We start from the raw sequence: 72,089 nt of genomic DNA on the forward strand, positions 1-72,089 counted from the left end.
AAGATTTCCCTATTGTACTACTTGTGATTAACTTATATAATAGCGGTGGGGTATAGTAGCAAACAGGGGGAAATGCGGTAGCTTTTCCCTATTCATTTCGAAACATCCAGGATCAAAATTTTAAAATCAATACCTCTAATCTAGGTATCCACTTCAGTTTGCACTGAGCTGTAGAAGTTATATGTGAAACACACATTCTGTCATTTTGTTCATTCGGAATACACAGTAATTTAGAAACAATACTTTGCCTAGTACAGAGATTTAAAGGGTGGAAAAGTTTTATAACAGCCAGAGTTGAAATAGTGTCTTTTTTAGATGGTTGCTGCATGGTTGCAAAATTTCATCTGTAGTACCAGTCTTCCCTTTCTACTTTACAGACTAGCATAGAAGTACAGAACAAAAATTTTCTAAAGGAAAAATAATTTTATTAAAATGAGCATTCATTGTGTAAATAATTATTATCTGGTTTATGTTGTGGTGCATTTTTATATTTAATAGACTGTTCCATATCCCTCTCTTTCCCAGAGTTGGTAGTTTGTCCTTGAAGTTGTAACCTCCCCACTGAGATGTCAATCTGGTCCTGACCCCACTCCTTGTTCCTGGTTCCTGGTTCCTCCTCCCTTCAGCTGTCAATCATCCTCTGTACCTACCTCTTATTCCAGCAAGTTCTCTGCCAGTCTCTCTTTGTACCACAGCCGTCTTGGGCCTCGCCTTTAAAAATCACCTATTCCTCCATGCCTTGTTGGACCATGTGACTTATTCTCCTCCCCACATTTCCCTCATTGGTTAATCTGTTGTAAGAACCCGCTTTACTCCTCCTGAGGATGCTCCTCGTTGGTTAGAGTTTTGTACCCTCTCCTTTAACCTCCTGTGTTTAAAAGTCCCTACACACCCCTGATGCTTGTTCTTGCTTCTTGGGTCTCTGTTCCAAGGCCTTCACCCTTGGAATAAACCTTCTCCTGGAATCTGAACTAAGAGCGTCCTCCTCATCCTTGCCTCCAACTCTGTCCTTATTTCACCTGAGTTCCATAGAGCTTTGGTTCTAAGCCACTCTGTGGATCACCCTGCTTCTGGGGTATGTCCCACTCTTGGCATGGTGCCATGGGGTGACACAGCTTGCCCTGTGGCTCCGGCACTGCATCAGCTGGTGTCCAACATGAGGCCCACCATTGAGAACCCCATGAACGGACTAAGGTTTCTTTGGAACCTGGAAGTTCTAGCCATCAGCTGCCTCTGGTGGTAGCAGACTGGTTTTGGTCCGGTAGCACTCCTGGAGGAGGAAGAGGCAGTCCTCCTGCACCCAGAGGATCTCTTCCATATGGAGAACATTCCCTGCAGCTATTGTACAGAGGACCAAGGGAGGGTGAGTATCCTGCAGGCTGGGCTGTGTGTGCCACTACAAGAAGACGTCAGGGTTGGCTATAGAGAGTGCCCTTTCCCTTGGGTTTTTTAGTCCCTGAGCCCTTACTTTAAATTTGTTAAGTTATTCCATTTACTGCAGAGGAGGGCAGATTTTTGTGTGCTGAGTTAGGTTGTGGTGTGTCCCCAGCAGTGAGGATGTGTGCAAAATTGTCAGCACAACAGAGGGAGATTTTTTCCAAGTTGCAGGTATCCTGGAGGAAGGGAACATAAGGTTTTCAAGGGTATTGTTAAAAAGGTTTGTTCACTGGCTATTCCTTCACTTTCCAAAGGTGTTCCCTGAAGAGGCACCCACCATCGCCTTGTGGTACACAGTAGGAAAGAAAATAGCACAACTGAGGAGTCAGGGAAACAACTCAGTTGGAAAATTATTTTCTTTATATGCTACAATTCATTGTGTATTAGTTGAGAGAACAAAAGTGGAATAACAGAGTGAACAAACCTTCCCAGTTTCCCCATCGCTATCCCTCAAACCTGAACCCTTATGCCCTACACTGGGATGTCTGCACAAAGCAGCCTGCACTGAAGCGCAGCAGAACCACCGACTCCCTGGCTCCCTGTAGCCTGCTCGTTACCTTTGCTGTGATAGTGATGTTCACGCTGTAACACTGAGTCCCTCTTCCACAGTTACTAAACCGCTAATTCAAGTTAATACCCCCAAAGGGGGTTTCCAAGCCCTCCCTGAAACCACTTTTTGCGGTCCCTGAACCTCAAAATGGGGTCGGAGAGGCGCAAGATGGTGGCAGCCACATGGCTTGGCCCCTTCCGTGTGCTTCTTCTTCCCAGAATCCCTGTCTCTCTGTTCTTCCCAACCCTTTTCTGTCTCTTCATTCTGCCCCAATTCCCCCCCACCCCCGCCAGGTACCTCTCCTTCATTTTCTCCGGTCCTGTCTCCTGTTCCCATGACATCACTCCCAACTGTCACCTCCCCTTCTACCTGTGGTCCCACCCTTTTCCCCTCTGTGGATACTCTGGGGGGGCATTCCCTGGTTTTGGAAGACAGAAGAAGCTTCCTTCAAAAAGCTGTTAGACCCCATTAGCTCCTTTCCCTGTTCCTATGTCTATTCCTCTGTCCCTGAGCCACTCTTCCCTATTCTCTGATTTGCCCTCATCTTTGTACTACCCAGAGAAGAAGTTCATCCGCAGGCCCCTTGGCAGACAGAAACTTAGACCCTTTATGTGTGGGTGCTGGGACCTGAACATCTCACCACATAGCTGAACATCTGTGGATATTATTCAAAGGTCCTTTTTGCTTCCTTACCCTGGACTATACTAGCAGCAATTCAGCCTGCTACACCCCACCTCTTTCTTCTCAGATAGCTCTTCCAACTTCCGGTTCCCATGCTCCTCCATCCAATTCTCATGCCATTGGAGCCGGAAGTGATGGACCTGGAAGTCAGAAACTGGGACAGGAGGCCATTCCCCTTGCCGCGCCTGAAGAGGAGTTCCCAACTGGCAGCCATAAGAATGAAATTTGTAAGGCTCAGGAGGAGTTTGGGGGGAAAAGTAAATATATTGAGGGGGTTTTAAAGGCCACCTTTTCCTCAAATGTATTAGTCCCCAGCAATCTAAAAGATCTATTTTCATGCCTCCTTACCTCAGCAGACTATATGCTCTGGAAAAGGATATGGAAAAGGTTGCTGAGGGGGCTCCTTCCTGAGCACTTACAAAGACCTGATGGTGATATTGGTGCCAATAGCAACAGCATTTCAATGGACCACCTGTGCTGCGAGGGAGAATGGGCACAGGCCCACAAACAAGCTGAAAAAATCACACGGCCTGACTTAGATCATATTAAAGAAGCTGCTGAGAAGGCATTTGTAATGGTGACAGCAAAAGATACTAAATAGAATTATATCCATATTAAACAGTCTCCAAATGAGGCTTTGTAGAGAGGCTCTGGGTACAGGTGGAGAGGCAGGTCAAGAGTCGGCAGATGCAGGTCCAAGTGATGATGGATGTGGCCCAAGCTAATGCCAATGAAACTTGCAAGAAAGTCATCCTGAGCCTGCTGTTTAAGCCACCACCGACTCTCAACATGATGATAGGAGCACGTACAAAAAGAGCCACCATCCCGGAGCCTGGAGGGAAAAGAGAAGGCATCACCAAGACAGCTGCAGCCACCATGAAACCACCTGGACCACCATGCTGCTGGGTCTGTGGTGAGGAGGGTTACATTTCTAGAGGCTGCCCGAATGACCTCGACAAAATCAATCAATACACTTTCAGAGGGAAAGGGACAACCTCAAAAAAACTAAAATAAGAGCACCGGCCTGCCTCACATGGACATATAAATGAGGCAGGTCAGAGCAGGGGCAAGGAAGGAGCATGGAGGCCACCAAAACAATTTTTATTAACAATCATAAAAACACAGATATTTAAGACACAACACTGGCACATAGTGGTAATTGACCACAGAACAAGCACCTATTCACCAGACTAGACTGTAAGTACATTGTCATTGGAACAAAAAGCACACACCCTCAGAGGTTGTGATCTCTCTGGCAGTTATAACATCAGAGCTGGAGGGACTCATTCTCATGGTGCGTTGTGTCCACCTACCTCTTTTCATCCTAAAGAGCAAAGTAATTGCCCATGCCATACCTCTGCCAAACCATCTACCAGTAGATGATGCCGCACCGTGTGTCTATTGGGCAGAGGTACTGGGCCAGAATAAACTGATGATGGGGTGTGGGCTTCATCAGGGTGGGGATTACCTCCACCTCGATGGACTCATGGACACAGGTGCGGATGTGACGATCATCCCCACCACCCCAGATGGCCATCACATTGGGAGTTGCAACACATTGCAGGGCCAGAGCAATTCAGTACCCCAGTCTGGGGTATTGGAGGTACCCCTTCAGCTAAATAATATAAGAGCATCATAAAAATTGAGGGGCTGGATGGGCAATTAGCAAGTTTACATCCATTTGTGTTAGATTTTAAGGTTCCTTTGTGGGGAAGGGATGCCATGTCTCAATGGGGATTGAAGATTAAAATCCCAAAAACACCCCAGGATTTTTTGTAACCATAACTGATAAGCACCCTACCCAGAAGCTAAATTGGAAAACTAATCACACAGTATGTGTAGATCAGTGGCTACTGAACAAATGGAAATTGAAGGCTCTCAGTGAGCTTGTGGAGGAGCAAATAGCAAAAAGAAATGTTGTACCAACTACGAGCCCTTGGAATTCTCCGGAGTTTGTCATCAGGAAGCTGGGGAAGGACAAGTGACAGCTCCTCCACAACCTCAGAGAAAGTAATAAAGTGATTGAGGACATGGGGTCACTTCAACCAGTGATGCCTTCCCCTTTGATGCTCTCCTGAAACCTTCCGGTCCTCGCCCGGACAGTTGACCAGTGATTTCCCCAAGAATCTGCTCTGGCAACTCTACAGAGAGAGACTGGTATTGTAATCAAAGAACCCCAAAGAAGGCAGTCAGGCATCTGACTCCATCTTATGAGAAGGCTAATTTATTACTTTATTATACTACATTATATTAAAGAATACTATAGTATAGAATAGTATTCTTTAATACTATACTAAATAACACTCATACTCTAATAATACTAATACTAATACTAAATAATATTATATACTATATTAAATACACTAAATACTATACTAAATATACTATACTAAATATACTAATACTAAATGTACTAAAGAATACAGAAAAGATACTTACGCAATGCTAAAAAGATAATAATGAAAACTCATGACTCTTTCCAGAGTCCCGACACAGTTTGGCACTGATTGGCCAACAAGTCAAAACAACTCACAGGGGAGTCTAAACAGGCAATCACCTGTGGGTAAACAATCTCTAAACACATTCCACACGAGCACAACACAGGAGAAGCAAATGAGATGAGAATTGTTTTCCTTTTCTCTGAGGCCTCTTTTTCTGTGTTTCAGCTTCCCAGGAGGAAAACCCTGGGCAAAGGAATCTTTTCAGAGAATGTGAATGCCCCAGACTGCTTTGATCTGGTTTTCCAGAAAAGGAACTTTAATAAAGCAAAAACAACAAACCAGATGATATGCTCAGTACAGAGAGCAAACCAGAAAAAAGCCTGGGTCCAGGGTCTAGCAGGGGTAGTTATACATATATATGTGGGGAGAGGTATGGTGGGATCTGGGGGAAGGATCCAGTAGGAAGGAACAATTATGAATATTACAATATTTGCAGCCAAAGGTAACCAGTGGTAACAAGGAGAACTTAAAACTTTCTAGTAACAATCTGCATAACAGAACAAGATAATCATGCATGGGAGTTCTTTCTCACTGTAACTAAAAAGGGTTTTCCCACGGCCGTAAGCTGAGGTCTTCTTTTAAACCAATCCAAATATCTCCCCCGTTTTGTGTCCTAACAGAGAAAGATAAACTATTTTCTCTAAGGCTCTAAATATGAACTTGAAAGTATAAGAAGAAACAACTATTATTAATACAAGTACCAGTAGAATCACCAGTTTTGATAAGTGAAAGGGCAAGATGACGAATTCCAGACTTTAAGAAAGATGTTAATCCAGTTGCATCCTTGCTCAATTTGTAATTTGCCAAGTCCCTCATCAGAAGACTTATGCTGCTGTAGATGGATTCGCTGTGATTGGATAAATTCATGCACCATAAGCCTTCAAAGCCCTCACAGCCATGTTGATTTATTTATTTATGTTGATTTATTGAAAATCATCATGTATGTGTGAAGATAATACCCAAAAACGTACTAATCTAAAATTAAATATTACAAATGTGAATATTTTCATTAGGATTTGCTTAATGGCAGTCTGATGCCAAGTTCTGTGTCTCTGTCATATGTATAATAAAGCTCTTCTGACCATTCCATCATTTATTTGGACACTCACCCAAAATTAGGAACAATGGCAAATACATATGATGAAAAAATTTTAAAGAGAAATCTGTATGAGGGATTATTCATCTGAATAAAAAATAGAGCCTGGTGTGCAAAAAATAGTGTTGTCTTTATTAGCTAAATAGAGAAAAATTAATTGCAAGAGCTGAAACAGAATAGATGAAAAAGCCATAAAATCTAACATTATAATGTTCTTCCCTTCAAAAAACCTTTGATTGCATGATGTAGAAAATCTGGGATAAAAATAGTCACAGCATTTTTAGAAAGTCTTAAAGGAGCTTACCAAAAATGGGAGGCTGTTCTCAAGTCAGTCTTGAGCAAGACAGAGTAATTAATTGATGCAGATGATTGTAATAGAATCACATAAAAAATCATGTCCAAAAATATTAAAATATACATAGCATTTTGTTTAAACAGCCCTTGTTGAGAAGATCTGGGAGGAATTTCAAGTATTTTCTTTATTTTATGAAACATTTAGTGCCTGGATCAAAGAATCATAACTCAGTAAGACATAGATACAGTGGGCAGCCTGGATTAAAAGATATTTAAAATCACTGCAATAGAAAATGAGGAAATTACAAGAATTAAGCAACATGACTTCATAAAAAGAAAATTTGTTTTCTTTTAGAAAATTATTTCTTCTTTAGAAAAAATAGATATTTTAGAAATTATTTACCACTGTATTTATGAATTTACAATTTTAAATAATGATAGCTTTCAACTGATATTAGTAAAAATACATTGCATGCCTCTTTTACTGTGATTGGCAATATTTAGCTGATGAGGTGTCAGCTTGTAAAACTTTAAAAATTTCATTTCCCTGGAATGAACACAGGCTGCTAGGTTTCTGTCATGTGAGAAGAAATAAAATGTCCTGGATAACAAAAAAGATGAGTCTTTATCATACCTAGACGTTAACAATGAAACACTTAAGAATTTCTGACTAGGTCTTTTGTTTGACACATTTATTGATCTTGAAAGGTAATAAAGGAAGGAGGTAAAAATATTTGTGATGACAAAGTTTTGAAAGTGAGTCTCTAATTAAGTGGTAGAGACCATTTTCTTCATGATAGTCCAGTCTTGGTTATCAACTGATGTCTTTTGTAAGCATGAATACTTGTGTCTACGTAGTTCAAACTCTGATAGCCAAAATACTTGCAGAAAAACTGTATAAACAAATATCTAAGTAACTGATTAAGAAGGTTATGTAATTGTTTATTGCCTGTGTGCATGGTAGCATGTGTTTCTTTTTCTGCATTTCCTAACCTTAGGGATTTGATTGCTACAGCTTTTGCTTAGCTATAAATTTAGCATAATGGGCAATTGAAACCAAAATTAAATGGTGAGATACAGCAGATTGTATATAAATAAAGGTTATAATGAAAAGATACAAGGTAGCTTTTTCATTTGGCATCTATGAAAGAGAGGAATGAACCAGAAAGAAATCCCTTGGTCCTGATCACTGATAGTCAGAAAAACCAAATCAAGTTGCAGATAAGTTGTATATGGTCTCCCTTGCAGCTGATGGCTCATCTTGGAGCAAATGCCATCAACAAAAAATTTGCTTAACACCTCTTTCAGTTTTTTATTGGGCTGTCTAGCTCTCCACAAGTCTTCAGTTCACCAGCTGATTCTCTCATTCTTAAAGCCTTTTTGGGGTATTTCTCTTAGCTGTTTTGAGGACTGGAAATTCTATCTTAAATTCCTATGATGTGTCCAACAGTGGAAAATAAATAGTTTATTTACTTCTTTCATCAGTAGGAACAAGGTGCAGAAGTATGGGCTAGTTACCATAAATCTTTCAGGAAATTCTTCTACTGTCAGACCAAAATGTAAATATATTTGAAAACGTACTGGTTTTCTCAAGGATTTTGAGCTCTGTCTGAATTTGTTAATAGAGAGATTTTTCTAGGATACCTGGTATATATCTGAAAGAAGATCTTGATCAATATTACTTGAAATATTCTTGGCACATATTGAATTGTATGCTTCTTTTGACAGAATGAGCAGTTACAGTTGAAAACTGGATTGCAAATCAATTAAAAATACTTTTAATTATTTCTCACAATATTGCATGTTTTTGATGAATTCTTCACTCAACACTTTATGTATAGGTATGGATTCTAATTTGTAAAGATTAAATATTTTTATATTAATCCTGTTCTTGATGATGTGGAGCAGTTCTTAACAGGAAACACTTAAAAGCCCTACAGAAAATACTCCTTTTTTTTCTATTTTTATTCTAATTTTGAGAGTGATGAAGTGGTAGTACTCAATCTGTATAATTTTGAATCTGTTTTATTTTTGTCCAGTAAATTATTCCCAGTTTGGTGACATGCTAGTAGTAATATGAAATTTTTAATTATGCTCTTGGATGTATTAAGCAACAAGAGACATAGTTTGTGTATAAGAAAAACCTGGAGGATTGAGTTACTGTGACTAAAAGACCTCACCAGGAAACCAGAAGCAAGACAGATGCAAGCAGAGAAGCACTGACTTGCAGGGAAGACATTTTTTATGCAGGGATTTGTGGAGCTTCACGGACAGTTAATAAAGCTTCAAAGGACTCTGTAAGTCACGTTTGCCTAACTACATAATTTTTTAATGCTGCAGATCCAAGTTTCTCGTCTATCCAAACTGGCAAAATGGGCAAGGGCCACAGGAGCAGTAGCACACCAGAGTTCTGTATTGCCAGACATCCCTAAAGCCAGTAAAACACTTGACTTATGTATTAGGCTAATTGCAAGTATGTGATTTTAAATACTACCTATTCTGGGGTTTTTTGACGTATTTGCTGCCTGGTTCATGCATGAGGAAACAAAACGTCAGTAAAAGGGTTGCTTCATATATATAGGTATGTGAGACAGGGAGAGGACTAAATTCTGAGATGCTGGTCTTATTTTAATTAATATATTTGCCTGGTTGTTGCTAGTATCTTTTGGAAGTTACTTAATGGAAAATAAACATGCAGTAGTCTTCCTTTTAAAAAAAAACAAAAACTGGATCAACATCATGAAAACTTTTTTTTCTGAGTCTCTCTAAAAGCATAAAGAGTATAAACAGTCACATTTTTCCGGTGTTCTCTCACTCCCTCTCTCTCTCCCCACTCCTTTCCCTGTGCTACCATTATGCATTTTGCAGTACCTATGTATTTTCCTGCCTCTTTTGATTCTATCTAATATGCATTCATTTCAGAGCCATTGTAAGAAAAAAAATATTGGAAGACAAAGGAAGAACAGGAAGGAAAACCTTGGGTGAGTATTGCCTTTTGAGCACCATGTCAAAGACCATTCTAATAACATGCACCAAAAAACTCTATATCACTTGTATCCCTGAATGTGAAGTTTGGATCACATTTCAGTTTTAGAATTGTAGTGAATTTGCAAACACAAAAACCAGTGTGAATGACATGTTGAAGTTTTGTCTCAAAACACTGATTTGTATGCCAAAATGTCTGCCTTTAAGAAATGTTATTGATGTGATAATCTAAAGATATATCAAACAGGGGAGGTTTTGTGGGAGGAGGAAATACATGTTTTATTGATCTTATTTATATGGAGGAGAAAACTATGAGATTTGGCAGAAGTAAATGGCTTTTTTAGTCATAGGCAATAGCAGATCAACAGTAAAAATACAGACCAAACATGGTGGAATAATTCACAATTCACTCACAGTCTTTAATGTAAGAACTACTAATAAAGAGGTAATAGATGCAAGAAAATACAGTTCTGTTAAGTTAAACAATAAAAAACCTGTTCCTCAGGTGCTCATGTGCAATGTAATTCAGAAAATTGTACAAATATATGGTTAACTTTAAAGTTAGATTTTCACTAGTGGAGCACCTAAGTGTTGCATATAGTTAAAGCCTTATGAACAAGGGACTTGTTACCCTTGTAAAATCATGCTACTGAAAAGGCCTGCTAGTTCAGCAGAGTAGAACAGGACTATGGGAGAGTTGCTCAGCTAGAATAGGGGTAGAGAGACATGAGAGATGTGCTATGTGGCTGCCACATGGCCACATTGTGATGTGTGGTGTTTGGTTGATGCTGCTTCTTGGCTTCTTTTCTCTACCTCTGTCAAGGTCAGAATTGAAAGCACTTGAGATGGTATTTTGAGTTCAGGCTTAGATGTTTGTTTTTTCTTATGTCTCACAGGCAGTGAGTTCTGAAATACTGCATTAACAAGGTACAAAATGGCTAACTATCTTTTGTTACTAGGTCTTTTAAGGCTAAACTATCCAATTAAGAAATGACACCTAAATTAATTTCACTTTTAACCCAATAACATATCACTGGAAGTCTGCAATGTGGGCTTTCTTTCGAATTACAAAATACCACCCAAACCCAGGAAGAAGAAGGAAGAAGAAGGTAAAGAAGGACCAGCCTCCACCCTAAAACCTCCATCTTGCTCCCTGTATATATTACTGTATTCTAAAATCTTTAAGTTTTCCACCCTGCGATATTACACACTTCGAATAAACCACACACCCATAATGCCAGTGCTATCAGTCAATTTTGGAAACCTTCTCCACAGCCTCAGGTCAAATGCAGTGCTCTCTTGGGAGTCAGAGTCTGTCAGCACAGAAAATCTAAAATTCCCAGCATCCAGGACTCCAACAGGTTGACTTGGGCTTGTTGTGCCTTAAAACTATGTAAACTGATAACCAGGTAACTGTTTAAAACAGGGCTCTTTTTTTTTTGCAATAAATCATCTCTCCTTAGCACTGCCTGGGGACTCTGTGTCTCTCAGTATCATCACACATAAGTATTTGATTGCCTAAATATGTCTTTTTAAGTTACATTTTTAAAGTTTTGTAAAGGCTGAACCAGAAATGAGAGCTTTATGAAGAACTTCCTTTGCTTTCTGTATTCAAAAACTGAGGGGGTAGAAGGAGTGAATTTTTTGGCTTTTCATGTATCCTTACATTTCAAACATTAGATATAGGTCATCTTGAAAATACTAATTAAAAAAAAATCCTTTAAATTAACAGCCCATACAAGATGTTTTTGCGTGTAGTGTCCTGATGCTTGTACTTGCATTAAAAAAGAGTAGGAGAGGCACGAAAGGAAAAACTCATCAGATTGGTATGGTCCAAGATAATGATAATGAAATAAAATCTCTGGTAGCCACACTTTCTGTTGTACTTAAAATTAATCACTAATTTGTTTTTAAATTGGTGTGTGCTGTTCCTGACATTGAAGAGTATATGGTAACAAAAAAAAAGTTTAAAAGAAACCTATGAAAAATACTGTTCTTTCCAGAATAATCTGCACTAACACAGTATTTCAATTTGGACCATGTAGTTCATAGCAAAAACAAATAGGACAATAGCAATACCTGATTCAATAACAAAAGAAATTAAAGGAGAATCTTTGATAAGTTCTTTAGTACAAACATAGGCTCTCAATATTGCTGTCATAAGGAGATGATAAAAGAAAAAGCAAAACTATAAAAAAATTTTAGCATTCCTTATTAATTAAACTACTGAAAGGAGTCAAATCATATACTGGAAAGGGTGACAGTTTCTGTTAAGAAACAACCTTTGACTTCAGAAAGCGTATTGTAGAAACCATGTCAAAGTGGGTATTTAAAAGTGATGACAGACCATCAGGAGATGGTCTTTTCTCTCCTTTGACTATTGAAAAACCCTCTAGCCAATTTTATCTTGTAGGACTATTGAATTTTGAGGTGAAATTGTGAGTGATTAATTTGTTCGTTTTTTCATCATATATGCAAAAAATGCCTGATGTCTATGGTCAGCTGAGAGGAGAGATTGGCTAGGTGGAATAAAATGAAGAGTTTGTATATTACCATGCTGTAATAGTAGCACAAATTTCCATTGATTAAGACTCTTTTTCTGACTGTGTCAGTCTCAGAAAAACAGATCAGACTACGGGTTTGTAAAATAAATTTTTGCTTTTTTATTTTTATCTTTCTTCAATCTCCATGTGGCCAGGAGCTATTTTCTGATTTCCTATTTTCACTATCAATAGTAGACATTAAAAGGATGTGCAGGTAAATAACAGTAATACATATACAGGATGAAATTATTTATGAAGAGCAGACATATGGCCATGCTAGAACATGATCAGACAGACTGTGATGTAGTAGTCCTAATTCAACAGGAGGCTCAAACCACAGTGGGAAGCAGTTGGTAACAAAAACAACTCTTGTCAGGATTGCTGTTCCAAAATTGGCAAATTGTGAGCTGTTCTGTCACTGTCATTGTTTGCTTAACAGGTGAGTTTTATTTCTATTCCCTCACTGAGCTGGAAAGAAACTCGGAACAGGATCAATTTTTTTCTCCATTTCTTCCCAAAAACTGTCTTTTTATTTTTATTTCAGGGATCTAAACAATGGCAGGAGTGAAGGAGGAAGGGAGGAAGGGAAGGAAAGGAAGGGAAGGAAGGCAAACAAATGACATCCCTCCTGAATGAAAATAAATCTCATGAGATTGTCTTACCTATGGTAACTAAGCACATTGCAGAACATGGAGGTAGCAGGAACCAAATTAGATACTCCTTGTGGGCAAAAAAGGTGCAATTACTTTCCATTTCTGCAAAGAAAAATGCTGTTATGTAGATGAGGGACAGCCCCGGTTGCTGTGAACCACAGTTGGTTAAACAATACTAAGTTTCAATAGGGCTGTCATGAGCAGAGAGAGCAGTAACATTCAAGGCTCTGGGGAACATAATGCAATAGGGGTGTTTGGTTTGTTTTGGGGACAGGCACAGAAATTTGTCCTGGTAATACTTTTTAAGCTTTATGACTTTGACCAGAAATTCCTCCTCCGTGTAGAGCTGCTTGTTAAACATTAATTTTTCAGTTGGGGTGGTTTCTGGCTGTAGACAATACATGCAAGCATCAGTAGCAGTTTAAGAAGGGTGGTGTGTCTTTCCTTACATGATAATTTTTTGTTCAAGATTCCTGCTCTTAGAAGCTTACGAATTCAAAATAATCAAAATAGGCTGAAGATAATTGGATGGGAAGGATAGAAGTAAAAGTAACTAGATGTGGATGAGAAATGAAGATGTCTCAGTAACTCATGTACTCTTCATTGCAACGCTTAAATAGAATTTATACTTTCATTATAGTATTTATAGGCTTTCTCAATATGTTATTACACAATCTTTCTCTTGCCTCAGCTCTAAAGACATTAGGCATCCTTCTGATTTTGGCTCTGAAGGCATGTGTCAGTATCTACTTAAACATGTGCAAGTTTTTACTCAAAATTTATCTAAACCTCAGCAATGAGTTATGCAGTGCAAGGCTGTTGCATGTTTGTAATATTGTATATTCCACCTATTCCTGTGGGATAAAGATTTCAGGAAAGATTATTGTGCTATCAGATACATTCAATGGAAAAATTACTGCTTTAAGCCTCCTTCAGTATAAGGTATTCATCAAGTATTTTGTACTATCACACACACAACAATATTTTTCCTGCAAGACAGAGAGAGAACCTCATATAAGAATGATACAATATATATCTAAATTTAGTTTCCTTTGCTTTTCTTCTAATTTAATTCAAAAAATTGTGAGGCCATATCCAGTTGACCTGAAAACCTCCCTTTAAAGCACTTGAGTGGAAAACATCTTCAGTGTCTGGTGTTGTATTACTGCATATATATATTATAGCAGTGTAATGTGTGTGTGTGTGTGTATACACTATATATAGCTGCCATCTAGAATTCTGTTCTTTTAATTCTGCCAGAATACACAAAGCTTCTGAATGGGGACGTAAACGACATCTGGTGTTCATACTGTGTCTTACAGAAGCCAGTATCAATTCTAAATACAGAACATGGCAGCAACCATTCTTAATAAAGAGCAAGTTCTGTGGACTGATTCTTTACAGAACATTATGTTACAGTCTGATTCCTTCACAGGCTTTAGTACGCTGAATATTACCCCAATAACAACTCAGGTCTAGTGGATTTCCTCTGATTTGCTGTGGAGATCGGATTAATCTGATTCTGTTCAATATATTAATCGAAACAAAGAGGAAAAAGGTTAACTTTTTCTATGTAAGGGAAAGCTTTCATAAGGAAAACTGCCATTGTTGTGCATGTTCATTATGAGAATTGACGTAGGGTTCATAACACAGACTCTTGACTAGCTACGGAATTGTGGGTTGTGACAAATATTTGACCCTTCATCATAACACCATGAATTTAAATGGCATGGATTTCCTATGCCTTGTCACCAAATAGTTTGTTGCATTAAAAAAAAAAATCTAAAAAACCCCCAGTGCAGAACAGCTACAGTTATTTGGCTGAGCTGTGTCTTTGCAGTGGTTTAATTCCATCACTGCAATGGCACCACCTTTCAGAAAAATAACAATAAAACCTTCATAACCTTTACTGACTTTACTCTTAGGTAAGTTAATGGCTGACTCTGAATAGGTGCTCTAGCCTTGCAGCTCCTAATAATGTCATTTTGAACCATGGATGCTCAGAGCCCTTTCCCACTGGGCCATGAATCCTTATTTATGGTGTTTGCTTTAATGTGAAGTTCTGTTTGCACAGAAAGTTAGAAAGTTTTGACATAAACTCTTTTCCTTTTATTGAAAATAAGTGCCTGTTTCATAGCTTTAGCTTGTAAGCTCTCCATTGCAGAATCTGTCTTGATTTTTATGCCCTGGACATAAAACCATGCCAGTAATGTCATTGGTTATATGTAGTAAATTAGAAGTGTAACCCTTTTACAGCTTCCTACAGGTGTAGAAATTCCTAATCATGCCTCAGCAACAGAGATCAGCACTAAGCTTTGAAAAGAAGCAGAAATAGTCACCAGACAAACTATTTTTCATAATAGCTCTAACTGGGAAGGAGGCAGGGTACAGCCAGACTGAATCCAGTCTCTTTACACTTGTAACCATATGTACAGAGGAACAACAATCTGGGACAATTAAAGTACTCACATGCTGTTTTCTGATTATAGTTTGAAGAGATCTGAAACCTTCTTAGAGCAAACTAGACACTGCTCTGCAATATGAAAATTTAATGAGCTTAAACACAACATTTGGGACTTTTCCAGGGTATATCTAATGATGCTCTTTTAGTGTATCTGGTTTAGAACCCAGTGGATCACCTTTAGTTCTGAACTCACAGTTTATCTGGTCCCTATGATGGTCATCTTTGCCCTTCTCTGATAATTTTTGAAAGCTTTCATCTAGCTAAAGAGATCTTTTTCTTGATTTATCTGTCTTTAAATTACACAGATGGCTTTCAGTTTTAAACAGAGTCTGGGGCCAGAACTTATCAGAGATTCAGATGGCAGAAGGAAGGAGTAATATTTCCCCCAAGTACTAAAGGAAAGAAGAAAATTCAACTATAATGGAGCAATAGAGCCCCATAAAACAGTCTTTCAATTGAACTAAATGTAACCACAGAAAGAAGCTGAATTTGAAAGGCTTATGTTAAATACAGCCAGATAGGTGCACGTATTGCACTGGGACAGTAAGGTCCATTCTCAATAGAAATTTGTAAACCAGTAAAATCTTTCTGAGACTTAGTTCCCTCCTGTGTTAAGTGGTGCACATGCCACAACCAAGTCCAGCATCATAGCAGAATAGAAGATACCATGTCTGCACAGGAGCAATTTATTTCAGTTTGGACAGACTTTTACATTCAAACTGATTTTGCAATCCTAGCTTTGCTTCTGTCAACAACTTCTTTCTCCAGCGAGTTAGGGAGTAGGAAGTTTATCCCCATTCAGGTAACATTTGCTAGGGCTGTGCTGCAGGCACCACTTAACACCGCAGGGGCTGAGTGATTCAAAGAAAGATGCTGACTCTGCTGAGATTTTCACTGAAGCAAGGGAAACCTTGTCCTTCAGTAGTTGTAATGTTGGATGGGAAATGTCAGAATGAAATCAGCCAGTTTCTTGGTGCTTTAAGAGAGTTTAATTGAAGAGAAGTTTAATTTTCACTTGAAAAAGAATGGAAAATTCTCTACCTATCATTCATGGAAGGATGATTTATTTTTTCCAGCTCTGTCAGTCAGAGGACCCTTGATACAAGTAGATTAATCAAAGACTCTTTATCATCAATCACAGCTAAGCAGTTTTAGAAGTGTTTTTCCCCATGTCCCCAAACAAAAGACATTGTATCATTATAATAGAAAGGACAAAAGCAGAGTACAAATTCAGCTGTGCATGTTTCATTGAAAAGAGAGAAAAAATCAACTTAGTAAACAAACTTTTGAATTTGTATTCACCTGTCTCATTTTTGGTGTTAAACTATCTTTGGGTTTCAGAGATTATCATGGAGCTTTAATTAAATGTAATTTGAAGTCTACAGTGCTGTGCTGAAGGCCTTTTCAGGATGGACAGCCTTTTGGACAATGGACATAAAGGGAAGCAGACGTATGTTTTTAAATGAACTTCCTAGTGAAATTAAGCATTCTGTCACTGGGTAACACATTTATCCCCCACAAATATACATGCAAAATTGCTTGAATTTTAAATAAACATATTTTTTTCTGAAACTTCCTAGCCCAGTTTAGTGGCATGCATATTCATGTCAATATTTTGAATCTAGGTATGAACTTTTACTGTCTCAACAGCAGCAGATTTGATGATGTAAATTTATTTATTTCTACACTCAACTCCCTGCTTAGGGTTGCAGTTTTGCATTATTTTACTCAGCTGTAGGACAGGGTTTTTCTTTTGTTCCTAGGTTGCAAACAATTTGAGGTAGATATTGTCTTGTTTTGTTTTGGCTTTTTTTATGTGCCAGTGTAGCTGTTGCCCAATGAAGTCAGGACCAAAGCTTTGGGCTGCTGTGACGCTGCAGTGGTAACATACTTTTGGCTCTGTAGCACAGTGCTTTTACTGATTATTCCACTATACTACCTCATCAGTTTTCTAGCACTGTTTGCTTTTTTACACTAATCTACCAAAGAAGTTTCAGACTGAAGAGCCAGCACTTGAAATACAGTTCCAGCTTGCGGGGTGGTGTGCTTTCCTTTACAGGTGAAAAGGTCTCTCAATGCTTTGCCTCTTTGAGGACAAATGATTTGCAAATTGTACTTACAAGAGTCACCAGTCTAGACATTGTCACTTGCTTTATAAATAGGAAGTTAAGAGAGGAATTCTGCTTATGATGGAGTACCTTTACTCTCCTTGCATGCCATTAACCACATTTCTACATATCAGTAAAAGCCAAAGGATGGGATGTGCCTACTCATAAGTAGTTTTGATACTTCAAAGTTACACAAACCTTGCAGTGTGTCACGCAGTTCTGAAACATTTCCACATAAACAATTGCCTCTACACATCCAGAAATTGCATGAAAGTTTTATGAAGGTTTTTCTCCTACTTGTCCTTCCTGTATTCCTGTTCTAATTACATTGTTTAAAGGACAATAGATTAACTGAATTCTGTACACATACATACTTCCAGGCTCTGTGGAAAGAGCTCCTGCTCCTGAATTTGATGGGCTAGACTCTGGCTGCCAGCCTTTGACAGGGCCGTGTATGGAGGTTTGGCACAGCATGTGGTTAAAATGAGCAAACTTCAGCTGCTTATGTCTGTTTATATGCCTTTTGTGCTTTGTTGCTAAACATTGTGGAAGATCTTTCTGCATCATTCTTTTAATCTGTGACCAAAGCAGGGGAGAGACTGTGTTCATGGCTTGTCAGGTTACTTTTATTGTCTCATCATTCCTCCCCAAGGATCCTTTCAGAGAGAGTCATTCACATCAGCCAGGCATCTGGTTTTTTGCCTGCCTGCTGGATATGTTTCCAATCTGCTTTGCTTAGTACATCCTCCCCTGCACAGTGTAAACCAAGGGATGAGGAAAGTTGAAGCAATATCTTCAATATCCCTGACTCTCACAATCTGCTACCTCAAGATTTGTGGACATACAATTCCCACAAGAAGGAAAGACATCTGTTCAAATGTTTCCCTGACATTTTTGGAAGTCTGTCTCAAAACAAAAAGTTCATCTTTTTTACGAGGCATACATGGGGCTGAGGTTTCTGGTAGTTTCCATGGTTTCAGCTTTAAAGGGCTAGTGCACAGAGTGTATATTTAGGAATCCTTTCATTTTGGCTTTTGGTTTTAATGTGATTTAAAGACAAGACAGGCTGACAGGTGGAAGATGAGTAGTTCCTTTCTGGTCTACATACTTTGCTAGTGAAGGGAGTCACAGCCACGGACAGAAAGTACTTCTAGAAAACTAATAGAATGGAATTAATATTTTGTACAGATAAGGTAGCTTCTTTGCTTCCACAGTAAATGGCCATCAGCCCCAAAATTTGTTCCAAACTATTGCGTGACAATGACCAGAGGGAAAACATAGAATTCATGATTAATGGATAATGTGGAGATCAGCAGTTCCAAGTTGATCCTCAGGATTTTGGGCAGTGCTGACAAATTTTGCTGATGATCATGCCACACATGGAATATGGTAGGACTGAAATAAAAGGGAGTTTGAACATCTGAGGTCTTGTTTCTGCTTCTACTCAGATTATCTGAGTAACAATGACCCACTTAGTATTTAAACAACCAATAAGCATGTATTAGCTAGCTGAAAGCATAAAATATGGAACAGAGATCTATAAACTACAGTTTCTACTAGTTACAAAGTAAATCCAATTTGATTTCTAAATTATCTACAAAGATAATTTAGAAATCAAATTGGAGAATCATGGAATGGTCTGGGTCAGAAGGAACCTTAAAGATCATTTTGATCCAAGCCCCCTCCCATGGACAGGGATACCTTCCACTAGACCATTTGCTCAGAGCTCCAGTCAGACCTTGGAGGCAGGAACCCATGTCAGTGACTCACTACTCTCGCAGTAAAAAATTTCTTCCTCATGCATCATCTAAGTCTTCCCTCTTCTGATTTAAAGCTATTACTTTGTTTCTAATCACTACATGGTCTTGAATATACCCTCATTCCACATCTGTCTTATAGGTTCACTTCATGTTCTGGAAAGCTGCAATTAGGTCACCCCAAAGCCTTCTACTCTCCAGTCTAAACAATCACAATTCTCTTATTGTTTTCTGACATGAGCCACAATCTCTCCTTATCATCTTGGTGTCTTTTCCCTGGACTTTCTCCAAGAAATCCATGTCCTTCCTCTGCTGAGACTCCAGTGCTAGATGCAGTGTTCCAGTTGTGGCCTTGCTAGAGCAGAGTAGAGGGGAAAAAATCACTTCCCTCATGTAATTGTATCTCTATTGCCTATGTACAACAGGATATACTTTGGGGGAGTATTAATGAAATTAATTAGTTGATGTTTGTGCACCCCAGTGTGAAGTGGTATATGAAGCTATGCTTATTAACTTGCTTATTAAATTTCCTGTTCGCACATATATAGGACAGTGAACTTTTCCAGGTAAGTATTTCAACATTTTAGGAGCAAAATGACTGTATTTCAGCTGTGGGCTGTTTTCGGAACCCAGAGCGTCTTTCTGGATGCCCTGGATGTCTCAAAGCCCTGGCAGGGGCTCGGAGACCCTGGCAGGAAGCCAAAGACACCTGGAAATTCGACCTTAATTCATGGAGCAAATTGCCAACCTGATATGAAGAATTACAGGTCACAAAAGTTTAAGTAGCATAGTAGTAGCAATCACAGGGAGAAGGGAAAAACTTTGGAGCACTGTACAGGGGGGTTTTGTATGTTGTACAGGGGGGTTTGAAATTCTGTACATGGGGGTCAGGGGTTCTAAGATGGAGGGATTTGGGCGTGCCCTGTCCTTCTTCTTTCTTCTCCTTGGCATCCATGTTCAGGATGATGTTGGCACGTGTGGATTGGTTCATGGTGAAGGTACACTTGCCAGCAAGGGCAAAAAGTATTGGAAATTAAAGGTAAATATCTAATACGTAGTTTTCATTATAAAAGAGACAACCGCCCCGTGGGCAAGAGAGAGTGCCCTTGGCTATCTTGCTGATCAGACCTCAGCTGGACAGACAGAAAAACTTTGTAGATAAGGAACAATAAACTCAACTGAAGACCAAAAGCAAGAGTCCAGACTCCTTCTTCGAGAGCGCGGCCTGCCCAGAACCACCTTTTCTCGTGCTGGGGCAGAGACAAGTGACAGCCGACTCAGGCAGGCTGTGATTCACAATCCAGTATGGGTGGCTACCTTTTGTTTTTGTATAAATACCAACAAGTTCTTTGGAGCTTCTTTTTGTTCATCCCACCCCCTCTTCCCTCTGCAACAGTTTTGATTTAGGTGTGAAAATGAAGGTTTGAGTCTTCCATTCATTACTATTTAGAAACTAGAAAGAATTTTTTTAAAGAGAAAACAATTTACAGTGTGAGAAAGAATGGATTGATTCTCAGCATGGGCATTAGGAAATAGAAATGTAGATTCTCTTTTTTGGGCACATACTTTACATAAAGTTCTGGGCACGCATCCAAATGTGAAATTTTGGCATTATATTTAAGAGATATTTTGAAAGGGTAACAGGATCCAGAGATATACAATTACTTTTATAAAGAAGTTTGATTCAGTACTCACTCACTACCCCCTATCTATACGTTTGGAAGAAAACAAGAAAAGGAGGGTATAGATAAAACCAGAACACATAAAATAAAATCATTACTCCAACTTTTACCCTTATTCAGTGTAATGTTGCTAATGGTTGTCATTGGCTAAAGGTAACTACACAATTCAATTACCTTAATGGGAAGAAATCAGGGAGCTCCTTGTTATAAAAATTTATACAGTCATGTGCCTTGAGACTGCAGGGACCACAGGTAAACTCTGTAGAATATATTTTGTTTCTTATTTTAAAAATCAGTAACCAGTAAACATGAGAGTCAGGAGCATTTTTTCTCTCCTTTTTCTGAATATTCTAAAAATTTATAAATATTAGAAATCTAAAATTATCTCTGAGATTTGGCTTGTTCTAGTTTTCTGATATCTGGTATGACATGGTCGGAATGAAGCTCTAATCCACATGGCAATGAAATACTAACTTTCATCCAAATATCTCAAAGATTTTAACCAGTTAGTAAGATGCCACAATTTTCTGTGAAGTTCTATGTAAATAGCCATCTTTCATAGAGTATATGTGGAACATATAAGGCTTACATGGCTTGTACAACAACATAAATATTCTCTCTGAGGAAGCTGGAGTAGATTTGAAGACTTTTTTCTGGTCTTCTCTTCTTCATGCTAACGGCTTCCTTTTCTATAGACAAACATAAATTAACTATACAAAATAATACCAAAAAAACTTCTAAAAAACCTCAAATGCAAACAAACAAATTAAAAGTCCCATAAAACCCTCCACATTTAAGGACTAATACTGATGATATTGGACAAGTCACATTCTGCGGTTATTCAGGTTTTTTTAGCAGTTAGACTGTGCTTTTTTAAAGCAAAACTCTTTTTTAAAGAGCTATACATCCCCCCTGCCTTCTGTTTTTCTTATTACCTCTCTCTCAGCTGTGAATCCTAACACTGTATGCCAGATGGTGAAAAGTAGTTGTCCTGCTGTTGCAGGCTTTGGTTCTAACCTTGCAGTGTCATTATATCTCAGTAAGGCAATATGGAAAATAACTTGAAGTCACTTTGTGCATTGTGCTCAGTGTTTTGTTATTACTGAAGAAAATAACAATTTAGGCTATTTTCATCTGTAAAAACTATTTGCATTTATATTTTCTGCATCAATGTGTTTCCTGAATCATCTAAACTGATTTATAGAGGTGTCTGCAGAAATGCTATCTTCATCTCAATACGGTTATGCAAAGTAGGCTCAATGCTAAACTTTATACAACTGACAAACTGTATTCATGCTCACTTCAAATGTAATGAAGATGAGAAAGATGTGTAAAAGATTGAAGTCTTTCCTTCTGTATGATTTGACTAGCTGGTCTGGAAATTTTTCTTGGGGTTTTCAGTCTGTTTTACTGTACTTGAGCAGAGCCATTAGGTGTATACTTGTTTGGGAGTTTTTTGTTTGAGTGGTTTGTTTTTTGTTTTGCAGCATGGCCTATATTATATTTTGTTAATCAAACTTTGTGGTGTTGTTTTCACTGTAGATATTCGTTGCTTGCAGTGAAAATGCTGGACTAGGGATACTAAACCTAAAAATCTTTGTCAGCTTTGTTTGTAGTTAACTTATGTGGCATCAGTATGTTTTGGTGATGTTTTAATTTTATTATCTTTATTTACTTTTATTTATTATCTTGTCTGTGTGCATTGGTAAAATTGGACAGAAAAGTAAACAGATTTATTCCAAGTCTTTCATTAGACATAAGAAAAGTTGGGTATGACTCAAAGTCATTAAAAATTTCAGTTTTGGGAATGTCAGAGTAGAATACTTGTTTCTTGATATTTCCAGGTTTTGTTTCCAGGGAAAGTTGATATACATGTGATAGTCAGGAAGATAAAGTGTTCTTTCTTAAGGTATCAGACATGGCATAAGACAAGAAAATTAACTTTTAATTTGACACCTTTAATATTTCTGGATTTTAAAGTAGATGTCCCAAAATGGTCCAAATCTTAGACTCTCCAAACTGAGTTTAGTGAACTCACCTTCAGCTTCTGCCTCTTTCTGCATTTTATGTGATCTTCTTGCCTTTGTAGAAATATGTATACAGCCCTCCTTGGTTTGGAAAGTGGGAACTTTAGAAAAAATAATCTAGGGAAAGTGCCTTAGCTAGATTGAAATCATTAACAATATTAATAATTCATCAGCTATTGAATTCAGTCTGGTCATTAGCCCATACTGAAATAAAGTAAAATGGGGTTGTGTCTAATTGTGATGGCTCTTTGTAGTGACACAGTAATGTCATTTGTTGTTCAGATGGCCTACTTTTTGCTGTAACTAATTAGCAAAGGTAATCAGTGTTAATGATGACTTTATCATTGACAATAACCCGCTGCTTATTTTAGGGGTAATTAGTGCTAACCTTATTAGAGAAAAGGCTAATAATTGGCACAGTAACGTAGCAGAAGTTGATCAAGCAAGGGCAATAGGGTCAAAACAGCTTAAAGAGAAACTGTAACTGGTTGATGAGCTCAGAGGGGTGCAAAAAAAAATCAGTCCACTATGATGCATTGGTAAAATGCAGAAAGAAACTAACTTCTAATTAAATGATTAATGAGTAAATTTAGTATTTTCAGGTCTCTAAGACATTATTTGGGTGAGATGATATAACTTTATTTCCATCAAAATATGCAATAGGGATACACAAAAGCTAGAGTGATGTGACTAATATCCCAAGCCATTTAACCTCACCAAGACATTCCCTTGACTGTGGTATAATTGGAGGGACCACTGCATAATACAAGGGTTTCATTTGCGTTTAGGGCTTTCTGGGTTGCTAAAGAGATTACAATGTTCAAGTAGTAAGCTTCTGTAGCTCTTGCAAGCTATTTATCTGTGATTTGTCAAGGCTGAGGGATCCCAGAGAGGCTGAACAAACAGGCACATGGAGTGGGCAGCCTAAGAACAAGTGGAATATGTTGCCGAGAAATAAAAACTGGAACATATGCTTAGACACTTGCATCTTGCTGAATTCACAGAATAGACTCAGTCCTCTAGAGATTTAGACAGTAATACCTGGGAAGTTAATGGGCTGTTCCCAAGGCATAAAACAGTCCTCAACAGTTGTTCCATTAGTTTGGCATTCCCCTCCAGCAATTCTTATCTTTGTCCCTGTAGTACAAGCTAGTGATGACTCCAATGCAGGTGATGTCATAGGAGTACAGAAAGCAGCAAGAGACACGTAAGACCAGGCCAGAACCCTGCTTTTTTTAATGTTTGCTTTTTCAGCCACAATCAGGAACATTTTTTGAATGTATTATAGGAAATATTGTAGGCGTGCTGTCCAAGTATTTTCTGAAGAAATCAGAATGATCTTATTAAAGCATTTCTGGTAAATGTAACCAACGTACAGCTTAAATTCTGAGTTGCATTTGAATCATCAGGGTAATCGGGAATAATTCTTGAGGACTGTAAGAGAACAAATGTTTCTCTCATATTAGAAAAGGTAAGAAGTGTACAGGTAATTACAGACAACTTTACCTTACCTTGATGATTGGGAAGATGTTGGAATAAATAATCTGGCAAAACTTTACCGGTACATGATGGAAAAGGTAATCAGTCATGACTAGTCGGTAGTTAGCATGGATTCATAGAGGGGAAGTGTTGCTTGACCAAATCTCTAACCCTGTGACCTGGTAGATGAGGGATATTCACTGTATTTTGCATGACAAAGCCATGTAAAAACTCAAACCCACCAAACTAATTTTAAATCCCCACAATTGCTATTGATCCCTGCAGCAAATCTTTGACATAGATTATGTCTGCAAACACAGAGTATTGTCTTATCTGCAACTATTGATCAGAAGTGCTTCAATACAAACACTGGAACGGCAAGAGCAGAAACTTTTGAGTAGCTTCTTTTGAGAAGTTACTGATACCAACCATTTGCTTCTTAAAGCAATTCCATCATTTGCCTTGTTTACATTCACTTTGCATTTTACAAGGGACAAAAATGCATTCTACTGCAGTTATTTCATATAGGTCTGTGCTAGTCTGAAAACAAACCAATGGGACATTCCAAGTCAAAACTACAAATTAATAAGAAAATTAAAGTAAAGGCAGAAAACACTGGCTTAAACTGACAGAGTCTGGATACAACCTGAAACCCTACTGGTCGGGGTGGTGGCAGCAGTTCAGTTAAATGGTCGCTGCAGTCTTCTTGAAGTGATAGATGTGGTTTTGTCACAGCAGTGATCCAGTAGATGGGTCTGGTCTTCCTCAGAAGGTCCAGTGGTGGTCAGGTAGCTCCTGTCCTCTGGAAATCCAGTAGGTAAGGCTGCTGGTGATGTTCTAAATCTCAGATTATGTCCAGGTAGGAATGCTTGGTTCCTCCCGCTGGGCGGAGCATCTCACAATGGGATGATGTCATTTTATGAGTTGTGCAATGAAACCTTGATGGCCCATTAACAGAAGATATCCCTCAGAGAGAGCTATCAGGAATGAGTCATGGAAGAGATAAAGAGCACTACCCCACCTGGTTTAACAGCATATGAAAATGGTGATAGAATACATACTTGTACGTATTCTTACATTGTAACCTAAGACAAGGTCAAGAACCTTGGCATAAAGGAACCTCCATTGCATTTTAATTTTCTAACAATATGTATGTACTCCTGTGGAAGAAAGTTACAAATGGGTAGTTAAGTCTTGAGCAACCCATGATGATCAAGATTTGTGTAGATTCATAATCCTATGAGGATGATGAACATTTCCTCTTATTTAGAGAGATGATGGGAAAAGTCCTGCAGGCCTACAGCTTTCTAGTTCAGTCCTGCTCAGGCAAAGTAAATTTGGTTTGGATCTACCTCAAACAGAAATTCAATCCCATAGCCATTTTTAATTTCAAGTGTGGATCATATGAGGGCATAACTAGTCATTCTGAATGAATAATACATTTTGTAATGCTCAGTATTTCCTGTCAGTATTCTCTGAATGTGTTCTGGGGATCATTTAACTGCTGAAACAAATTATCACAGTGACAGCTGGACAAAGTCTCTCAGCTGTTTTCTGGAGGCTGATGACGATATTGTGGGTTTGCCTACAGAAAGCAGACAAACCTTTCTAATTAGTTGTTAGAAAAGCTAATACATGTAACTGCTTCAAGTGGTGGGATTCAGAGCATATAAAGAAATTCAGAGCTTTATTTTCAAATAAGCCCTCCTAGAAGGACACTGGAAGAGAAGTTTGGGTTTTTTTTGGTGGGAGTTTCGTTGTTTGTTGGTTTTGTTGGGGGTTATTTTGTGGTTGTTTTTTTTTTTTTATGGTACTACCTCTATCACAGCCAAATATAAAGTTGTCATGTACGAATAGGAAGGGTGTAAAATTAAGGTTTTTTTCTGTAAAATAGAGGATATATGGTGGCCCACACCATTTCTGATGAACTACTCAAATTCAGGCCTTCATGGCTTACAAGTAATTTAATGAATCATTTCCTGAAAGAAAAGGTTACAGGTTTTGAAGTACAGAACAAAAACTTAATGAGACTTATTGAGCAGTAATTGCCATCCCAATTAATGCATAGTTCAGAAAGGATTAAAGATATGTCAAGATGTGCCTTGATGTGCAAAGGTCTTGCCTGAGGAAAGTTTGATAATGTTCTTATCAATGCACAAAAGGGAAATAATTTCATTTATATTCTAAGACGTCTTTGTGAAATGTGTCCATTCTGTAGATGATGGGTACTGGTAGCTATAATGCTGATAGATATCCTGATTTACATTTTATTCATTGCCCTATACAATCTTTTTCAGGTGTTATTCAAATTTGAGCAAAAATAAAGGCAATCGTCATTATTTTTTGTTTTCTCTTGAGAGTCACTCTAGAAATTTGGAGACTAGGACAATGTCTCAGTGGTGACATTTGGTGCTGCTCCTTGCCCAGCCATGCTTAAAGAGTTAACATACATCCAGATTTTTACTCTTAGAAATGTCTAGTCTGGGGATTTTTTGCTTCAAAAAAAAGCTTGTCTCTATGCTGGCTTCAGACCTGTAACTTAAATTTTCAGAATAATATGTAAATGGAACATTGATGGTAAAGTTTTTGCTGGCCTGATGATTAAAAGTGGATTTTAAATTCTACAAGCAGAAATGTCCCAATAGTTATTTTGTCAGGAACAGAGAACAAAGCTCTGTTATTTTTTTATAATCTCCAATTTATAGTCCAAAATTTTGCTAACATTGCTGCATGTCGTTCTGAGATATTTTTCAGATGATGCACAAATAAGACATTTCTACTGTATTCCTGTAAGTACATACCATGCGAACATCTGTGCTTTGCTGTAACAGAAAATTTGAAAAAAGAGGACTCAGTAAATGCTGGATATCTACTAGGGTTTTTTCATGGCAAATAGAGACTACTCCCAAACATCTTAATAATGTAGAGGCTTGTTTCTGATTTCTCCAGCATGGCTGCATCCCTGGAAAAAGAATGGACAACTTTCACTTTTGTTTAACTGATGTGTCTCTGCTATAGCTCACTGAGTAATCCTGGGTAATGTATGATTTATTGACCATTTGGAGGCTACTGGGGTTTTGAAACCTGTTTATTAGACATCTCAAAGCAGCAGCTCTCCCATAATAGTATTACTGTAATACAACTGCAATACAGCAGAGTGCTTTTGCTGTAATGATGTATTATGGAAAATGTGGTGCAGGCCTTAAAATAAGCAAGGGAACTCATAAAATATTATTTAACCTTTTTTAATTTAAAGGCTCCAATATTATCTAATTTATTTATTATGTGAGGAAAGTAGCTGAAATCAATTACACCATGGATTATGAGATCTGTATATGAGCTTCGGCTCTGCCATAAATTATAGATATTGAAAGGCTGAGATGTAAGCTTTTAAACCTGCTCCTAAAAGCTGACAAGGTGTAGCTTAATTTGTATCAGTGGCAGGTATTGCAGTTCAAATGAAAAGATAAAAATAATTTGAAGCTGTGGTCAATCCCACTGCAGAGTCTATTTAGAAACCATGGGTCTACATTTTTGGTCTTTCATTAGCAAATATCAGAGTAGTCTATTGGAGTTTTAGCATAAATAATTATGACTATTCTTTATAAAGCATTTTAAAAAACCCCTCTTTTCGAAAGATATACTGTTTTGCACTTTTTAATGGGATGTTACGTTAAGTACGAGCTGCAATAGCAAGCATGAACTGTGTAAATCTGTCAAAGTCAGTTCACTGTGATATCCTAGAGAACATGAGGATCAGATTTAGAATGGCTGAAGAGAAGAAGGACTCCTTGGGCAAGGAGCTCTCCAAGGTGTAGAGGGGCACAACAAGTAGAGTAGCCTTTTGCGTAAGAAATCCATTGCAGCATTCAAGAGATCTGGAAGTGTTTGAGTGATGTGGAATTTTAGTATGTCGCCTGTCACTACCAGGTATTAACTGCTGCAGAACTCCAAAATGCAAGCCCACTTTTAAGCTGTGTGTGATCTATAGTCCAGAAAGTTTCCTGCTGGTCAAAGTATAGTAGCTGATTTACTTACAGTAAAGTGAGTGAAATCAACACAGTTGTTTTGCTGGTTTGTTTTTATGTTTCATGGAGTACCGGGCTCTTGTTTTGGCTGTAATTCAACTTTGTGCAAGTAAGTGTTTAAATTGCACAGGTTAGTTACCAGACTGACAATTAAAATCTTTTATGAAAAAGTAAAACTCATTTCCAAAAAGTAAAAAAATTTCCATTCTTGCTGTGAATGTATAAGAGACTTAAAGATCACACTTGCCATAAACACTGTTAAAATCACCAAAGAACTTTGCACAAGGACTATGGCAAACTGTATGAAGAAGTAACTGGTCATCTTGGGCTACTTTGAGGTAAAAGATTCCCTGATCAGGTAGCTGTGGGAATCAGGCATAGGATCTCCAAGGGAAAACTGAAGTGGCAGATACTGCTGAATCATGTGAGTGTTGATGGGGTATATATGCATCCTGTGCATAGACATGCATTTTTGTAAGTCCAGATATCATGCAAACACGTGGCATTTCTGCAAAACACATGGTGTTTCTGCAAAAATACTTCAAAGAGGTTTTCAGAATATTTGTGTTGTTTTGAAATCCAAGGGCTGTATCTTTACTATTTATAATAATAATAATAATAATTATTTATTTATGTATTATATTTATTGGAACTATATAGATTATTATTTCTTGCTTGCTGTCAATGTACCAAAGTAAATACAACTTCTTGTTGTTGTTGTTGTTGTGTGTAAGAGTCTGCTCTTTGGTAGATCTTCATACTTTTTATCCCAGTCACTTGAAGTATGTTGGCATACATCACAGATCCCTCCCTCCTCACACTGCTGGATTTCCTTCCTGCAGAAACTGTGATGAAGACCAGGAATCCTGGCTATGTAGAACTCATACTAGAATTAGATGTTCATGTCTCGTCTCAGAGAAGGGAATTACAAAGTGCCCTCAGGTATCACAGTTTAGATGAAGCCTTTACTTATCAAATTAAAGGATGCTATGCACCTAGCAGTTGTACACCGACAGCTGTGTTGCACTAAAAATAGTAAGAAGTACATACATTTCCCTTGGAACCATTGCCCCTGGCAACTAGTGTAATTAATTGGGAATTATTTAATACATTATATTTGACCTGATAAATTGGAAGTTAGTAAGAAACATATTCTGACAACTCCAGCATGACTGTTAGAGGCTGTAGTCAAAACAGGACTGCTCTCTTTATGTAGGCTTCTCTGAAAGCAGCAGCTAAGATCTCAGTAGGGGTAGATTCCTGCACATGGCCATTTTCATATGGCTGGAGTCCCGTGCACAAAAGGACCATGACTAGTTGGGTCATGGCTTTATACCATATCCACTTCTATTTCAGAGCCAGTACTGAGGTTACAATAAGAAAGCATTTTTTCCCTCAGTTCCTTAGAAAACATTCTGCCTGCTCATGTTGTCCATAGCCAGAAATCTGCTGGAAACTCTGCTTCTCTGTTTCTGTCTCTGTTTGTACCCTAAAAATATCTATCTCTGTATATTGGAAGTGGTAGATACCAATCTTTCTTGGCTCAGCTGTTTCATCTTTCCAGAGGAAAAGCAATCATCCAATTATACACATTCATAAATTAACTTGACAGCCCATATACTGGAATTGTCATGCCTTCCTGAGCCATTTAAATTTTTCATGAGCTCTAAGTCCCTGAAAATAGGGGCCAGAAAGGAATATTACAAGCCCCTACAGAAATTGTTTCTTCTTTATTTTTCTGGCTTACTGGCAATGCAGTCAGAGAGGTGATCGTTACGAGCTTCTCTTTCTCACTGGAGCCGTTATGCTAAAGAGGCCTCCTGTGTTCTGTCATATAAACATGTTCTCAGTAAGACAGTTGGATCACGGGGTCATTCATCATGTTCACAAAAAAAAAAACAAAAAACCCACAAAACAAAACAAAACAAAACAAACAAAAAAAAAAAAAAACAAAAAAAAAAAAAAAAAAAAACCAAAAAACCTGGTTATACAGGCTTGAAGGCTGCTGAAGTTTTAATCTAAAAATAGGAAGGATATTTCTTAAACCTTTGTTTCCTGGCATCTAAAGTGTGAAAAGAGAAATATTTGGGTAAATTAGGACTAGTCATTACTCCCACAAACAAAGGGATAATCTTTAGGGTCTACTGAAACAATGCAAGGAAATGCAGGACAGTTAACATTTTATCCAACTTGTGCTGCCTGATTCTAGTCTGCTCCAAACACCATCATCATCCCTTAAAAATAGAACATAGTTTCATAAATAGTAAAGTAACAGTATGTCTTTTCAGTTCTTGCTCTCATTGTCATGCACTATTAGTTCCCATTTTCCTCTGCTTTGACTTATATATCTGGATATTCTCCATTTTACAAGTTTTTAATTAGGGCCTTATTCGGACCACTTATTTCTGAAAAAAATAGATGGAGGTCCATTATGTCATTTTAGCTCTGATTCCAGTGGACATCAAGGTGGCCTGATTTTTATTTTCCTAAATTCAGATACTGTGATTCTCTTGTTGGTCATGCTGTTACAGCTGTCTTATTAGAGGACATGTAGGAGATATACATGTTGAAGAAATCAGATGTATATAATCCCCTTAGTGTTTTTGTGAATGGACTATTTAACTTGTATTTAACCAGTTAGACAGTCCCCTTTGCAGTCTTCCTACTTCAGTTTCCCAGTTTTAGAAGTCAGTGCAACCATTTCATTGATGGCCCTTAACTCACTGTGGTGCCAAGGGTAATATGCACCAGTGCAGGTTTAATCAAGGCTGAAACCTTGATTAAAGGGTTGGAAGGGTTCAAGCTGAGGGGCTGGAAACACCTTGTTGTTAACCCCACGAAACTCCTCCATATAGAATGCACTCACATGGAGCTAAACCAACACTGTGCTCTGCAAGGCACCAGACATCAGCATTGTGTTTGGATTCGTGGAGGTGGCTCATAGGTTAGTGGCATGGCTTGTTCATCCATGTGTGCTGTGTGTAGTAACATCTATTGCTTTCCCTTATGTAATACAGGAACAACAATTACTCCTTCACACTGCAGAATGATCAGATCTGGGTTTTTTTCCAGCATCATATATACACTTTGAAATATGTGGGTTTTTTTCACCTTAACGTTAAAATGTTATTCAAAATACACAACCCTCTGCAGTTCATACCATAGAGAATTTCTGACTTTTTTTATGAGTTTGGTTTTTTTACATGGCCACTGAAAGAGAGAGAGCCATTGCTTGGTGTGAAGTTGCTGAATTAACAGATGTTAAACAGATGCTTTGTTAATGGTTAACAAAAGGGAGAGGGAAGTACAGCTGAAGAAAGTTGTGACTGTCTAACATATTTAGAAACACTCTGCATTAACAATCCTTTCAATTAGCCAAGGTTTGAACTGTGGTGTTAAAAAATAATGCAATATCTGTTAATTTTTCCTTGAAAGAGTGGCCTGTAAGAAATTCTTCTACTTTGCTCTGTTTGTCTTTGTCCCTGTGTTGACATTTTAAGAAAATTAACAAGAATGGCACAAGGCAATAGCTGGTTGCTTTCAGTTCTACTTTGAAAATCTCCTCTCCAAATTAATTCTGAGGAATGGTAAGTGACAACTTGAAAGAATTTTGGCAGCATATATATGAAGATAAGACATTTGATTTCAGGATGAAGCTTAGGGCTTCATAAGTTGGAAGTCTGAAGTCTATGCATGTTCACATTTATAGCCAAGCCTTTTTGCATATCAGTGTTGCTGCAAGCCCTGACCAGGATTTCTGGGAAAAGGGACAAAACTCCTGCTGTTTCTTCATAGTAGCAAATATTGGAAATCAAACAATGATAAGAGAAAAACAGAAAGAGAAATAGATAGACAGACAGACAGATTAGATAGATGATAGATAGATAGATAGATAGATAGATAGATAGATAGATAGACAGACAGATAGATAGACAGATAGATATAGCCTGCAGTTAGAGCAGTTGCTAAGAAAATAGCACACCATCTTTCCTTGCTTCCTGGAAGGTACATAAGCTGCTTCACAATTGGCACAGTTTGAGCTGTAGAATTGACAACTTGGCTTGAAAGCTATTATAAGTGCCATTATGACTTCATAAAAAAAAATAAAAACCAAAAAAAAAAAACCAAAAAAATTGACTTGTAATTCTTGCTTCATATCAATGTTAGCTCTAAATCTTAATGATCAAAAACTAGTTTTCTTTTTCAGCCACTATGCCCTTAATTTGTCTTTGAGCTTGCTCTCAGATTGCAGTTCCTCCATCATCAGCTGACTCTGAAAATGACACTGGGTCTGCTGACAGAGCACACTGTTCAAATATCCCTGTGAACTGAAACTGAGGGAGCACATCTGCTAGGGATTTTCAGAGCTACATCCCCAGTATTGCAGGAAACAGAGCCAGTCAGTAGACAATTGAAAATGCTTCCTAAGAACCTTTCTTAGTTCTGTGGTTTTAGCAAAAGCAGTGATGGATGTGATCCCATAAACTTGTGGGAATAGCTGTTGTTAATACAGCATTCACAGTGTACTGAAACTCTCATCCTGGCACAGATAAGAGCCAGAATTTCTTCCAGGTTAGGAAATTGAGTCCAAAATGTAATGAAACATTATTTCATTCATTAATAATTTGCTACATGGAGAATTCAGGAAAAATGCTACAACATAGTTTGCAAAACACAGCAAACAGCATGACATTTTGAATGTGTTTCTTTTTATTTGTTGTATTTAAAATATATAATTGTCTGTATATTTGCTAATATGATCAAGATGGGTAAGTGTATTTAGTGCAATTATCTCTCTATACAATACTGCTACTGGGAGTCATGGCCACATACCAGAAGAAAGGTTTCAAGCAAGATCTGAAATATTTTTGTTTGCAAACTAAGTCATGCCTGAGGTGAATCTGTGGTGTTAAAGCAATGATAATTGGCTCCTCCTGGCTTTCCTTACTAAAAGAAATTGAAATTCAATTGACTTTCAGAGGAAATAGTTGTGGAGCAGCAATTGTCTTTGCTGTGACATTGTGTATTTCTGTGTCAGGCAATTTTCAGAAGCCAAGAGAAAGTGTCGTAAATTAGAATATAATCTAAGACTGCACTTCATGGGGGCAGGACAACATATGTGATGAATTTCATATGCTCAGTAGCAGGCTTATGCTTAATGGTGTTGTGCAGACTGTGTGTCTACTGCACAAAGAACACAGGGTTGTGCAGCTCTGCTGCGATACTTGGATGATAACTTCAGTTTTTTGCAGCATAATAACAGTGTCATCAGCAGTAAATCAGAGGCTAAAGCATTTATTGTGTGAAAAGATGGATATTTAAAAGGTATCCGGAGATTCTAGGAGTACATTTTCTGGGCTGATTTTAAATGATAGAGAGCTCATTAGCTCAAAACAGATTCAACAACACTCTCATTAGCCAAGTCATTTCACCTGTTAGATAGTCTCACTGTTAGGAAGCTTTTCTCTGTTTCTAGTGTAAGGACTTGCAATATAAGCCTTGTTCTTTCCCAGAAGATACAACAAAGAAGTTACTCTCTTATTTCTGGCTGAACATTCTTCAAATATATTTTTACTATTTAAAGCTTTTTTTTGTTCCTTTAGTCTGCTCTTCTCTAAAGATCTCAGTGAGTTAAATATTTATCTATTTCATAGATTTATTTGTTTGTCCAACAGCTCAGTAGTTTTATTGACTCAGAATACCTGAAACTGTCAGGGCTCAGATTTGATACTAATAATATAGACCATTATGGGAATACTCAGGTATTCACTTGCCTTTACTGATAATATTCATCTTTTATTTCCCTCTGTGTTAAAAGTGTTTTCCTTAGAAGTTACAGTATGAAGTTGTTTTCCCTTGGATCTTTTTCTACAGACCTACCTGCCCATGCCCTCATGTCCCACCCTCCCTCCAGATGTGTTAGTCCTCATTAAATATTACATATTTTGCACAATTCCTTCTTGAATTAAGTATTTTTATGCAAAGTGTTTCTCCACTTTCTAAACTCAGCTTTGTCTTCCAGTATGTGAGAACTCACACCACCCTGACAAATTTCATGTCCAGTTTTTCATGATCAATGTTTATGCTGATAAAGCAGTAGTTTTTAGGACTGAGTATGTGATAGAAGTACTCTTATTTACTGAGCCCTTGCTGACCACTTATAACAACGGTATAGGGTTTTACATTTTAATTATTATTTAATTATTTTATACGTGCCTAATTTATTTCAATTTTTTCTGTCAGTGAAAATTAGGTAGATCATCTATGGCTTTCTGATCTCTCTTCCTGTATTTTTAAGAAAAGAAAAAGCAGCCATGATACTCAAGTCTGCTGGACTATTTCTGTCTTGTTTCCAAGACAAAGGAAAGGGAACTGCCATTAATTCCTGCATCACCAGTCAGTTCTCTATAGTTTATCTTTTCTTCAGCACTTGAAGACTGTTTTCGGCTGATAATTTATGTCTCCTTCCTGTCACAGTCTGCAGATACTTTATGGAAGATGAAAGTTAAAAATATACCAAACCTCTGCCTTTCAATGTCATGTTGGTAAATCTCCTTCTTCAACAAGTAGCAAACTCTTTGGTCTACTTAGTATTAATGGATTTGAGAAATTGAGGATTTGGGCATTTTTGGTACTGTTTAAATTCCTCTAGGACCTCTGTGCCCTGTATGCTATCCTTGCTAACAGTATATTGTAGCTTTATTTTTCTGAACTGCTGCAAAAATGGTCTTTGAGTATGGCAGCACATGTACCTTCACCTTAGGAATATCCTCCTCCTGTTAAATAATGAATGGTTTATTTCAACTACTATAGTATACTCACACCATAAGATGCAATTCAGTTAATTTGTTTCCCTCATGGTGACAAGTGACATCCTTTGGTCTGTTACCAGAGAGCTTTGTGCCTCTCTGTCTACAGCCAGAGAGTCCAGGTGTTTATAATGCTCCAAGAAATTTTGACTGTCCTGAGCTGACAATTTTTCTAGCGTCTGGGAATGCTACCTTTCTTGTTCAATGAAGCCAGGACTACTGGGATCACACTGAGGTGAATTTAATAGACAATTCTGTAGTGTGCTTTGATCCCAGTAATCTGGTGCAGTTCCCCTTATAAGGCAGTCACATTCATAATAGAAACTGAAAATATTTGGATACTCCTGTGGCCATTAGCCACCTTTAAACAGTACATAGGTAGGAACAGCAGCAGTGGAGGCATCAGCATATTTAATGAGTGAGCTAGTTTTACTAGTTACTCAATGTTTGGTCTGTTATTTCTATGTATAGAAGGAAGGAAAATCCTATTCCTGCTCAAATTGTAATGAACAGGACATTAGCTAAAAGGCAGTCTTTGTGTGTTCAACTCTGCCCAAACTGGGAAAGGTTTCTCTGAAAGAGAAGAGAAATGGTATATCACAGAAATTGCATGGTTTGACTCCATGTTGGAAAAAAAAAGCATTTTCAAGTGAAGCTTTTAGGAACTTTTTTCAACTATTTTTTCATATTTTTCCTATGTTTAACATAAGAATTTTGTGAGTGAGCTGTTCAGTTTTCTTCTGCCCTTGGGAAGATGCAGCTACAAAACCTTTCCTAGGAACAGCTTAATTACAAGAAAAACTTTTTCTTCTCTGAAACAGGGTTCTTCAGGCAGGAAGCAGAGGATATCCTCAGGAACTAATTTTTTTGTAATGCTTTTTACCATTACATCTCTTAAACTCTGACATTATTTACATTTTTGGATACAAACTTAGAAGCTCTTGATTTTGGTAATTTATTTTGGCATATTTAGGGGAAAATGTGGCCATGCAGGCCTTCCATCTTCTTCAGTGGTTTTTCTCTTTTCATTATTCCTCCTGGAGGATTTTAATTTAATGAGAGGGATATATTTCCTACCAATAAGGCTAAGTATGAACTTTGATAGAAGAAAATTGTAGGGATTTTTTCCTCTTAAACTGATGAACAAGTTCACAACATGAACATGCATTTTTGTACAGCTCAGGGTCAACCTTCAATCACCTCGTTCTTTGGAATGAGCATCCCTCTGTCTTCAGAAACCCATCTTTCCCCATAAAAGTGCTTTTCAGTATCCAGACAATGTGAATTGCTTATGAGTATCAGAGGCAAAATCAAAATCCAGTGCCTACTAATCTCAAGGAAGTAATCCCCTTGGCTTGAGCAATCAAAGAACTGTCACCACACGGGATTTTATCATGGCTGCACAATGCAAAGGCAACGAGAACTGAGCACATTAACCCCAAGCAACTCACTGCTGTAACAAATGAAGTGTCTGCTGCACTAAAGAGCATCCACGTATAATGCTGCTGAAGGAGGGAGTGCCATGAGAAAGGAAAAGATGTGAGTCTTCAGTTTCTGTATCTATAAATCTAAGCTGAACCAGCAAGATGAGGGTACTGAAATGAGGACAGTGTCTATACCTTGACAGGTCACTTGTAGCAGCTCCAAATGTAGGTTTCTATCAGCGAAACTGTATGGCAGTTGTGTTTTTCAGTGTCCTGTGTGCATTAAAAAAAAAAAAAGCCGTATAGAAAGATTAGCATTTTGTCATTTTTGTCAAGCAACAAATTCCTGTACATTTTGAGCCTTAGTTGCCCACTTAATTAATCCTTTTTTTTTTTCCCACCTGCATTTCTGTCAGATGTACAGGATTTGCAAAGAAACATAATTTCTGACAGAAAAAGTCATTAATACTTTTTCCTATGTTTCAATATTTTGGTGTTTCAATGGCTGTTTCCTGGGCAGCTGATATAGTTCTCTGTAGTACTCTGAAGTGCTGTGTATGGTTGAGAGCATAAGATGGTTTCCTGTCACCATGAAAAAGAGCTGCCTGTTGCATTATGGATGCTTTTTAGTGCATTATTTGCTCAAATACTTACCCATGGAACACTGGATTTTTAACATTATCTACCTTCAAGTGATCTTTCTTGTCTCTCTTGAAAGATTTTCTTTCACAGAAGAGCAGTGACAGTTGGTCTAAGGAGGAGAAAAGTCTTTGCAAATCAAATAGAAATTCAGGAGTGTACATGACACACATATCTAGAAGTGAATTTGTCACTAAACAAACTAAACTAAAATATTTGGCCCAAACAAATGCAAAATTTCTGTTAGAGGGCTTTGTTTTATTAAATTTAACCCTGGTTTTCATATATGGGTCTTCTTTTGCCCCCAGAGTCAAGCTATTTAGTATTCCTACAGCTGTGATCTCTAAGTGTGGGTGATGTAGAAATAGGGTTTAGTGAACATTGATGAAAAAGAGCCATAGATGTTGTACAAGGCTAAGATACCTCTCTAGTGGTCACTCATGTCAAATGATAGCAGATGAATGCTTTATTTGTTTGGAAATTCTCATCTTGTGTCTCAAAATCTTTGCTTAGTGTGGAGTAGTGCTCCAAGCTGTATTATACTGTAAAATGTTTGCTCTTAGAATAGAGTGCTACAGACTATGATGAAAAGCTTATATATTCCTTATTTTCTAGCTAATTCTGCCTACATATTTTCTGGTTTAAAATGTGAAATTATGTAATTATCTAAGTTAAATAAACTTGACTTATTAATGCTTTAAACTAGAAAAAAAGAATATACAATATTTTATTCAAATAACAGCCATGTATCTGTAAAATGTGTCAATCAAGATTTGCACATCTCTGATTCAACACTGCTAAGGTAGAATTATTTTTTAAATGCATATAAATATCTATCTTATTTCATCCTTATAGCTCCCTTAGGAAGTCATCTTTTGTAATTTTGGGTTTGTTTTTTTTTTCTCCTTTCAATGACAAATTTGTTTCTGTAAAGGCTGGTACACTGAAAGCATAATAATAATAATAAACAACTAATAATTTTAAAATTAATCTCTTCCCTCAGGATAGGCACCAATATGATTCTTATAATTTATTTTCCATATTTGTTTGTGTGGAAGAACTTGTGGGCATGACAGGTAATTCACTAACTCCATCTCATCAGTTTAATTTCTTTGCTGAAGCTCTCCCAGAACAGTGCTGTTGCATGGATCTGTTTTGTCCTAACCTGGCAAATTCCTCAAGGAATTCTCCTTTGAGGAGGAAAGCCTCAATGTGTCTGCCTCCTCAAAGTGCCTGGGAGACTAGGCAATGTTATTCCTGCTCTTCAGCTGAAGGTGACGAGAAATACAAGAGAGGAAAGACTGCATAGTGGGATTTATCTTCAGGTAGAGTGTGCCTCCTAAAATATGAACTCCCTCATTTGTTCCTTCTTCTCCTTTGTCCTCTGTATACAATAAATCCAGGGGCTGGATGGTGGCCATCACTTTTCACTCTAGACAAAGCAATTACTTTCTTTATCATATTCAGATTGGGAATGTAGATTCTTTATACATCTGATCATAAACAAAATTGTCATGACATACCAAAAATCTTGTAGCATAATAGTGACTTAGCAGGGACATTTCCCTGAGAAAGGACATGAGAAGGACATTTCCATGTGTTGATTTGGCCTTCATTCCAGTGGCATAAGTCCTTACTTTTACTTTTCCCCTCTATTTTTTTTTCTTTGTCTCCCCCTATGTCTCTTGATTGAGAGGTCAGGATAATCTTTTCCAGTGTATGCCTGGCTCTATTTCTGTGTAGATGAATGTGAGTACTAACTCCTTGCAGCTCTCTAGTCCTTCTCCAAACAAGAGCAAAACTCAAAAACAAAGGAGAGGATTAGCAAAGTAGACTGGAGATCTTCCCCAAAAAAGTGCTTTCATAAGCCTTGCAGCATAGTTCACCTCTTTTGTTATCTGCTTTAGGGCACTCCACATGCAGTGTACTAAAGTACAAGTGCATAAGAAAGAAGGAAAAGGAGAAAAAGGAACTGTTGGCTCTGTAACAATATGATACCAAATGGTTACATTCCTGAAATTCCTACTAAAAAGATGATAGATTACTTTCTTTGTCTTTAGAGATTTAGACCCACAGGAAAGACAGACTGTGCGCAAATACCAGGGTTCCAGTGAGGATTTCTATGTACATTCTAACTACCACTTCTGTGGTACTGATACTTATATTACGTGATGTTATTATAATGTGATGATGGGGAAATAGTAGTATTGAGACTTTAACATTGATTGCTCAGAGCACTTGAGCAATTCAGGTGGAGTAATTAATTCTGTGAGACATATAAAAATCTAAAATATTTGGGGTTTTTTTTGGTTTTTTGTTCGGTTTTGTTTGGTTTGGGTTTTGTTTGTTTGGTTGGTTTTTGTGTGTGTGGTTTTTTTGGGGTTTTTTTGTTTGTTTGGTTTGTTTGGGTTTTTTTGTTGCTGTTGGTCTTTTTTCACCACAAACTTTCTGACTATGTGTTCAATACCAGTGCAAGAAATAGGTGCAGATAGCTCAAAGACATAATCCAATGACCAAAGAATTAAGGAAATTTTTAGCTTCCTTTGTAAAATTATAAAGAAATGAACATTTGAAATATTCAGTGTACTCATTAAACTGTATGAGATCTACCAAATGCTACATAAAAATTATGAAAACAGATAGCTCTTATTTGTAAGTCCTTCCCAGATGAAAAGTCAATTGTGTAATCAACATGGGTGTGATGTACATAACTTAATGCTGAGAATGGCCAGTTGTACCTTGCACTTTGATCACTTTGTTTAATAGAATTGCATTTGAAATTGATTAATATACTCAGAATCACAAAGGATTCCACATACAAACAAACAAAAAATAAACAAAAACCAAAGAAGGCTTTTAAAGAAGTTGAGCTAGAGAAATAAATGAAAAAATGTTAACTTTTTGTTTTTCCTATTTTCTTTTATTGATGCTAATATTGCCAAATCTACAGCACTCAGCATGGACTAATACATAGGCCTAAGTACTGAGAAATCAGTTTTTTTTCATTTGCTGTGAAAATCATCAGTTGTTGATGATTTTCACAGCAAATGAGAAACTTAGAGAAGAAATGAGTGCCTCTATAAAAGCAAAACAGTGCTACCTTTCATTTACAGAATAGCATTTGGAGGCTTTTTCCTTCTCCAAGAATTTCTAAATAGCTGAATTTATGCTTGTCAGGTACTGTGTAAGTTCTTCACTCTTGCAAACCACACAGTTTCTTTGACTAACAAAATTCAATGAGTCTTTTTCCTTTTTCAGTCTTTACCTGGGGTAAATATGACAAACTGTCAATATTAATATTTTTAGAAGAATGTAGAATTGCAAAATATATGCCAGATTTCTTTAGATATGAGTTAAAATACTTTGGGTTTACACCAGTCCATTGTATTGAAATATATGGAGTTACTCATATTGTACTTATACTGTTGTGAAGAAATCTGCAACTGTATCAGCTTAAATGATAAAACTTACCTCAGCAAAGCAATTACATTTGGTTATTAGAGATTTAGTTGTGACATACCTATAGGAAAGTTACATCAGTGTGGATAGGTCTGTTGAACCAGGCATTTTTGTTTCTCTGTTAGCAACCTTGGTTTTCAGTTAATTGAAGAAGCAAACTGAGGTCTTCTTGTATCTAACTGGAAATTTTAAAAGCCCCTAGAGGTACCATGTTGTAATTTCTAGTGTAGTATTAATTAATGTAAAAAACGTTAGTTTAAATTAATTTCAGAGGTAGCAGTAAGATATGCTATGTCTTACCAGCTGTTCAGATGTTATTCCATATCTAAGGGGCAATAATGAATTGAAAAGGTGGTAGCACCAGTATGTGCAGCAAATTCTATGAAACACTTTTTCTCTTATTCCCAAATCATCAGTGCAATATTGGATCCTAAATTTAACTGATGTTTGTGAATTTTTGACATCCTTGTATGAAAGATGCTATACACAGCAAGTGGCCAACATGATTATTATCATCAGTGATGTCTTCCTGACTCAAATTAGATGATTGAAGGTCAAGCCCTTGAACAGTTCTGCGCAGGACAAACTGTTCATCACTGAATCTCCTAAAATTTCCATTCTATTAGCATGTTAAATGAATTAGGGGAACAGCTACCTACTGCATTTTCTTACTGACTTAGATGTTTTTCTCTAATACAATTGCTGTGAAACCTGCTTTGGGATTTGTTTTGCTTTCATTTACCTCAAAATTGCTTGCTTTGAAGACTTTTTGGGTTCTTCTCTGGGAATAAAAATAGTGATGGATGATCCTTTCTTATTGTTGTCTGTGCCAGCACTCAGAAGTGTAACTAATGTTTGCACCTTTGCTGTAGTTTTAGTTTGCAGACAGGCTCACTGGCTGTATGATGTTTCCCTAAGATTTTTTTGCAGGAAGTTGCAAAGACCACAGAAATTGACAAAAAAGCCTAATACATTAATACCACATTTTTTTCTTGAGTCTCAGCTAGGATTTCCTGTCTTCTGTCTGTATCAGGTAATAATTAAGGATTACAAATCATGTTCATGAAGTGATAAATCCTTTAAAAAATGAGTTGTGTCTTTAGTCATACACTCTTTCATAAATTCTATATATTCAATCTTACGATAAAATTTCTTGGCATGGAGACAAAGTCTTCTTCCCTTCCTAGCAGCATACTTTGAAGAGCAGCTCCACTTGAGGAATTGCTCAGAATGGAGTGAGAATACTTTTGTTTCAGCTTTTACACAAAGCCTGTGCTCTCCTGGGAGGTTTAGGTTTGGCAGCAAAGATGCCAAACCTTTTTCTGATATTCAGTATTTCAAGAAGGAATGCAACCTCCTAGAGAAATGTGCTTTCATATTATAACACAAGATCAATATATATGTGCATGTGTATACACATCTTAAACATATCTGAGAAGAAGGTTATCAACAATATTGTCTTCAAAGTGAAACTCAATACTACATTAGGCACAGTGTAGAAATTACTTTTACAATGGCATAATACAGTGGTCTCATACTGTCCTGGTTTCATCTGGGGTAGAGTTACTTTTCCTTCTATTAGCAGGAACAGTTCTGATTTTTTGGGTTTAGAGTAAGAATAACATTGGTAACCCAGCAATGGTTCAGTTGCTGCTGAGCAGTGCTTGCACTAAGTCAAGGATGTTTCTGTTTCTCATGCTGCCCTGCCAGAAAGGTGACTTTGAGGCACAGGATGGAAGGGGGCACAGCAGGACAGCTGACCCCAGCTGGCCACGGGGATATTCCATGGCATATGGCTTCATGCTGAGCAGGTAAATTAGGGGAAAAGCTGTCCAGGAAATGCCTGGGCATCTAGTGGTTGGTAGTTAGCATATTATTATCATCATCATCATCATCATTATTATCACCATTATTGTTACTATTCTTGTTAACATTCAGATTAGTAGTATTATTTGCACTATTGCTTTTACTATTACTATGACTTTTACTATTACTATTACTTTGAGTTCAATTATTAAACTGTTCGAGTCTCCATCCATGAGTTATCTGGGGATAAACCACACCACCTACTGAGATCGAGACTTTTGTCCAGGTCTTCAAGGTTGTAATGAGCAGAGAACTCCATTTTTTTAACACAGGTAGTTTCAGACCAAAACAATTTTTTTTCCTCCATGTTATCTTGTACTAGTAGTATTGAAAAGTATTTCATTTTCAACACAATTTCATTTTCGGAGTTGGTACATGAGTTACAGACTGTGTTCTTCATTCAGTGGGAAGCAACAGGAAAGCAGAACTATCAAAGGAAAATGGTTTATCTGCTTGTGTCATACATCACTGAAACTGCTTATCTACGCAGAGGCAGCTGAGTAATCTCTGCAGATAAAGCTGGTAAGACATGGTGTTTTCTAGTGTTCTCTTCAATCAGACTGAAGTGGAGAAGTCTTGATGTATCAGCATGTTATTTCTTCACTGTGCAGTGAACCTTCACTCCAGGTTCACTGGAGTAATCTCCATGCTGTTTGCAGTTGTGTGCAGGTTCAGGTCAGCCCTTTTTATGTATAATTTTGTATTTTTATTTTAGTTCTTATTTTTATATTATTAGTCTGATGGTATCTGTATGCATATTGAGGAGGTAGAATTATCAAGTATTTTTTTCTTTTCTCCCTTTTTTGCTGTTTCCTTATGTTTGTATATACATTTTATATTCTTATCACTTTCTCATTCTTTATTGAAGAAAAAGCTTATTTTATGGTCAAATCAATTAGGAATTTCTTCACATGAAATTGTTATCTGATTGACCTCAACATAAAAGATATTGCAAATTTTTCTAAGTTTTTAGAAAGGGTTGGATCAGTCCTTGTCCCCTTCGTGTATTGCATCCTTTTAATGCTGTTGACACGAGAAGTTCTGCTGCTTCTGTTTGTAGTTCTTCACGTTCTGTGATAAAAATAGTAGGCTTCTGGGTGTTTGCTTAGCAGAAGTTCCCATTTTCTTGTCTGACCATTGTCTCAAGAGTCCTTAGTACAGCAGTGAGAGGTTAGATAAGGTGTCTTAGTTATCAAAATATGACACTTAGAAACTGATTTCAAAACCTGAGTGAAGTTTTTCTGGCATGTCCTATGGAGTTCAGAGAAAGAGTACGCAGAGTAAAGGACCTCATTGGAACAGTAAACAGAACAGTACTCGGAGAATAATAGATGAAAGATCCTCTTTTGTGGCCAGTGAAAGTCTTTCAGAGCTTACCTCTACCAGAGGTAACCAACACTGGATGAATAGACTATTTTATTCTCCATATTTTTATTCATTGTCTTTTCAGATAGACTTGTTACACTGGATGTGTAAGATATAACATAGAAATTGCTGTTCTGTAAATATAAATGAATTTCAGTCATTTTACTCAAGTTTCTTTGAGGTGGGAAACTTGCTTTCAATTCCTGCTGCTTTAACTATGTGACTCTCTATTTCTGTACTCTTTAGTCACTCTGTATTCAGAGCAATGTAGGTTGCAAATGACATGTCTACTGTTTTAGGTTTAAAATAATTTTACTTGCCACAGCTTTCTTTTTTTTCTTTTCCTACAGGCATGAGGATGTTTTAGAGGGTTCAACTGACACTAATTTTGTGTATCTAAAGAGATAATTCATCCTTATTGTGCAGTACTCCAACAACATGACAGTGCTTCTCTATGATTTTATTTGCAATCTGTCCTTTCTTCTTCTCACCTAAGAAGAGATTTTTAAAAAGAGGAAATCTACATGTTATAGGATTTATGCATTTTGTTGGGTACTTCTGTAAAAGGAAAAAAAATCAAGCATAGAAGTATTTCCCTTAGCATATTTTTTGTCTCCATTTGTTTCATTAATCTGCATTGACTTGTGGTGTCATTGAGGTCTTGGAGAAAGAAATGATCTCTTATGACAGAAGAGATCAGAGAGATTACTCTATATTATTCATTCTCTGTGCTAGTACAAACAGTTCTTTTCCAGGGCATGAGATTCAGCAAGGAGGAGTAATAGTCATTTAAAGTCAAGCAGCAGGGGAACTGTCTGTGTAATACCTGACATTACTCCTATGTGGTCAATCAATGTAGCTTCCTATACAGAAGCAACAAAATAGAGATGAGAAGGAGCCTATTGCTGTCTCAAATGGGCATGGAGACTAAGCCCTGGTTTTTTCTGCTTCATTTTAGGAAATACATTATTTTTATAACTGAGAAGTGGTTTTTGTCTGCTTTATCCACTTGGCCCCACTTTATCTAGAGAGTCAAACTCATTCTCCACAGACTCTAGAAGGGGGCTGGATAGAAGTATATTGTAGCCATGATATTTTAATGAAAAGTCCTCTGCTAGGATTTTTCCTGTCCTGAGGAGTTGAGAGCCTCAGGAAAGAAATGTAATCAATAACTATCTGCTGCTGTGGAATGCCACAGGTGCATCTTCCATTGGTCCATGTGGATTGTTTTCAATCAGTGACCGATCACAGCCACCTGTGCCAAGGCTGTGAGCAGTCACAGGATTTTGTTATTGATTCCTATTCTATTCTTGTCTTTGTAGCCTTCTGATCTTCTCTCTGTTCTTTTAGTATAGTTGTAATGTAGTATTTTAATATAATATATCACATAATAAATCAGCCCTCTGATGAAAATGGAGTCAAGCCTCGTGTCCTCACACAGGGGGAGTCAGCCAAAACAAGAGTAGATGAAAAACTGAGCACTTTTTCGTGTCAAAATATGATAGATAACAAAGATGAGCAGCAGAGCTCTGTGTAATAGTCCTCTACAGGTTTGTAGACCAGCATAAACTAATTCTTCTGCTAAGTAATGCACTGCATGCAGTGCCTGTTGCCCACATAAATTTCACACATCTATTTAGATAATGCCTTTTTAACTCTTTGGAGTAATTTAAAACTTCTGGTTCCCATAAAGATGAAATGTATCCTGTATATTGGTCAGCATCCAAGATTTAGAAAAATCTGTATAGTTAATTCAAGCATTATATTTTAGAGACCCTTTTTGAAATTATCAGAAACTGGTACTTTGGAACTCTTTTATCTGCTCCTTGTAACCTTTGTATCATATGAAAGCAGTACAGAACAATCCAATCTGGTCATATGGAAACAATCCCTCTTACCAATTTCTATGTTTTACAGATTAGCCCAATGTTCTTCGGGAATGCTTCATGTCACTTCAGTAAATTCAGAACATTTTACAGTACAAAATCATGGAGAGAAAGAAAACATGGCTAATTTTTTCAATTATATTGACATGGTCAGTCATTTATTAGGACTACCAAAGATTGTTTAGCTATTTAATTTAGTGAACAAAAAAGCTACTTGAGGAGGAGTAGTTTATGTATTTGTGATGAGTTTGCTTAACTTCAAAAAAAAAAAAAGGGAAGGAATTTAATAAATCATTAGCTCCAAGAATGTGTTCATCACATTTGATTGAGTGTTATTGGCAATTTTGGCAATTATATATTGTGTTATACTGCAATTTGATGTCAGGCAGCACATACATGGATACTAAAAAAAAATTTGATTCTCTGCTCAGGTAAATCACCCCTGTCATTAACTGGTTTTAGTATTACACAAATACAGAAATTCTACTGTTCTGTGTGCTCCAGAAATGCATACATGATCGTGATACAGAAATTTTCAATTTAATAAAACAAAACTGGGAACCATAAGTATATTCCCTTTGTTTTTTCTTACAGTGTTATCATGCATCAAATCAGCTCAGGTAATGCTTTTTTGTTTAAAGAACAACTGCAGTGAAGATTAAGACTTAATAGTAATTTTTTGTTGATTGTTCAATGTCAATTTATGTGGAATTTTTTACAGATTTTAAGTCGTTGGCAAGGCAAAGGATTAGACATTTTTTTAAAGTGCTTAGCTAGAACATGCTGCTGGATCATGTAATCAATATGGGGGAAATATGTCTTTTCCTTTAAGATTTAGAAGTCTAAGAATTTTTGTCAGGATTATCACCATAACAATTAGGCAGTGCAGACTACTGAATTCAATGTTTTGTCTTTCTTTTTATATTTTTTTTTTTAATTTTTCTGCTGGTTTCAGCCTGCAGAGACATCTGAGATGTGGAACTGTGTCGTACCAGAGTTCTTTTGAGTCAGTGAGTGAGCTAAGAGACCTCTTCACGTGCTCTCTCAAGAAAAAATCCTTATGAAGAGTTGTTCAAGGATATGTTAGTCTTTTCCTGAAGGTATTCTTCAGCAGGGATACCACTGTTAAGCTGACGAATGCATCACATTTTTGGTATTGAAAAGCAGGGTATTCTTACTTAGTTCTAACTTTTATGAAGAAAGTATGAAATTTTCCATCTAATTTGAACTTGAAAGAAAAAAATTAAAGATGTGCATTAACTGCATGTTCACTAGCTAGGAAATTTGGATGTAGCAAGTTTTAAGAATTATACAAAACCAGTATGGAAAATTATCATGTAATATCATTTTAGTTTTAAAGCTATGATTTTTTAAAGCTAAAAAGTTTGAGGTTTTTTAATTTATGTGATACAGTTATCACAAAGTTTTAAATTCATTAATTCCAAAATTGCAGAAAAAAAAAGTTGTTTCTTAGTAGATTCTAACTGAATTTTACACTTAATTTATTTATCATTACAAGTACCTTAACAATTGTTTACTACAATATCACTTTCTAAGTGGTTGAAATTACTGAAATATCTTTAGTTTTACAGTCTGTAAAAGAAAAAGAATATTGAACATCATATTCATCCTAGCTATGTGCTGTGCAAGAGCTAAGAACTTTAAGACATTTGCTTGTTTGCCATTGATGGAATGAATTCAGGTTCTCAAAGTGTATAAATAGTTGAGCAACAAATTGACCCCTTGTTCTCAATGGCCTCATTTAAATTTCAGTCAACTTTTAATCTCTCCACCTTTTCCTTTTTCTTCTTGTGTCATCTTTTCCCTTTGGAATCACTCAGCTGTGCACTCACAAGCACAGGAGTAAACTTCTGAAAATACTTTTTAGATTATGTATTAGCTGTTTTCCTGCTGAAACATACTTAATGTCTCAAACATAATGTACTTCTTATAGTGTAAAATTTAAGAAGTTTGCTTTAATCTCTAATTCTCTGTGGTACTATTTTTTTAAAATTATAACAAATAGCATAATTTTTGGAGATACACAAAGTAAATGGTTATATTGATAAGCACATTTCTCCAGAAGTGTTAAGTAAAAATGAGCAATTTACCACTCACCTATTGCAATTTAACTTCCTACTGTATCATAAGTGTGATATCAACACAATTCAGAGGGTTATTTCATTCCAGCAGACAATGAAATTGTACTGGCTAGTCACACACATTTTTTGTGGAGGTTTGCTCATACAAATTAGCAAGCAGAGTGTGCTAGCTCATGACTCCATTAAAATTCATGAATCTAGATAAACAGCAAACTCCTGAACAGGCATAAAACCAGTATCCAGAATAATAATTTAATTCAGATTAGGGGAAGTCATGCATATCTATTATCCTGGTTTTACCTGCTCCTTACAACCTGTGCAGGTTTACCGCTCCCTGAAAGACTGCTTTTAGAAAGAAAATATGAACAATTTTTCATGCATTTAATTTTTGGACTTTTCAGAGAGCAAAAAGTCTCCAGATCTCCAGTTTTGCCTGGGCCTTTATGAAATTCAAAGGTCTCTCATCTTGAATGTGTTTTTGGACAGATTGTCAAAATATAAAATCTGATTTGTCATAAGGATCATCATAATAAAGAAAATTTAATCATTGTTGGAGTTAACTACTTGTGAAATACAAGTGTATCTGATGCGGAAGATGTTCTAAGAATAGTGTCACAATGGAAAACATTAACATGTTAGGCCATGATCTCAGAGGAGCTTTATTCTCTTCAATTTCATGGAAGTAACAGAAGCAGGAATTTTTACAAATACTGCTTGTATGCAATGTATAAAATCAAAGGACCAAATAATTCAGTGTAAAATTTCTTCAAATTAGCAATTGTTTCAGAAAAAGTTTTAGCACCTCCTCTTTGTAATGTTAATAATTAGTGGAACATTTCTATGCTCAGTAGTTAGCAGCAGCAGCAATAGTAGTAGTAGTAGCAGCAGCAGTAGCATTTTTGTACTTATGTGTTAATCTTTAAAATTTTTTTTCTCTACTTTCTCATCACATGTTCAGTTCTTCATTGACTTGGTAAGTTTTTGGCTCTGGTGGTGCTCTTTGCAATCAGTGCCATCACCTGCTTGAGTATTGCTGGGAATAAGTAACTGATTTTTTAAAATATGGATGATATTGTCTGGTTGCATTCAAGATTTATGATTATTGAATGAGGAAGTAAAACTGAGCCTCCTTTTTCCCTTTACATACTACCATTTGGTTGTTCCAAACAACTTATAATTCCTTTCTAGTTCAATTTCCCCAAAGATCAATTCTCATTGCCATTTATCTTCTACAGCATTTTTTCCGTGTCTCTAAGCACATCTCTTTCCTGCTGTCAGAACTTCCTAATTTCTAATACATTCTAATATGCCTTGTCTATGACACAGCAGCCAAACCTGGACTTGAATGCTTAAGGGATAAGATGTTATTACTTTCATTAGCCACTTGAATTAGTTAATTATCTCCATCACTCCTCAGTTTTATATTCTGTCACTTGGTTTCCCCTGCCACTGTCTTTTCACAAGCATGCTCCTAAATTAATCAGTAAACATATTTCTAATTCTCAGTATGGACACTCAGGATTTTAACTGCTAGCATTTTCTCAGGATGAAAACTAATAATTAAATGAACCATATATTTGATCATTAATACTATTTTAGCAGGGATTCAACTTACTCCTCTAGGCTCAGTTTAAGTCCCTATCAAAAAACTTTTGGGAGACCAAATATATTTGGACCAGCTTATTCCTGAATTAATTTTCCCATTGCACAGAATTCTAGAGGACAGGTAAGGATGCCTCCTTCCTTCTTGCAAAACCTTTTCTGATTAGACCTTATCTCAATTGACTGTGTGTTTACAATTCAGCATTACACTTTGTGCTTAGTTCAGCCTTTTGCAGTTCTGCCCAGTATATTTCTGTGAGTGTAGGTTGGTGAATTTAGCTTTCTGGTTCTGCCTGTAGGTATGAAATAGAACTGAAGAGCTCTGGACACAGCCGCACACTGCGTCACGCAGCCCATGACGTTCTTTTCAGGTGTATTTCCTAGAGGAAAGAAGCTTTTCAGAATTCAGGTGATGTGAGGATCTTTTTTATTTTTGTACTATGATAGGTGTAATAATTTTGGAATAAATGGCTTGGCTTCCTGAAGCGTATTGGATTAAAATGATGGATGGTAATGTATACTTCATTTCTAGTAGTCACAGAATTCCACGATTAGAAACCTTGCCAAGGCACTTAATTTGAGGTGATTAATATATTGTGTTATTTGGCATTGTTTTAGTTGTTCTAGCAAAACAGAGAACCTTTACTGTAAATGTGGTATGTCTCCTCATGTCATTGGATGGACTGGGCTCTGGGCTGTGTACAAAGAATAGCCAGGTAATTCTGTTGAAAGGAATAGAACTGCTGAAAAGAGTGTGTCTGAGCAATGCTTCATGCCTGGTTTTCTCAATATTGCCGAGTTGTGACACCTTATATTTTAGCATATTTCCCTATACTTCAAAACTAGGAATATGCAGATAAAATACCACAACTCATCTTCTCTTACCTAGCAGATGTAGTCCATAAGAGATATCTCTTAGAAATTACTTGTGAAATATTTCTCCATCTTAATTAATGCAGAAAGGGACATAGCCAATAACTTTCTATGCTCTAGTAATTTCTAGCTGCTGGAAATAAGGATACAGCCATAATTTAGTGCAGCCTCAAGGCTGTGCTGCCATATGCTGAAAGCTGAATTGGCCTTTTGGCAACTATTAAAATAAGATGATGAGATGCCGTAGAGGCACTTTTGTCCCCTGTTCTGAGTAACTCATTTCTAGGGATGTGCCCTTTTCCCGTGACCCAAGCATGGAACATATGGAATTTGTCCTGAGAGATGCAGCTAATTTTCATTATTTTTTCTTGAGTCTTAGCCAGGTATCAAAGGAATCTCCTGTCAGCTTCTTCATGTGTATAGCCTTCTCATTCTCAGTCTAACCTCAGGCTCAGCCCCTCAGCTGAAAACATGTGAAGTATGTGAGAGGAAACTCTCTTATGAGCCAGCCTAAAGAGCTCATCTACCTGCTCATTAACGTTCCACCAAATAAAGCCATATGACAAGTTTTACAAAGATATGGCAAGTTAATACCACATAAGAACTTCCTCATAAGAATTGCTTCTTCTTCCATCACTTTCAGAACTGTTCTCTTTCCTTACCTATATTAAAAAATCTGTAATTTTAAGAGGCTTATGTTAAGTATTTTTACATAGAAATATAGGGTTTTTTCCACCATTTGTGCAGATTAAAATGCATTTACAGTGTGCTGATAAAGCAAAATCAGTCTTTGCAAACCGTTATGCACAGAAGGAGTAGCTTTCAAAGTTTATGGCTATTGGCTGTGAAGATGTGTTTGCAGCTATTCACTCCTTCTGTTTTGAAATCCCTTTTGTTAGGCAAAACACAGATTCAGTGTTCTGGACACACTTAAGAGTTTACTTTCCCATCTGTGGTCACGTTTATCTCCTTAATCCTAGAAGGAGCTGCTGAATTCAGGTGAAGTGAGAAGATGCTGACTGCCTTCAGAATAATTTTTGTAAAAAATAGAAGGATATTTTCCTAGAAGTTAAACGACTGTATATAAATTGTTTTAAAGACACTGTTTTCAGATAGAGGTGGTTACATTGGACAAGACCATGACTTGTTTTACAGAGGAGTTGCAAAGAAGTCTTGTGTAAGAGGTGTGAGAGCAAGAAGGTGAGCTGCATGCTCAGAAAGATTGTCATTGCATAAAGAAATCTGCCTGGAGTAAAAGAATTTCTGCAGTTTGGTTCATGTCCCTGGTTAAAAGCTCAGCCCTGAAGACTGAAGTATGTCTGAGTTGTAGACACCTGGAAACACTTGAATATGCCTACAGCAGTTGACAATGAATGACAGTACTGAATTAGGATTTCTCTTGACACCCAGGATTCCTGGAAAATATTCACCTATGGGAGTCACAAAGTAAAAGAACCTAAAATGAGAATTTCTTTATTAAAGTTCAGCTGCTGTAATGTGTATAAGGTCACACAGGAGAAAAACAAGTGTGGAGACCCAATAAGTCTTCCACATGAGGATCACGGACTCCTTGAAATTGCTGGTCCTAGTTAACAGATTGTACATCAGATATTGTTATATATCCTGAAAACAGATTTTATGATGTAGGCACCTGGGCTTTTTTCAGCCTAATCCCTGTTACATTAGTTTTTGCTATTTATCATTATTTTCTTTCAAGCTATCACTGATGGCATCACCTTTTCATGATGCTATCATAGCTGTATAATTTTTAAACATTCGACTATTTAAAAAAAAAGAGCAGTATAAAGCCCTATAGCAATCTGTTCAGGGAAGAACTGTAAAAGGCCACCCACAAAAAATATGCTAATGTAATTAAGTTTTATGAACATGGTATGTAAATTAAAATAGTGTCTGGGAAAAGCAGTACTTTGATCAGAGATACTACAAATTGATCCTTAAAAGTTTTTAAGGGAAATTGAAACTATTTAAAAAGTTCACTGTTTACATAAGCATTAATATATTCAGTAATATTGAATGCAGTGATGCAAATAAATTATTAAAGACACAGTCATTGATATTTTTGAGGGAATCACAAATATGCTATTTTGTTAGTTATTTTCTAAAGGCAAATTTTGCCATTAAATGACAAAATAAATTATTATGAATTTAAGGGAGGTTTAGAAACCTGATGGATCACAGTTTATTTGTGCCAAATACAGAAACACCTTCACTTAATTATCAAACACTTTCCTGATCTAGAGTTAAATGCTGAGTCTAAGTAACAAAACCAGAGAACCACAGAACAGGCAATAAATGGAGTGAGTGGAAAATGTCTGGTGTCACCTCTCTCCCTAGAAGAACTGCTTGGTACTCCTGAGTTACACTCCAAGGAACTGCTGGCCTGATTGCCATTGGTTGCCTGGCTGAGTGACTCTCAGTGGAGATGTAATGAAGTGTACTTAGAGAAAGCTAGTTGGGACCCTGCTACAAGTGGAACTGTTGGAAGGGCTTGAAGATAAGCTCTACATTAATGATACCAGTACTTTATGGAGGAGGGTAGGGAGGAATTAGAACTGTCCTTCTAATTCACAAGATTAACCTTGTGTGAACAACTGGCTTTTGAAAGCTGCAATTTTAGTTCCAAATGTTTTTCTGTTTTTGTTTAGCTGTGATTGTTTATTATATATTTTATGTGCCATTTCTTGCCTAGAACATAGGTGACTGCATCCAAACTGGGGCCTTAAGGTCTTCACTCATTTGTATCTCAGATTGTGTTCTTACATGTCTTTCCCTATTCCCTGCTACACGCAGGAAGAATTTGCAGATGGTTGATCTGCTATTGATCCTCCTTGAAAATTAAACTATATTTTCAATTGTTGGCACAAGCAATTATTTATTTGCCCAGAAATGTGACATGGAATGACTTGATAAATACTCTTCTGTCTGATATTTCTGCATTTTTTCTGGTAGTCTCTGTCAAATATCTCCGAATGTAGAAACCAGTAGTCATTTTCACATGTTGGTGTTCTGGACTAGTAGTGGTGCTTCACACTTGCTCGATACTAGGAAAAATGTTAATGTAGTATCACAGAAGTTGCCATAGGAGCAATTGCTGGATGAAAGTCTTGAGTCACTACTTGTAAAAGTGGCTTGACAGAAATTTTAAGATGTAGAAGGTAGCATCAAGGTATTTTGATGGGTATTTTTGTTGGAGTCCGTCCTCCAGTAAACCCACTGTAAATCTGCACTGTAACTGTTTATGTCACAGGGTAGGCAGTTCCATTTGCAGTGTATAGACACCTGTATTTCCAGGTGATTCACTCAGACCCACAGAAGGGGACTGTGTGTTCAGAGGTAAGACAGGAGAATACAAACCCTTCCTGGCAGAAAATTTAGTAAAGCGTTTTATTTCTGTCAAGCCACATTTATTTTGAGGATACGAAAACGATTTCACATTGAAAAGATGGTAGAACACAAAGGGGTGTGAGCATCAAAATTTTTGATACATATGGTCTGAATAGAGCCGTGGCATTTTTCATGCTCCCTGAAGAGCTGAAATTCCTTGTAGCCTTTTACATTTAATATACACACTGCATTTTGAGTCCTGTGCATAGTGAAAGAAATATGGAAGATAAAGATACTAAGAAAGAAAACAGATGAGAGTGCAATGGCATTTTTTTCACCTGAATTGTGGATTCTGAGGACTTTTTGTGTTGAAAACTCTCTCACAATTAAATATGTGTACCCACATACAAATTGAGAAAGTAACTGAAATCAATACAATACCCTGAGACGCATGGAATAGTTTCTATGGGGAGATGGGCAGATGTCATTTACTTCTGATATTTGTAAGTCAAAGGAATAAGAATTTGAATAAGAAGGATCAAAAGTGAAAAAGCGTGCAACAAGCAGTCCTTCCCAGAAAAACAAAAACACACCACAAACCCCTCAAGAAAATTATAAACTAGAAAAACAAACATGTATTTCACAGGACTGAAACTCAGACTTCAGCCTCTATTTAATGAGAGCTAGAATCTCATATTCTATGAGACCAGTTTACAGATCCCCTAAACAGTCTTCTCTGCAGTGACTTCTGCTGGCCTGTGCTGAAGACAAGGAGAGTTCACTCCTGGTTCAGTGTGGTAACTTACCAGGCAGTTATGGAAACTAAACACATCATATTTCTGTTTCCATTCTTCTTAGCTAAATGCAATAAAAGTAGGGTTCATGTTTTGATCCTACTGTCTTCATTGTGAACTTGATGAAATATTGTCACCAATGAAAATGTTTCTAAATTCTCATTGGTAAAAGTGAATATAACCAACTTGGAAGAAAAAAAAAAAAAAAAAAAAAAAAAAAAAAAAAAAAAAAAGGATAGAATGAGGCATTTTGCTTACAAAGCAGTATATTTTTATAACTTAACCCTGCTTCCAGAGGTAATATACTGTTGCATTAGATTAATTTCTATGTATGCATGTTTCTTTCCTTTTTTTATAAATAAAAGGTGATTATTAACAAGTCAGACAACAACAACAACAAGAAGCTTTATTTTTCTGCTAAGTATATGGTATATGGTGTATATAGTACATACTATACAGTACACACTTTGGGATTTTTTAGCTCATAGCTGCAGGTGAACATAGACATGAATATCAAATATTAGAAAACTTCAGTCACCATTTCTTCCTTGAATTTAACTTTTATTCTTCACAGACTTATCTTCATGCAAGAAAGCAGTTTTTCTAGCTATTGTCTTGCCTTGAACTAAAATAAATGGAAAATATGTTTCTGATAAAAAATTAGAATTAATCTGTTATGCAGAGAACAATATATGTGGCACTTTACAAAGCTGAAAGGCTTCAATCTTTTCAGTTCAATGTGCTACTAGGAATCTCACCAACATGCCTATGGTTTTTATTGTCAAAGTACTTTTTGATAAAACTGTTTAATTACTAAAATTCAAAGCAACATTGATTTGTCAAAGAAGAATGCTCCAAAACAAAAGTTTTGAAGTAAAAGCTGTATTTTAGAAGTAAAAAATATATTTTATGGCTTTTTAAACCTTGTGATTAAATTCCTTTGCTATATCTCTATGATTTTTTCCCTTACAGTCATTTTCTTCTCAATTATACAGCTTTCAATGATAAGACACAGTCTGGTCTAGCTGGAAGACAATTCTCTGAGGAAGTCCTGCTTACACCCAGTTCTTTAGACAACATCAAAATGTCTTCTCAATGAATTGTAAGCATGCTTGAATAACATCTCCACTTGTTAAGATAAACATCAACACAAAGATCTCTACCTAAAAATCTCATTACCACACAAAAAAGCGAAATATACTAAGAAATGTATTCCTAGTTACTGTGAGCAGGCAGCACTGGGAAGTGACCAGTCCTGGAAACTGACCAGTCCTGGAAACCTGTATGAAATGACTTGGACCTTTCTTATCCCTATTTGTCCCCAGTGTAAAGAGAGTACATGGACTAGAATATGTTCATCATCAGCCACTACCTTCCCTGTCCTTCCAGTAGGATTGACTGAAAATGGAAGTGCATTATTTGGATGCATCAGGCTGATAGCTGCGGCATCTGAAGACCTTGATGCACAGTCCCTGCCAAGCTGGGGGGGTTACAATCTTCAGAGCTGTGTCAAGGTAGGTACTCTCAGCCAGAGTTGTGGCTGGTAATGAGCATTGCCTTACATTCTAAGAAGCTCAGCTTGCAATAAATGTCTTAATCCTTATGACCTGTGGCAATGTAAGTCAAAGTAGCAAAATGTGTTGCTGGAGCCTCAAAGGGCTAATTTTGCATTTTGCGCACAAAACAGTAGAGATTAAAAGGATTTGAATGCATGCTTAAAGAATCCAAAGTGAAATTATGCTATATCATCAGCCATAAGTAACATAACTTGAATCGGAGTATTTAAAATGGCATTAATGGGAGCCCACACTAAAACAATGGGTAAATTCAAACACTGAACACATTCAAGAGGATCAGGATTTTTATATAAATATTCAGTGAGCTGAAAAACATGCTAACTTCATTCAATAAATTATTCATCATTGCTAGCTTTTTCAGCTCTAAAGCTAAACAACCAGAAATTATTTTTTAAACCCACATCTGAAAGCTAGATCAGAAAAGCCTCTCCAAATAGAAACATTCAATCTTTTAAAATCAAATGTTAAACCAAACCAACCAACCAAACAGCTCCCCGCCACCAGAGTAACAAAAAAAAAATCAACCTATATCATTAGCATTGTTAGCATTCATTATTGCTGAATGGACTAATGTCCTAAAAATACTTCAAAAATAAGTATGACTGTCTTTTTAGCTGGAGTGGAAGAGTTATCTCTGCTGTGACAGATTGCACATAAGAACATTATTCAATGGTTAGAAACAGGGTAGCAGATGTGATGCTTTTCTTTGTCTTCTTTGTCATAAAACTTAGGTGTAGGCACCACTAATGCAGTTGCTAAAGCATGTATCATTGTATTAGATTTTAAAATAAAGCGTGCAGCTGAGTTATTAAATGATGTGACACATATTTATTTAAAATGCCATTTAGTAGCGTAACATCACTACTAAAAATGGGGAAAAAAACGGAAAAGCAAAAAAATGTTCATGGTGCAACATACTAACATTTATCAGGTTTGAAGACAAGAATACTCAGCAGCATTTCTATAAATCACTTGAGCCACTCTGTTTTCAAATTATAAGGTAGCAAGACACTATGTTTCAGGTACAACACAAACAGTGCTGTTGTAGGTCCTTGCAGAGTGACAACATTTTTAGCAGAGCTGCCATTTCCACTGAACGGCACTGTTCAGTGAATTTCACTGTTCAGTGTTTTCACTGTTTGTGGTACAGATCAGGGTTCTTTTAAGTTCTTAGCAGTTTTGAAGTCCAAAATGCAACTCACTGGGTCACATATATGAGGAAGATTCATTACTCATTGCCGCAATATGACAAAAACTAAATATTCATTAGTGCACAATTCGTTAAGCAGCCTAAGCGTCCACACACCATCATCGAAATTTAGGTTAAAAAAAAAGACCCAAAGAACACCAACACAAAAAAACACATTCCTTAAACCACTGTGCTAGTCCCTGTAATAAGAATAAGACAATTGGGAATACCAACAGGAGAGGAATTTTATTTTCTTGTTCTATGTCACAAGAGGCTAGCGCTTGTCTCCTGGCAAGGGCAGATCACTGTTCATTCCACTGTTTACTGCTATATTCTCTTCTTCTTTTCACTGCTTTATAAAGACAATGCTTTTACCCACCACCAATGCAATTATAGCATAGTGCATTTATTCAATAAAATGGCAAGGAAGACACAGGGGTTGGGATTTGAACCTACTGAAATTATTCTGCCCTTTGCTGGCCATGCCAGTCATGCTGTGTTCCAGGAAACATGTTACTCATAAAATCACACCCTGGCTGCCTACACAGAGCGGCTGGAAAACAACCAAAAAGCAATGTGGTAGCAACAGTTCTCCATCAAGGAAAGAGAACAAGGAAGAAGGAAGGGAGGCAGGAAAAGGAACACAAAAGTTTTATATGAAAACCGAGCACTGAAAAGCAGGGTAGCATGCATTTGAGACGCAACCGTGAGGCATTGTGGTTTTGGACAGGCTGGTGCATTAGAGAGGAAAAAAGTGAACTGACCGGTGTATGCTGGCAAAAGCAGACTACCAGCAGTACCATGAAGAAATATGGTTGTCTTGTCTGCTTTAGTACTTGGGTATTTTACTTCTTGCAGGCTAATGGCTGATTTTTAGCCCTCCACTAGCTCCTGTGCTTTGTGTCAGCTGTGTGCATGTCTTGCCCTAGTGTTAAATTTATAAGTGACATTTGGAAGCACACTGACAAGCAGAAAAGTCCTGCTTGGCTTCAAGGTATGCACTAAAAATGAAAGTTTGATTTTGTAGTTTTTATTCATGATACGAATTTTCCATGCATATAGACAGCATGTATTTTTAAAGTATGTATTTATAATTAATTAGGAAGATAATTGAGGAGAAGGTGTTACAAAATTTGATTGCAGGGTTAAATACAGTAAGGAGAGTTTGAAATCTTGTATCAGTTCAATTTGAAATTCATAAGGCTCTGTAACTCTAGTAGGGGCAAAATATTAATGAGTTCAGTTATAACCAAGTTTATTTATTCCCTATGTAATCCTATTCAATAGTTCCTGTGAAACAAGGCAAACTGTAAAGCAGTAGTAATATTAGCTTTCTTTTCTTTTTCTTGCTGAATTATTATTTTTTTTCTGTTTAGTAAGTAAAAAGTCTGTAAACATATACCTCAGTAGTTGAATTTTCCTTTTTTACTTCTGTATTTTTTTGGCTCTTGAAATTTTTAAGCCAAAGTTCAGAAAACAGTAGAACATTTTCAGTATCCAACTGTGATACTGTCTTTGCAGCAATAACATGACTATCAGGAGTTCAGAATGGAGGATTTCTTTTTTCAGCTATAATTTGCTCATAGTGGATATTTAAATGTATGTGTGTATGTATTATTATGTATTTAAAAGTAAATCCTGTTTATTGTTATGGTTTTCAGATGTTTGAAAGAGACTAGGAAATCTTTTATGTTGCCTTGATAATTTCTTGTTAAGCAGATAAAAGACAAAAAATTCAATACCTAGAATCCACACCTCAGTTTGGATTACTGCTAGCTAGCAAGACTTTTAATGTAATTCTTACATCAAAATCCCCCATTCAGCCAGAACATAAATGAATAAATAAATTAATAATTTACAATTGTTTCAATTCAATAGATCAAGAAGAATACCAAATGGTCAGTAGCATTAGTCATGATTGGATTAAGGCCTTTGGTCATCCAAGAGTGTGTTTTGCGTGTACCACCTGTTCTTGCACAAAGTCTGGGATACAATGGAAAAAGATATTTAGAAAATCAGTTTTACAATGGCATTTTCATTTGTGAAAATTTCAGCCTCCTTTTTCATCTCACTTTCCTCCCTTTGATCTTCATTTAATTTAAACTTCATATAGAGTGACAACGCTGACCTTTAATGAAGAACAATGAAGCTAAATGTCCTTAAATTAAGCTGCAGAATAGCAGATTTCTTCTGAGGATGTTATAGAACAATTTGTTACTTAACAACCGTGGGTATTGACTGTATTTAGCTGTTTAGGTGCTGTCTAGTTGAGAACAATCACATGAGCCACATGTTGTTTTGCTTCTTGCCTTATGCTAATGCTATCTAATAGCTTCTGAAAAAAAAAATCTTTACTAAATAGAAAAGTTCTCTTTCTGCAACATTCATGTTGCTAATAGCTACCCTTTCAGACCTGAGGAACAAAGCCAGCAGGAGCTTAAAATGCAAAAAATGAGCAAACATTCAAAGAAAATGCTTTCTTGCATGGTGGTCCCAAGGCACTCAATTTCTTTAGGGGAAAAAAAAAGGGGAAAGTATAGATTTTGTCAGGGATAGATTTTACTGGCTAGCAAAGTTTGTGCAGTTAAACTTTAGCAAGGATTTTATCAAGTATAAGCAATGAGTCCAGCTATTTTATTGTTGTAACAATATTTATATTCCAAGTGTGCAGGTGTCAGCATTCTGTTTTGGGGTTTGGAGCTGGAAGACTATGGTGGGATGACAGAGTTCCCAAAAGCCCAGTTTTGCTTTGATTTGTGTCTTGTTCTGAGACTGTGTTCACAAAACCGGGTCAGGACTATTACCAGTGAAAAACAAGAGGAATAGCTCACTATTTGGTACTTAGAATTATATCACTCCAAAATTTTCCTACTGCTTCTCTAAATTTGCCATGAAGTTTAACTTTCTTTAATGAACAGTAATTAAAATCTAAATTATATGTACTTATCGTACATTTTACTCCCTCTAAATTTAGATGGGAATCTACAGCAGCCTCAAAAAATGCACAAATAAGAACACAAGAAATCAGGTGCTGGAGAGGGAAAGCAAAAGAACCTATTTATCATGTGCCTGCAATCACTGCTGAGTGATGTATAGTAATTACAATTTTTTTTAATTGTCAGGCTTCTGACACTGCAAGGAAAATTGGTGACAAGATGATGGATTGGTTTCACCACATTGGCTTGTTGATTCAACAAAACTTAAGTGGATATTGGCATTTGTCATTCAGCTTTGGACCCCTACAGACTACTGCTGCTGATTAGTCAAATACTTCACCTCCTTGTAATTATTGTTTCAACAGCAGAGGCTCCAAGACATTCTCAGGGGAACAAACTTTTACAGCATAACTGCAAAGAAGTGCTACTTAGTACCAGTTGAGTGAGAAGAAGCAAGCACATGGGAAAAGGGAAGCAATCAATGGCAGTGTTTGAGCAGCTTAACCCTGTTGGCCCTTGCATGCTAATATATTATTTATGCATTGCTTCCCCAGCAGGAAGAAATGAAAATGATTAGCATTTTCTCTTTATCTACTGAAAATCACAAATTGGAAAAATGTTTGCTTGTATTTTTGTTTATTCCCTTTGAAAAGCTGTGAGGTCAGGAAACCTCATCATTTGCACTTATTTCCTGGCCTTCACTTTCTAATCATCTACAGGCAGTTTAGTTTATGAAGGTTAAAGGTAACTTAGTCAGGTAAAGGATGTTAAAATGGAAAAATCTCTCTTCTAACTGGAATAATAGATAACAAACAAACTTGCATGCATTGAAATGCACCATGTCCTTCCACAAATGGTAGTTTACTATTAAAAAACAAAAAGTCCTCCATGGCTGGAGCTGAGATTATGTAGTAATATGTAATGATTGCAATGTAGCAGGATTTGGGATATTCTGGTAGAGAAGCTGATGTGTCCCAAAAAAGACTGGAAAAATCTTAAGGTCATGTGACTTCTAAGTTGTGCAGGGGAGAAATGTGTGAGGTTTTGTTACACATAAGATTATTTGTTGTGATATGAGAAAGATTGCTTGATATTTTGCTCAGAGTTTTCTCTGTAATACAAATTTTTAAGCTGCATAAACTTTGCAGAATGAGGAATTGAAGATGGAAACCTCCTTATGTGAGGGGAGCTGCCAAAGACATAAAGAAATAAAAAAGTTGCATGGTGAGAGTAAAGTACAACCTGTGTATATCAAAAAATGGAGATGATTTCATTCTTCTCCAGACAGGCTGTACATGGCATTTATGAAGTGTGCTGGAAAATATAATGTAGACAGTTAGATTAGATGCTTGTATGAGATCACAATTGCCAGTCAATGAATTCAAGAGTAATAAATAGGAAGGATAACCAGAAACTGTCATGAAACAGCATGAATTTCAAGATACAACAAGTAAATATAATTCTAGAAGGAAGAAAACTTGTGGAGAAACAGCTATGCAGGAAGTGATCTGAAGAGTTAAAATAAATAAAAGGCTGGACACGAGTTACAATTTTGTAAAAATATTTCTCTTTGAAAACAAACAAAAAATGGCTTCTGTAACTAGTCCATTATCAGGGATGTCTCATCTAAGCCACTGCACTTTAAGTGTCAAAAAATCTAGAGCAGTTTAATAAATCAATAGAGTTATAGAAAGCATGGCCAGTAGAAAGACTGTGAATAAATTTTTTATTCTAGAGGAAAAAAAAGGAATAAGTGAGAACAGTCATTGAAACATTACCAAGATGGGCATAAAAACATACCAAGATGTGCAGGGGAAAAAAATTATCAAAATTATATACTATGAAAATATTTCCAACTGAAGGAACATAGAAGCATAGGGACATAATGGTGCCATCACCAGGTGAGCTTAGTATTGAACCAGAATGATCGGGAAAAAATGGCAAAATGGCAGATCAGATGATATGAGGTGGCTCTAAACCTGACTTTGCTGCTGTCTTAAAAAGAGGAAATAATCTTAGATGTTTGGGATACAAGACTCAAAAGGATACGAAGTAAGCTTCCTAAAGACAGTAAATTTGGAGGATCTGTTAACTCCCTGGAAGGCACGGAGGCCCTGCAGAGAGACCTCCACAAATCAGAGGGCTAGGGAATTACCAGCTGTGTGAAATTTAACAAGGAAAAGTGACGGATTCTGCACCTGGGATACAGGGCAACCCTGGATGTACAGACAGAAGGGACAAAGGGGAGTGAGGTACCGTGAGAAGTGACTTGGGGGTCCTGGTTGATGGTGAGTTGAATACAAGTCAGCAGTGCCCTGGCAGCCAGGAGAGCCCCGTGTCCTGGGGTGCATCAGGCACAGCATCACAGCCAGGCAGGGGAGGGGATTGTCCTGCTCTGTTCTGCTCTGGGGCAGCCTCACCTCGAGTGCTGGGGGCAGTTCTGGTGCCACAACACAAAAAAGACATTGAGCTGTTAGAGAGTGTCCAGAGAAGGGCAATGAAGATGGTGAAGGACCTTGAGGGGAAGCCGTGTGAGGAGGGGCTGAGGCCACTTGGTCTGTTTGGCCTGGAGAAGAGGGGACTGAAGGGAGACCTCAATGTAGTTACAACTTCCTTGTGAGGGGAGGAGGAGGGACAAGCTCTCATCTCTTCTCAGTGGTGATAGTGACAAGACCAAAGTAAATGGCCTGAAGTTGTGTCAGGGGAGGTTTATGTTGGATGTCAGGAAAAGGTTCTTCACTCAGAGGGTGGTTGGGCACTGGAACAGGTTCCTCAGGGAAGTGATCACAGCACCAAGGCTGACAGACTTCAAGGGGCATTCAGCCAGTGGTCTCAGACACATGGTGTGACTCCTGGGGATGGTATTGTGCAGGGCTAGGAGCTGTGGGTATGTATGTGTGATGTATTATGATGTAGCTTGTGGGTCCCTTCCAGCTCAGCATATGCTGTGGTTTTATGTCAGTACTTTGAGCAATGGTGGAGAGAAAAAAAAATACATAATCTGTGACATTTTCCTATCTAAGTGATTGATATGGCTTCTTCTACACTAAGTAATCTTAATAAAATACAGTTATTATTCACATATTCCATATGCATAAAAATTTTACTGTATGATTAAAATTATATCTAACATTATAATGAGAAATGACCTTTGAAAAGAATGAGATTGAAAGACCTAGCTAGAAGGCATTTTGTAAAGATATTTCTTCAATAATACAAAATTTAGACTTTTAAACTTAAATAGCATAAGTTTCCTTTCTTCTTTTCAACACCTTGTCATTTCCCCAGAAGCATTTCCTACCCCAACCTGACTTTACCTTTTATTTTTAACCTGTTTCATTGTTGTTTGCTTGTTTGTTTTCAACTAATACTTCTGAAGGTCTCCAGACTCTACATTTTTCTCTTAAAAAAAAAACCTACATCACCTTTTTCACATATCTGTGCCTTTTTTGTTACCCTGGTGCAGGGGATGTTTGCTATTGCTAATGATGTCCTCTTAGACAGACTGTTTCTCTGTGACAATATGGTAAATAATAGCCATCTGGAAACATTTCTCCAACATGGGGTTATATTAAAAAGGGATGAAACCATTAAAAAATTAAATGTTTTAGTTTTAATTCTTCTCTTCTTTTCTGAGAGATTCCTATTTGTTGGGGTTTTTTTGCTTTTCCTGCCCCTCTGGGTCTCTTAGTTGTTTTCAGCACTGTAACTGAAGAAAACGTGATAAATGGAAGACAAAAGTCAGGAAGTTTTATTCTTTTCCAAAAATCACTCCAATGCTAGCAATCAAGCTGCTTTGGGAAAGGCTGACTAGGAAATTCTTCCACTTTAAATGCATACATGTGTGCATAAACACACATTCTTCTTGGTAGTTTTCTCGGTGTTGATGGAAAAAGCTTTTTTTTTTTTTTTTTTGTTTATAACTGACAAAAGTCCTTTACCTTCCTTATTCAGCCTTGCACCAGGTTGCTTTTTTTTTTTCTTTTTCATTTTGGGCCATGCATTGTTGCTGAAAATAATTTACTTCAGTCAGCTGGTTGCCAATTAGCAAACATCTTTTATACCTGCAGGAAGAGGGTCACGTTTTTTCCCCCAGGACCCAATTCAGCTACCAGCTTGTTTTCATGTATGCCACCATATGAATCTTCCCATTGTCAGGAAATTGCCTCCAGAAAGGCGTGTGTCAGGCATTTGAGTCATTAAGTAGTGTAGTACACACCTGGAAAGGAATCCATGTCAGAAACACGCCCTTCTCTTTAATACGTGAATCTGTACATACAGGAGCAGCATGAAACTAGTAATTTCAGATGAGACACCTGAGTAGGCCATTAGTATTACTTGGCTAGGAAAGAACCTGTTTGTAAATACTGCATTGTACCTATTGGATCAGGTATGAAAGAAGATGGTAGAGAATTAAATATGTGAGATGCAGGTTAATTTGGATGTTGCACACGTTATGAACATCTGCATCATGCAACAAAGATTTTCAAAATAAACACAGAGTTTAAGTGCATCTTTTTCATACCTCTCTATTCCTTCACGTTATTTCATAAGGATAAATCATGTTAAGCTCTCACCAAACCGTGCCATGCCTCAGTAGACAGTTTAAAGGCTGACACCTTGAGTGAGGCTTTTTTTCTTCATTTTCTCCAGTTTTGGGAAGCTGTACCAGAATTATCAAAACTGACCAAATATTTCCCACATAGGTTTGAAAAAAGTATATTGTGATCCAGACTTCTAATAACAGAAATAAAATTAGTTCTTTCCATTTTTCTCAGGGGAAGAATCTATCCATAGGTAGTATATATGAACCAAATATTTGAAAAGCAGATAAATAACTCTCCACTCTGTCTGTACTCAAACTTCCGCCAGTTAAGGGAAAATAGTAGCAGCTGTCTGTGTCAAAACTCTCTGAAGAGGAAAGGGTGGGACAAAGAGTAACATGCTGCAATATGTCTTCTGGGTGTGAGCAGAACCCACATAAGATTACCCACAATTACAGTATAGGGCAAGTTACACAACAAATCTGGTATGATAAAAGTTTAAAGCAGTTCATTTTCATTAATTGTTATTCAAAGAACTGTGAAATTGTACAGTAAAGGTCTGAGGGCTTGGGGGAGTTGCTCAAGAGAATCCTACCAATCACAATTTTTGTTATATCAGGCCTAGTACAATTTTCATGTTTTCTTCTCATAAGATCTATTTTGAAAGTTTTTCTTTGAAGTGGGTAAGTTAATTACAGTCATGCAGACATCAAGTTTGAAGTTAAAAATTCTTCAAAATTTCAATCTTTCTGCATCAACTACACAATGGTAAAATAGACTTTGTACTATCTTGTTTAAAAATCAGAGTATACCATCTTGAGAGCAGTGAGATTAGAAGGATTTGTCTTATTGTTATGAACAATTTTATTAATCTTTCCCATTTTAAAAGTCATTTAGCTGTGGTATTGTGAAGCAATATAAAATGTCCATGCTTGTTAAGATTAAACAGAGCTGACTTGAAGTTTTGGAACAAAACAGAAAGGAAATTAAGAAAAAAAAAAAGATAAAGAGAAAAAAAAAAGAAAGATAAAAAAGAGAAAAAAAGAGAAAAAGAGGGAGGGAGGGAGGGAGGGAGGGAGGGAGGGAGGGAGGGAGGGAGGGAGGGAGGGAGGGAGGGAGGGAGGGAGGGAGGGAGGGAGGGAGGGAGGGAGGGAGGGAGGGAGGGAGGGAGGGAGGGAGGGAGGGAGTGGTAGAGGAAGTGGCGGAAGGAAGTGGCGGAAGTGGCGGAAGTGGCGGAAGTGGCGGAAGTGGCGGAAGTGGCGGAAGTGGCGGAAGTGGCGGAAGTGGCGGAAGTGGCGGAAGTGGCGGAAGTGGCGGAAGTGGCGGAAGGAAGGAAGGAAGGAAGGAAGGAAGGAAGGAAGGAAGGAAGGAAGGAAGGAAGGAAGGAAGGAAGGAAGGAAGGAAGGAAGGAAGGAAGGAAGGAAGGAAGGAAGGAAGGAAGGAAGGAAGGAAGGAAGGAAGGACTCTCATCATTTTAATAAAAATATTAGGTTTTTTCTTTGATTTTAAATATTTCTTTTGGTAGTGAGCTTATTTCAGGCTTGCAGAAGGATATAACGAAATATAGAACATGATTTCTGGTGATAAAACTGAGTTATCAGGGATCAGGCCTTGTTCAGGTACATGGAGATGCTCTTCCAAGACCCCTGCAGATTCCTGCAATGACAAGGCTGAACACAAATAATTCCTTCACCCATCCCCTGCATAGTTGCATGACCTTTCCCATACAGTGGGATCATGCAACATGTTGTCAGGGCTTGGGGCATCAGAGCTGCAGCGAGGTAAGCAGCTTTCCTGCAGCACTGCTGTTTGTGACTAGTGCTGACCGTCACCAAAGCACAAGAGGCTGTGGTAGGCCACAGTTCAGATGGTTGTTCAACTGGGAATCGGCTCCAGTGGCATGCTGGGGGCTGTCATGAGGAGATTTAGGTGAGGATTTTCAATACAGCACAGCAGCAGGGCAAAAAATTTGGTCCTGTATATTTGCATACTCCAAGCTTCTCAGTATCAAACAACTGGCTAGAAGTCATGAAGAAAGTATTTCCATCATACAATTTATGAATTCATGAATGCATGCAAAACCAGAAGTTTTACATCTGAGACTGTGGGAATCTGAAACTGACCCTAAAAAGTAGCACAAGAGACCTCAAATTAATTTGGAAAGAGGAACAGCTGCTCTTCTCTCATTCTCTCTCTTCTTCTAAAATGCCATCAAGATTAATAATTCTTGGGACCATTTGTAACTGAAGTTACATATTTCTTCCACTTAATAGGAATCGACTCATTTTGCCTCAGCAATTTTTTCCTGAGAAGCCTTGGATTTTGAGCCTGTGCTATTACTTAATTCTTAGGACTCAGGGATGTATAAGAAAATAGGAATGGACTATTACAAAACTTGCTGTAGCATGGACCAGTGCTCTCCATTTCCAAAGAGAAGGAAGATCAAGTTCCTTAGTGTGTTCACATCTGTCATGGGGCACCATGAAAAGAGGCTGGTTTGGGTCCAGCAATGTCTTACCTCTCTAACACAGCAAACCCAGAGAGCAAGAGGCAGTGAACAGCCCCTCCTGAGACAGACCCACCACAAGCAGTGGTTGTTTGCCATGTAGAAAGGTTGTGCAAAGCAGGGTACAACTCATGAATCATTCCTCTGCAATACAGAATCTGGGAAAAAATAGGGTTACATTATCATTACTATGGCACTTGTACAGTATGTTTAAAAATTATCTTGCCAATTACTGTGACTAATATGGAAAAGAGAAGAGATTTCTGGGCACTACATCTTTTTTTGACAGCGTTGTTGTCTACAATATTGGATTCATTATCCAGCATGCAACAAGCCAGTAGCTGCACACTCTAGAGAGGCATTGATTATTTATTTGGGATTTGTTCAGGCCTAGGTGCTCTGTGATTTTCCATGACTCAAACATACCCGCAGGAATTTCTACACCATTATTTATATTCAGAATTTCAGGGTTAGTAACTTTCCAAGTACAGTCCTTCTATTTTGATTGGCTGGTAGTTTCCATGCAGCTTTTGTAATCACAACTGACTTACGCCCAAGAGAAAGATCCTTATCAGGAGAGGTGTCTTTTTGACCTGTAAGTGTATTATTTAGCTATAATAAAGATAACTCTGCTAAGAGATACATGTCCCTTAAGTCTTTTGCCAAGTTAGCAATATATATGTGACATAGAACAAGATCTTGATTTATTGCATTTACTACTTTCAGGATGTATTTGACTAAGGGATGCTAACTGTTTTTTTCCCCTGATGAAATATCCTTTCTTGATGATTAGGAAAGTCTTAATTAGCCAGATTAAAGTGTATAAGAAACATCCCAGTCTAAGACAAATTTGACATAGTCCACATTTTGCAACAATATAATACTTTATTCTTACTCATCAGCTTGTGTCTCGGAACCTAGGAAGGAAGATCTAATATCCATGCCTGCCTTATATAGATAGTACAAAATTTGATTTTTTCAAAATGAATGGAAAAAATACATCTTGGGAAAGTAAAACAAAGAAAGGAAAGGTAAACTAAAATCTAAGAAAAATTTAAATTACAGTATCTAAATGAAAATTAAAATACATTCACAGAAGGTATTTTTAAAGCCAATGAGGTCAAGAAGGATTTGTACATATAAAATATTTGAAATCTTGAGATTATTTCCTTTGAAAAGACCAATGAATTTGGTAAGTGGAGTAAATAAAAACATGATTTTTTGACCACAAGAGTCAAGCTATTAGGTTCAGTTTTCACATTAAAAATGAACTTATAAGACAGAAAAAATTTAGGAAGAAAAAGAAAGTTATTTAAGAATGCAGATTTGAGGCACTGACATGTGGCTTAGGAGTCAAAAGAGTAAGGTGGCAGAGGAAAAACAATGGGATCCTAGTCAATTAATTCAGAAGTCAGTAAATGTTCTTACATTTATGTCAGTGGGAATTAAATCCAACTCTCAGAAAAAAAATTACAAAGAAAACAAAACTGCAAGAATATACAATGAGAAAAAGAAGTTGTACAAAACATGACAGAGCTTCAAGGACACAATGCTCTAATAAATGAGCAATTCTGTGTCTTTGCTTTGACAGGCACTATTATGCTAAATAATATGCTTAAATTACAAATGACAGATTATTTTCTTTACAAGAATAATTCCTGTAATCTAAAGTAATTTAAGACAGCTTCTATTAGCACTAATTAAATGTACAAGTATCTTTTTGACAAACTAGGCAGTCACAAAATCATAGAAAGTTAAGAGATTAGAAGGGACCTTAAAGACCATCTAGTCCCAAGCTCCCTGCCATGGGCAGGGATATCTCTCTCTAGAACAGGTTGCCCAAGGTGTTTTCCAACCTGTCTTTAAACACTGCCAGATTTGGGGCATCTGCAACTTCTCTGGGCAGCTTGTTTTAGTGTCTCACAATCCTCACAGTAAAAAACTTCCCTTTCCGTTTTTACACTCTTCTCCTGTTGTATAATAAACTTTTCAGTCTAACTGGCATATGAATACTCTTTTTAAAAATTATTTTTATTTTTACTATAAATTATTTATTTACTGTGCTTTAAAATTAAGCACAGACCTAACCATAAATACAGTCTAATAATCTGATCTACAAATTTGGGTCACATTTGGTCTTTTTCCTATTATCAATATTTTTAATGAATTACCATTCTAAATTACAGGGAATTTTCTACATAATTTTATATTTCTATTATAAAATTGTGAAAAATGCCCAACAACCTATGAAAACTATTGTTGTTGCTAAAACGCATGCCTTGGCACATGATGTGTTCTGAACCTAAATCACACTTGCCATATCACATGCTAGTTATTTTAAAAGGTTGCCAGCACACTGGTAATTTTAAGCTTCCTGAGGATCAAATCTTTGTCCAGTCTCTACCTACCTGCCGATTCTCTCATGTTTATATGTAACACTAAAATAAGAAGAAAGCCCTGTGGTACATTTCCCTCCAAAACCAACCATATACTCCTGTTGTCTGTGACTTCAATTAGTGAGCAAGCAGGATGATACTCCTGGTATTACAATCATCCTTTGAAAATACTCTATTAAAAGATGTGTTTAACATAAATTAATGCCCTTCTGTGGACAACTCTGTCCACTGGTACATCACACAAGCAGATAAATTCAATCATCCACACAGCAACCCTTGCAGAACTAAGACCAGAAAACAGAACAAAACAGAATGAAAGAGTCAGAACTTACTAATGTCAGCAGTTTCCATGGCTTCTGGACTAGTTCCAAAAAAGCTAAATGTTCTCTGAAGTTGAGGGAGTTTGCAGATACATGGGAACTGAAAGCTAGGTCATTAACCATGTTCTTTGTTTCAGTGGCAGAGTTAACTATGAAAGGAACATTAGCTCGTTCCTCTCAAGAACATTTTATGTACCTTCTATATTGAAATAACCAAATTATAAGTTTTATGGGGTTTTTTCCCTATTATTTAGGCGACTGATCTTTAATTCCTTTTACATTTTAAATTAATACAAGAGCTATTACTGCATTTTAATATTTTTAGATTTAAAAGGGAAAATAAATATAAAATCGGCTCTGATGAAATTAACTAGTTTGAACTGCAGTACATTGTGCATATTCCATGGCTATGTGTGAATCACAGGATTGTTAAGTTTGGGAGAAATCTCTGGAGATCATCCCATCCAAACCTCCTCCCAAGGCAGGGTCACCTAGAGAGGGTTACACAGGAAAGTGTCCAGGTGAGTTTGGAATGTCTCCAGGCAGGGAGACTTTACAACTTCCCTGAGCAGACTGTTCCAGTGCTCTGCCACCCTTGGTGAAAAGGAGTTCTTCATGTTGAGGTGGAACTTCTTGTGTTTTAGTTTATAGCCATTGTTCCTCATCCTGTCCCAGCACCACTGAAAAGAATCTGGCACCATCCTCTTGGCACCCACCTTTGAGACATTTGTATGCATTAATGGGATCTCTCAGCTCCAGACTGAACAGGCCCAGTGCCTACAGTCTATAAGAATATCCCACAGAATATTAAACAGTAAGGCAATTGCTACATTTCAATTAGGACAGAAAAATAGAAATCTCTGTGGTATATGACCAAGTTATTGTTGCTAAATTTATCAGCCAGTTAACCAGATTCCACTGATGCTGGATTACTACATAGCATAAATAATTTCCTCCATTTTTTTAAGCTTTCCAACAGCAAAAAGATCTTAAGGAAAAGGATGGTCAAAATAAATGAAGGAAATGTACTCTGAAGAAAAATGTGCCATTTAAGTTTTAAAAGATTCTAATTTGCTTTAATGATAACTATACATTTGGTTGGATGATCAGACCTCCAAGTGGAGTTACTTATGTTTGTACACCTACATGCAGCATGGCTGTATTTAAACTTGTTTGTTCTAGTCTGCATCTTTTACATCTCTAGTTTTAGGAAGTTTTCATTCACTGAAATACATAAATGAGAGCTGCCCTTGTATCAAGTTGTATTGAAAATTATCTGCAAGAAGACACGGACATAAAAATGCCGGCTTTGTGGGGAAAAGTGTAATCTTTTTTATTTCTTTTTTCATAGAGTAGAGTTACTGATCACCCTGCTGGTGCCATGATTAAGAGCTAACCATCCTGGGCCAGTTCAAACTTCCCCTACACCTACTTTTATATGAATAGTTGTCTCTCCTTTTCAACTATAAGTGCCTTTTAATTGTTTCCTCACACACCATGCAAAATAATGACTTAAAAATAACCTTTAGTGCACAAAGTACCTAGGAAGAGCAAATTGGAATTTTATTTCCATTATTAGTTCCTAAGTGAACACATATGACCATATACTTACCATATATTTATTTTATAAGGTTAGAGGTTACAGAGCATTTCACATGTAGTCCACAGGGTCAGTCATTGAAATCTTGCCTAATCAGGAGCATCCACTGTTTTCTGATGACTGTATGAGACTCAAAATACATGAATAGGAGCAGAAATCCATAATAAAATTTTATATTTTTATGTTTACATTATCATCTGTAGAATCCAGAACCTCTTACCTTAAAAAAAACATCCTTTTGTTTATAACATTTTGCAGTTTTAAATACCTCATATGAACAGCTATAGCAGAGGCAAATTACTGCAAAAGAGAATATAGTCTAGATCTGAAAATAAAACAAATCTATCATTCTTCTTTAAAGAACAGCTGCATGACTATGGCACAGAGCTGTGGCAATTGCTAATGAGAATAGATGCAGAAGACAGCTGAGTAGTAGAGAAGTGGTTAATGTAGTGCACACAAGGTAACATTGTGAAAAATCTTAGAAGACCTATTGTTTAAGCCTTTTCTCCTTCATTTGCAGGTGTACCATAACTTCCCACAAATCTAAGAGAGAAAAAGCTAGTAAAAGG

Source organism: Passer domesticus, chromosome Z (assembly GCF_036417665.1).
Source record: "Passer domesticus isolate bPasDom1 chromosome Z, bPasDom1.hap1, whole genome shotgun sequence".
In the NCBI taxonomy this organism is placed as follows: domain Eukaryota; kingdom Metazoa; phylum Chordata; class Aves; order Passeriformes; family Passeridae; genus Passer; species Passer domesticus.